This window comes from Cyprinus carpio, chromosome B14 (genome assembly GCF_018340385.1).
Source record: "Cyprinus carpio isolate SPL01 chromosome B14, ASM1834038v1, whole genome shotgun sequence".
NCBI classification, from domain to species: Eukaryota; Metazoa; Chordata; class Actinopteri; order Cypriniformes; family Cyprinidae; genus Cyprinus; species Cyprinus carpio.
Window position 1 is genome coordinate 7,682,073 of NC_056610.1, and position 72,089 is coordinate 7,754,161.

A 72,089-nucleotide genomic window follows, 5' to 3' on the forward strand; every position below is an offset into this window, starting at 1 on the left:
CAAAGCACCTTTGTTGTTCTTTCATTACGTGACTTTCCAGGACCTTCACCCTCTCTGATCCCGTCTGGTGGCATGAGCGAACATTGTTGGCTCTTTAACAAAGTGCTTATGCTTCTAAATTAGTTTGGTTTAATGTGGCTGCTAAATGCATAAATGTGAATTAAATATTGATGTGTGTACCTGCTGGTTGTGGTAGGGTCTGTAGCAGCGGCGGCTCACGGCTCTCAGCTCTTTCACAGCGTCAGTGGGCATCGATTTTGAGAAGCCCAAGCCACTCCAGGTGTCTGTAGGGGTTCGAACCTCAGTCACCACGGGCTTCTGCTGCATGGCTATCACACACACACAGGTTTTCACAGATTAAATCACAGGGCATTATGAAACCCACACAAAATCGTGAATGCCTGGAACCATTACACACTCAGAACCACATCCAGATTTACACTGGCATACAACAGCAACTCTAATTAAAGTGTGTGTGTGTGTGTGTGTGTGTGTGTGTGTGTGTGTGTGTGTGTGTGTGTGTGTGTGTGTGTGTGTGTGTGTGTGTGTGTATCCCCCTGCATTATTAACACCTGCCACCTAATTAAGCAACTTAATCAAAAGCAGTCATGCAGAAGAATGTGCTGCTACCTTTCCACGTCTCTCTCTCTCTGTGTGTGTGTGTGTGTGTGTGTGTGTGTGTTGTGTGTGTGTGTTCTGTATGTGTGTGTGTGTGTGTGTGAGAATGAAGTGCTTTAAATGGGAGTTTATTTAAAAGTCACTGTATCAGTTTCTGGAGTGTGTAGCAGGGTTATCATTAACTAAAAGTAAAATGAAAAACTAAGACAATTAACAAATGTAAATAAAATAAACATTAAAATGTTAACATAAAGGAAAATATTACATGCAACTAATTTCATTTCAATTAGCTGGCAGAGCATAATTTCTTATTTTTTTGTTTAACTTGAAGTGCTAAAATAACTAAAGACTAAAATGTAAATAAAAATGAATAAGAAATATAGAGATATTATAAAATGATAACAATTAACCAAATTACTAAAAATGAAAAATTAACTAAAATTAAAATGTAAACAGAAAAAAGCAACAAAACAAGTATACTTATAATGTATAAATGCTTTACAAATTTAAATTATATTTTTATATATTTTAATATACATATATACATTTTTAATAACATTATATAATAATTAAAATAATTTTATATAATATTTGTACATACTTTTATATATGTATAAATATATTATTTTAAAATATTTTTTCCTATTAGCAAACTATATCACACACACATACATACATACAGTGCTGTGAAAAGGTTTTTGCCCCCTTCCTGATTTTTTTTTTGTTTGTTTGTTTGTTTTTACTTTTTGCATATTTGTCATAAAGCCATTAGGCTTATAAGGGTTATAAAGCCATTTCTGAGGCTTTGGGACTCCAGTGAACCACGATCAGAGCCATTATCCACAAATGGAGAAAACTTGGAACAGTGGTTAACCTTCCAGTGGCTGGCCAACCAAAATTACTCCAAGAGCACAACGACGACTCATCCAGGAGGTCATAAAAGAACCCAGAACAACATCTGAGGAACTGCAGGCCTCACTTTCTTCAGTTAAGGTCAGTGTTTTTTTTTTTTTGTTCATGTTTTTAAAAACAATAAGAATGGAGACTGGGCAAAAAAATGGCATCCTTTGCAGCTTTAGACCGGGACGACTTGCCAATAACTGATGGAACCATGAATTCTGCAACTCCTGAATCAGGAGGAGAATGTCCCACCGGCCATCAGTTTGTGAACCTCAAGCTCAAGCCACACTTGGGTTTCTGCAGCAGGACAATGATCCCAAAAACAACAGCAAGTCCACCTTCTGAAATGGTCTCAAGAAAAACAAAATCAAGATTTTGGAGTGGCCAAGTCAACAGTGTACCCCTTCGACTTCTTCTGGAAGTGCCACCCCCTTGACCCGCAAGGCTAGCTGAACCCCTATTGCTCCCCACCGGGCGCTGGACTTATATATCTGCCCACTGCCCGTCGGCCCGTTTTGCTAATATAATGTGCCCCACTCTGCTTTTTTTTCCCGCGTTTTCCGTGTTTCATTGTTCTCCATGCTGTGGTGGGTTACACTTCTCAACTGCTGTTGTCGTTGCAACTTTGGATTGGGTTTTTAAATTTTGCAGGAGGAGCAAAAAAAAAAAAAAAACCAATTCTTTTTCGAGGTATGGGGGGGGGTTGGTACCAAAAATACTTTTGCGACAAAAGTGTTCACGAACTTTCAAACTACTTTTTCCCAACTTTTTCATCAACTTGCCAAAAAGTCCGGCATGTGAATGCTAAGGGGCCCATAAAACAGTCCCCCCCAGTCCCCATTTCATTGCTCAAAAACCCTTCCCAATGTGTGGCCTGAATACAAACAATTCTGCAAAGAAGGAGGAGGGCCAAAACAATTTTTCCCTCCCCACAGCCAAACCTGGAAAGATTTTCCTCATTTTGGCCAGTTGTTTCACAAAACGCTTGACTGGCAGCTGAGATTTTGCCAGCAAAAGTGGTGGACACATACCATGTTGTTTTTTTTATTAGATTTCTGTTTAGGGGGCAATTAAACTTGTTTTTTTTTCCCAATTTTCCCTTGTTTTCAATTTCCGACGTAAGGGCCCCCCCACCCAGGCCCCCAGTTTTTTCTGCGGAACAGATGTTTTTTTTTTTCCCTTAATAAAATGAAAATTCATTTTAATTTCCAAAACTTTGGCCAAAACATTTTTTTTGGTAAATTAACGACTTTCCGGGTTTTTGTTTATCTTTTTTGTGCCAAAATAATTAAACACTTTGTTTGTGCATGGATTTCTGAAAAAATCTGTTTTAAAGTGTGAACAAAAATTATTTCCAAAAAAAAAAACCCAAAAATACAGGAAGGGGCGCACAAAACTTTTTTTTCACATTCAACGCACCCTGGGTAAAACACACAGTTCACCACACACACACACCCCCATCACAACCAAAACCACAACAACCACCACACAACACACACACACACACCACCAACACACACACAAACAGATAATATTAATCTATATAAATAGAATACGTAAAAACAAAGAAATTTGTTTTGGCAGTAACGTTTTTGTTTACACAGGAATTTTTTACCAATTTTTTTAGTTTTCGTTTTTCTACCTTTTCCAAAACCTGCCTCTTAAATTTTCCACAATTAGTTTATTTTGCCCCCCGTGTCCCCACTTCTTAGTCATTAACTTTTGGTTGAACATTTCAAAACATGAGCAATTTTTTTTTCTAAGTTGGAAAACTGTTTTTTTTTTTTTTAAAAAATTAATGTAAAATCCCCTTGTTTTTTTTTAAAAATTTATAGTAAGAATTGTTAAAAAAAGTTTAAACAGATTTAATTCAACTTGTATCTCACTTAACAAAAAGAAAGGGTGGCCAAAACAGACGAGCCTTTGAATGTAGTGGTACACTCGTCACCACGTCCCTTCGTCCTCGTCTAGCCAAATGAAAATCTGCGATTGGTGCTGGTTCCAGGTTTTTTTTCTTTTTCCCCCCCGTGTGTTTTTTTTTTTTTGTGTGTGTGGACCTGTTTTCCATCTGGGTCCCCCCCTGCACATATTCCCCAGAGTGGGGTGTGGAAGGGGGCTGCACCTCCTCATTAATTTAAAAAAATTCCCTGGCAGGCCGTGTTTTTTTACGCTGAAAAAATGGGGTTTCCCCCCCCTCTTAATCAACCCTCTTTCTGGCCAAACTGCTGCCGTAAACCGCCCTTAAATATTAAAAAAAACGTGAGGAGGGTTTGTATAACAACTATTCACCCGGAACATTACTGGCAAACACTTCCCAGCTTCCCTCTCTAAAAATTAATCAAGAGAAATTCCATTTTTTTTGGAGCTTTTTTAATACAGACAGCAATGATGAAAATGGGCCAAGAATAGATTGGAAGGCCCCTGCAGAGCGGCCAAAAACACGAGTTCCATGTACAGCCTATACGGCCCCCCCACCAAAATAACAATCTTGACCACAGACGAATTAATCACTTAACTTTTTCAAAAAAGACGGCCTTTTTTTTTTTCCAATATCCCGTCCACAAAGTATAACAACCAACACACATCAACTCCCCGCTTTACACAACACGAAAAAAATTTATACTTTTAAATTGTGAAGCCCAACTTTGAAACATGTTTTTTTGCAAACAGAAAAACCAAGTTTCCCCCCCCCCCCTGTAAAATATGGCTGAGCTGAAATTCCTTGACTAAGCTTACACAACCTCCTGGATTAAAATAATGCGATTTTACCAAATTAACTTTAAATATAGATACTGTTCACAAAAAAACACCCAAAAAACCTTCAATGTTAAATTTTTTTTTTTCCTTCCGAAACCGTCCATTAGGGCCCCGCACAACAACCCGTTTAAACAAACTTATCTATGTAATATACGAGTAATCAACATTATTTTTTATAATATAATATATAATAATAATAATTATAAATTACTACCTAAATAATAATAAATAGAAATATATCAGCATATTAATAAATATCTAATAATTCAGTATAATAAGCATAAAAGATATAATTTTTATTACATAAGTAAATATTAATAGCATTAGTGAAAACACAAGTTATTCAAAATTGGTCATTTTTGGGCCACTTAAGCCCTTCCTGGAACAAATAAAACAAAACAAACAAATACCCCTCAGGTTTGTTTTGCCCCCAGGAAGCTTTCCTTTTTTCTATAGTAATACATAATAAATTGGCACCCCGTGATGTTTATAAAATACTTTAACCAGTTTAAAATCAAATTATCTTTTTTTTATTTTTTTAATTTTTGTTTTAATAAATTTTTTAAGATTTTTAACTTAATTTTTGTCCAAACCAGTACAAAATAAATATTAATTATTCCATAAATATGGGCCAGTAAAAAATAATAGGTCATTAATAAAAGGAAATGATAAAACAGTTATAACAAATTATGAAAAAAATATAATTTTTCTTAATCACTACTTCAAAAAATATAAAAAGTATATAAAAAATTTTATAAGTAAATGAACAAAAATTATACCAACACAATTCCATCTAATAATTAACCTAATTTAAATTTTTTTATAACCACTATTTGATATATTTTTTCCCCTAGATTTTGGACCTGTTAGTAAGTAGTAGTTAGTAAAAAACAACGGCAACAAGAATGTGTTTACGTATCAATAAATATAGAAGCCCCACACTGCCAAATTCACCAATTTTGGTTTTTTTAAATAATTTTAACCTTTTTTCATCATTTTCCTATGTAAATATTTATATTTTCCTATATAATTCACGATTACTTTTTAATTTTTTTTTATTTATTTCTAAAAATAAATATATTTTTGTCATATTATATTAATAATTTGTATGTGATGTTTATTGTGTGTTTCTGTTATGTTTTTTTTTAAATGGTTTTTATTGTTTACGCGTTATGTTTCTCATTGTTTAGTTGTTTTCTGGGGTTTAATGTTCTAATATTAATTATGATATTATTATTTAATTGTTAGTTCGTATTTGGTTTTTTTTTTTTATAATTTAAATGTTTTTTTTTTTATGGTTGTTTTATGTTTATAGTATAAATATTATATTTAAAAAATATTAATAAATTCTGGATTATATTATTATCGATAAATTATGCTTATATCAAGTTTTAGTCAATTTCTTGTGTTTTTTTTTTTTGTCCCCCCCCCTTCCAACAAAAACCTGGTTTGTTTTTTTACCGCCTCTCACGATTTTAAAAGAAAACATACCAAACCTTCAACCTTGAGTTTGCCAGAAAAGCCCTTTTCTTTTTCTCTCTGTATATTCCAGATGATTTTTCAAGAAACTGGTGTTTCCCAAATTAAAACAGCAAAAACCCAAAAAACAACATTTTCCAATAAAACCCAGTAAGAAAAGACCCGAAGTTTTTTTTAATTTGTGTGCAATTTGTCACCCCGGAGAAGCTCCAATCTTGGACAAGACAAGTCTTTCTGAAAAAACTACTCATACAGAAGATGCACATTACATTTACAACAAAGCAGGTTTTGGTTTTTTTTGATTTTTTTAAAAATGTGAAAAAGTGCTTTTTTTTTACCTCATTTATTAGTGTCCCCACAGAAATGGGAATATTCTCAAAAAACTACAAAGCGTCCCCCTGTCCCCCCCCTGTCTCTGTTTCAGATGCTAAAAAAACCCCATCCCCACCCTCCACTCTCCCGCTTCACTGGAAAACTCCGTGGTCTCTTTTCTTTCCCCACAACAAAACACAACACCACCACACCAACAACATACACACACACACACACACCACAAGACGAAGGATGAGAGCCTCGGTGAGTCATTTTTTCCAGTGCGCTTGGTAAAAAATTTCATATTCTAGACCAAGAATTCCAGAGGCATCGTCGGCCCCCTGTCCCCCCCCCACCCCCCCCTGTCTTGTACCCAAACGCCTGTTTTCTGGTTTTTTTTCAGGGACAGTTTTTTTTGGTCTTTACCTCTCCGGCTTTCCTCAATGAGCAGCGGGTTTTCAGGCTTCCCTCCAAGGCCCCCTTCTGATTTGGCTGCCCCCTCCTCCCTCCGAAAAGACCCAGCACAGTCTTTTTTGACGGACGAACCTCCCCTCTGAAAACCTCTTGTGACTCCCGCAAAATGTTGTTGGGGTGGGACTTGGGAAAGGGACCCTTCTCCCCCTCCCATCTCTCTGCTTGTGTCGGCTGATCCCTCAGTCTCTGGAATCTGACACAATTTTACATGATCAAAGTTTTTTACTGGTTACTAGTTACCGTAACAGTGAACTTTCTTCCATTTGCAAAGTGTCAAAGGAACTGGAAAAAAATTACATAAAATTCCCCCTCAATTTTAACTCATTGTTTTTGACCTAAGACTGACCCAAATTTTTTTTTTAAAAAAGAACATTTTACCAACAAAAATGCAATTTGCATGGTTAGAAAAAAAAGGCAGAATTACCTTATTTCAAATGACAATTTTGAAATTATTATTAGTAGTCAAGCATATTTTTTTTTTTTTATTCGCACTTTTTCTACTGATATAATGAAACTCTGAAAAAATGTCAGGTTTATAAACAGTTTGTGTTGGTAATTCCCCCCCAATGTTTTGTTTTTTTTTATAATTCTCATTACAATTTTTAAACATTTGAACATATTTTTAACAATAAATATTAATAATAATATTCATATTTAATAATATTTTAAGTGTTATTTAAATCAGCATGAAAATTAAAAGCAGCAAATAATAACCAACACCTATGATCTTTATGAATACCATTTTAAATGCTATGTTTTATTTTATAATTTTTTTTTTAATATTTAAAAAATAGTATAATACATTTTGATTTTTAATAACTTAACTTAAAATAAAATTCAAATAAGTTTAATAATATAATTAAATTTAGAATAATAACTTTTTTTTTTTTAGTAAATTAATAATTTTAATAAAATAAACCAAAAAATTTAAATTATTTTTTTTATTTTATGTTATTTTTGTATTTTATTTTATTTAATTTTTTATTTTATTTTATTGGAAATTTTATGGGGGGTCAAACACATGTTTTTTTCCCCTTAGATTAGGTGAAGGTGAATTATAAATCACAGTTACAGTACACTAGTATGTCCATATAAAACATCATGTTTTTCATCCAAAACCTTTCTCTAATTTGGATTCCACTCCCTTTGATTCCTATCGTCCATCTTCTGAGGAAACAGTACCGCAATCCGGGGAGTGAAGGCAAGGTGCGGGGGCTTTACCCAGAGAGCCGGTGAGAGAGCCAATCATGGCCTCAGGAGAGGGCACAGCACCTGAAGATTTGACACAAAAGATGAAGAGTGGGTACAAAAAAAACATACCATTCATTTAGCAAAACAAACAAGCATGAATGTGAAACTAAAGAGGGACACACACCACCTGTCTCCATTTTGAGGCACGCACAGCTGCTGCCATTTAGCAAACATTGATTCCAGTAGCTTGTGATGCCATTATTGGCCACCCAGAGGGTCCCCCCACCGGGGTCTTGGTCACCTCGACCGAACCCCCCACATTCTTGGTCGTCATGGAAACCTCAGTGGAGTCCCAGGCCCAGCAGCAGACGTCTGGCCTCAATTAAAGACTGCCAATGTTCCTCTCCAAACCTTTAACGGAACCAACCACCGACTGGAAACAAACACTTTAAAGAGTTACCATTTAACACCTCATATGCAAAAAATAAAAAATAAAAAATCATAATAATAAATAACAATATAAAAAAATATAATTGTACAGTGAATTCAGAAAGTGTTCAGACCCCCTTCACTTTTTTTTTTTTTCAATTTTATGTTGCGGCTTGATACTGCAATTTTGGTTTAAATTAATTTTTTTTTTCCCCATTAATCTTACACTCTGGTACCTCACAATGACAAAGTGAAAACAGAATTTAGAAAACTCTCATAAATTTATTAAAAAGAAAAAAAAGAGGAACAACATCTTAAAACTACCCTCCTCACCCCATAGCCTAGCCATAAACTAACTAAAACATTGTGTTTAGTGCATCTTAAACTCATAGAATAGTACAATTGAGAACAGTATGGTCCAGCAGTGTCTGAAAGGTGTCATATTTTTTTTTTTTTTGGTGAATAATGAGCCTATGCATGGCTTTTGCTCTAAATATGACCCATACCCCCCCACGCTCTTTGAACCAAAAATATAAATGATGAAACATGTGAAGGTAATGAATGCAGTGAGTTTACACTGCTGTCAGTGTGAACGGCCCCTCAACATGATGACTGGGGTTTTAGAAAGTAAAGTATGAAACCGTAATTGTAGTCTATAAATTTCGTATGCATGTTTTTGGTGACAGGTGCATTGTGGGGAGCTGTGCTGCAGTACCTTGCTGTCTGCTTGACCTTGGGTGTTGACGCTGATAAAAACACCAAGGTTGGTGCATTCATCTGAGCGATTTTCCGAGGGTCAGACTCTCCCTCATCCTTCAAATCAAAACATGGGCAGACGGGCAGACAGTCCTGAATGGGGAAACACACACACACACATCACACAGCAGGAGACCAACACATGGATATAGTCTCATCCAGATGTGTCACATTCAGTTCATCGCAGAGGAAATGTACTTCATGACAAATGTCTATTGTTTTATTGTACTCTAAGCATACTGTGTGTTGTAATCCTGTCAGAATTGGGTGTTTGTGTTCTATATTTTCACATTAAACGACATTTGCTTTGATATTTCCTAATGCAATTACTTTTAGACTTTTGTAACTGGGACACACTGTACATGTTTTCTGGGGCCACAGTATATAATGTCTGAATGATAGAAAATTCTTCACACACCATTAGACATGCATAAACGCTGATGTGGTGATATAGTCATTTTGTTTCGTCTACTACTGTTCGAAATGTAATTGCATTGAAAATAATAAAACTCATGAATGTGAAAGAAGCACTTTGGGAGAAATTACCTGTTAATTATAATGAGTTCAGACTGACCCAGTGTTATTTCAGTATCAGTAATATACTATTATATTATACATACTATTATATTATACATATATATATATATAGTAACTCTCTCTATTTTAGTGCTCTCAATGGTTAATCACATCCAAAAATAAAAGGTTTTTTTTTTTTACATAATATATGTGTGATATACGTGTATTATTTATTAGGTATACATAAATACCATGTATATATTTAAGGGAAAATCTGTTATGTTTATATATTAAATTATATTTTAAACTTATCACGACATAAAATATAAGAATATATGGATATATAAATGTATAACGTAAATATTTTAAATATATACTGTATGTGTGTATTTATATATACATAAATAAAATAACATTTATACAACATACATATATAATGTAAACTAAATCTTTTGGATGCGATTAATTTCGATTAATAATTTGCACAGCACTACTACTTGTTTTATTATGTATATATACTGTAAAGACACGCACATAAAGTATATATTTTGAAATATTTACATGTATTCACCATGCATATATATTATATTCAGAGAATTTATATTATATACCAATATATTTAACTAAGCATATCATATTTTTTCGTAAATATATGCATGTGCATATGTGTGTGTTTTAGAGCTGTCAAACGATTAATCGCGATTAATCGCATCCGAGTAAATAAACAGTGTTTACCATTATATATATATGTGTGTATACTGTGTAGATTTATTATGTATAATATAAATACACACACATGCAGTATATAATTTGAAAATATTTACATGTATATATTTATATTCATATAATTAATATTATATTTAAATAACACATGCAGTATATAAACTGCATATTTTTCTTAAATATATACATGCATGTGTGTGTATTTATACATAATTTTGGATGCAATTAATCGCGATTAATCGTTTGACAGCACAAAAAAAATGTATACTTTATTTTATTTCTATCAAAGTTTATTTTATTTAAATTATCATTTATTTTTTCCTATTTTATTCTGATCTATTTTTATTAATTCTATTTTTAGTTTATGATAACACAACTGGATGAAACCAAAGCCTAAAAACATTTTGTATTTATAGATTTTTTTTAAAATAAACTTAACTTAAGACTTAGAGTCTTTTCTCTTTCAATTTATTATTACAGTTAGTTGACACAGCGACATTTCTAATTTTCATTTATTTATTTTAAAAATTAAAAAATTAAAAAATTAAATATATTTTTTTAAATATTAATAAAACTATTGTAGAATTTTAACACCAAAATAACCCTGTATCTCACTTCTTGTGAACATTACATACACAAACTGAGCTCAACACACACACACACACACAGGTCTATACCATGAGCTGCTGTCGAGCGACACACACTCCGTCGGCCGTGCCCTGGATCAGCAGCGAGGGTGTGTGCTGCGGAGCGCTGAGGTCAGGCAGGATGATCTGCGTGTGCGTCTGATGCATGACGGTCAGGAAGTTGGCTCCGTTCTGACCCAACAGGAACAGGTGCTGCTGCGAGGTCACATCCAGCTGTGTGCTCACCATCACCCCTGTTACCCCGGCCAGCGCCTCCGCGCCCAGCAGCAGCTCCATCAGGACGCAAGTGGCCTTCTGCAGAGGTCAAAGGTCAGTTATTGATGCTGCATGCGGCGCTATGCCATGTGTGACGGCGAGCGTCACCTTGACAGCAGCGGCGTTTCCCTGTGTTCCTCTCACGCTGCAGGTGCTGCAGTAGAGTTTGGGCTGCGTCCTGAAGCTGACGCTCACTCCAAATGCTTGAGCCACGTGCTGAATCACCGGCGAGCCCGTGTCACACACCACACCTCCCACAAGGGTCACAGGCAGGTCAAAGGTCAGCACCAGGGGGCTGCAGGTCCTGCAAATCAGATTCACGTGCACACACACGTAAAACACATATTTGAATCTAAATATATCAATCTTGAATACAAAGCCATATATCTGAATATAATGAATATTTATTATAAACACATTTTATTTTTAATAATGGTGATTCTGCTTAGATTTTCATTATTACAGTTCAGTATTTTTTAAAATGTAAATCAGCATAAAAAGTAGCATGACAAATACTAGCATAATGTACAAAATTTTACAAATGTGTATTTTTAGATTTTTATATGAATATGTAATATTATATGAATATATTAATAATAATTTAATATTTTATTATGTTATATAATATTGATATTATATATTAACCATTTATTGTAATATATGTATATTATTTATATTGTAATTATTATGTTAACTAAATATTAAAATGTGTTAAATTATCACAAAAATAATATTAAAATTAAAGTATCTTAATGGTCATAAAATTTCATTGCTGTAGTACTATATTTTTTTTAAAGCATCATTCAAGTTAAAGGTAGCATAATAGAAATGACCATAAAGTATAAATACGTTACAATTTTTTTAAATTATTTATTAATTTATTATTAATTTGTAATATTATATCAATAAATTCAAATTAACATTATCTAAAAATCTAAACTAAAAAAATTAAATGTTACTTAAAATAAAATAAAATATAAAAATATAGTATAAAAATTAAACTTATTTTATTTCAGCTAAAGCTGCCAAGGCAACATTTCTCTTTTTTTGTTTTCTTCTCTTGCTAAAATAACTAAAACTTAATAAAGTAAAAACTAAAACAGATGAAAAAATATTAAAAAACAAAACTGATCCAAAACTGATCCGAAAGGAAAATACACCTGTTTCCTATAGATAATAATAATGAGTGAAAATATTGTTTTCAGTGATCTGCAACCTATACATATCAGTTGACACCTCACTAAAGGCATATTATAACCCTCTTATGGTCTTGATCTTTCTTCTTTCTTTCTTTCTTTCTTTCTCTGATATTTCTTTCTTTCTTTCTTTCTTTCTTTCTTTCTTTCAGATTATGAGGTGATTTATAACCAAGACACATCTCAAACATAAAAATCTTTTTAAAATAAATAAATAAAAGAAAAATAATTTTATTATTTGTTTTTTTATTTTCACATGTTTGAATTCACATAAATTCACGTGGTTTGTATATATTGATGTTGATGACATTAATGTTAATGAGTCACTGACCCGGATCTGTCTCCTGGCAGACTCCACCCCCTGAACCGGACCAGCGATAGACACCTGCAGGTATATACTTACTTTTATATAAAACTCAAATGAATGATGTAGTATGTAGTGTGTACAACTGCAGTATGCTACAACTGTGAGGGAAGTGAGTACCTGGTTGCTCTTTTCTCCTGCGTTGTTGTTCCGGTTGGAATCGGGGAAGTGAATGTGGCAGGAAGTGTCCTCCATGACCTTCTTAATGTTCCCACCTCCTTTCCCGATCACATGAGAGTGCTCCGTGTGTGTGACGTCCATCTTCAGCGTGACTTTATTCACCTGTGCACAGGAGGGCTTCTGTGAGATCACCACAGGACGGATGAACAGAGAAGTCAAAGAAGCTCAAACCTCACCTTAGTCTCTAGAAGCTCCAAAATCTTGCGTTTGGCCTCCAGAACGTTTGCTCTCTTCCCCTCCACTTTCACATGAGGATCTAAACAGAAATACACAAATCATCATGCATTTTACTTCTATAACTCCAAACAGTGGAAAACATGTGGATTGGGATCATAAAAATGGCCTTTATTTTTGTCAGCGGTAAAAATCATTTAGGAGATGGAGATAGTCATTACATTTCAAAATATTATGAATATATGGATTATATTTTTGTTGGGGTTATAAATTATTTATTTGATGGAGATAGTCTTTGAATTTTGTTGTGTTAGTTTATAGTTGGTTTAAAAATATTATCTGCATATTCAAACTTGGTGCATGAAGATGCAACCATCTGAAATAAAATAAACAACAATTAAAATAAAATTAAAATAAAATAAAAGGAGATATAAACATCTTTAATATTTTAGTTTATTTAAGTGTGAACACCCTTAAATATGTCTAGGGTTTAAGTTTTAGCAAGGTTTGTGCATTTTTGTCACTTTTTTTAACATATATAAAATATATCAAATTGTATGTATATATATATATATATATGTATATATATATATATATATATATATAAATATATATATATAATGTAATTTTTAAAAATAGCTTTACTTTTAAGTAAGGGTGATGGTTTTATAGGATTAGGCAATCAGATTTCAACAAGAGGGGTAAAAATTTGGCAGGGGGTCGAAAATGGGCACAACACCGGCTGTAAATGTCAGGCAAGATGGCAGATAGCAGCGGTGGCACATGATATCCATGTTCTGATTGGTCAGATCACCTGTCAATCAAGCTCGCTGGGAATGGCCAATTGAGAAAAACTACAGACGCCAAAAAAATAAAAATACCCCCCCAAAAATAAAAATACAGGTCTGTTTTTCATTTTTTATTTTTTTTTTTTAGTTTTTTTGTTTTTTTTTCTTTTTTTTTATTTTTGTTTTTAAATTTTTTTGATTTTATTTTTTTTATTTTATTTTTAAGATTTATTTTTTTTGATTTCAGATGGTAATTTTATTTCAATTAACATAAATGTTTTATATTTAGTTTATATCAACTGACCTAAACCCTAAAAGAGAACATTTTGCATTTATAGTAAAAAAAAAAAAAAAATCCAAATTAATAATAATAATAATAATTTATGAGTCATTTTTCTAAATACATCTGTATATGTCCCAGAACTAAGGTTTTGTCATATTTATCTTTCTGGACAATTATGTCCCCAAGATTAATCTTGTTTGTGCATAAAAACCAAAGCAGACTTTGGGCTTTAACCCATATGACTTTAGCTTAAACATCATCTGCATATTCAGACTTGCGGCATGAAAATGCATTGCGTGACCTTTATGACCCCTTTATGGGTGCTTTTGAACTTTTTGGTCATTGTATGTAAAACAGCAGCCTGGACATTTAACGTCTCTTTTTAGGTTTGGACCAACATGAGGGTGAATAAACGATGACAGGAGCGTGACAGTACTCACCTTTCTTTGATTTGGCACCGATCTTCAGCTTGGATGGCCATTTCACCTGCGTGTGTGTTTCTCTCATCACCTGAGACAATGAGTGTGTGAGGAAGAGAAACTCACGTTCAAAAGACATTCAATTTGCATCTTCACATCCTCCATTCAACATAGACAATGGCTCATTAGCATCTCAAAGCTCTTAGTTTTGCTTTCACAAAGGCAAATCTGTTCTGTGTGTTTGGGACAAAATCACTTCAGTGACTTTTTTCTTTCTCCCTAATTAACAAAAGACCAGAAAACTGTCACTTCAGTGACTTTTTTCTTTCTCCCTAATTAACAAAAGACCAGAAAACTGAGAAGATGAGAAGAAAAAAAAATCGGTATGTGATCTTCATACTGAGACACCAGAGGATCTCAACAAACACATGCACACGTTTGTTGATGTTTGAAGATGTGAGTGGTTTTGATATCAGGAGCTGATCAAAGATGAATTCATATCAGAGTCATTATAGGTAACCACTAAAACCAAAAAACACATTTTCATTACTTGAAATAAAATATACAAAAACTGAAATTAAATATATAAAACGTATTTGACTTAGATTTAGATTAGACTTTAATCTAAAACTAATAATAAAAAATAAAAATGACACAAAAATGAGTAAAACTTACTATATATATATATATATTTAAATATTAACAAAAAATATAATAAAATATAAATGACAATAATAATATCAATAATATTAGATGTTTATTAGAAATCTTCCGGTTTCTTACCTTCTGGAAGAACTCCTCACCTGACAGTCCAGAACCTTCTGCAGGAGCTAAAGACAAAGAGAAGGAAAGATTTATACACCATATTTCATATTAAAACATTATAACAAAATTTATTTTGTAAAATATTTTATAAAATATCTTTAATTATACACGATACAAAATATAAAAAATATAAATGGAATTTAAATATTATACTACAAAATTTTTTACGTTTTTAAATGGTTTAATTATATTGCATGTTTTGCATTCAAAAAAGCATATTTTGTTCATATTGTGCTCTGTTTTAACATCATCTATTCGAAACTTTATGTAGACAATAAATAGGCTATATGATACTTGATTTGCTTTACTGAAAATGTAAATGTTACTGAAATAAACAAAAAAATAAATTAAGTTACAGTGTGTTTTTATTTATTGGTTTGATAAATATCTAAATAAACTACACACCACAAACATCTAGTCTCAAACAGAGTTCAAACATGTAAAGGCAGTGTGTGTGTGTGTGTGTGTGTGTGTGTACCTGGTACTCCTTATATTATGGGGACCTAATGTCTCCACAAGGATAGTTATACCAGCAGTTTTTCACCTTGCGGGGACCTTTTTTTCAGTCTCCATGAGGAAAACAGCTTATAAACCATACAGAATGAAGTTTTTGAAAAGTTTTGTGTGAGGGGTAGGTTTAGGCCTAGGGGAGATAGAAAATACAGTTTGTACAGTCTGAAAACCATTACGCCTATGGAGAGTGTCTGTGTGTGTGTGAGAGGGTGGTAAAGTTAAACACATTTGCCCCAGAGTGACATTTACAGGGTTAGGGTGAACATCCCTCCTTTCATTAACTGCTCTTCATCGCTACGGGTTACACGGCTCTGCAAGCAAGAATGACTGAACAACCAGCGTGTGTGAGTGAGTGTGTGTGTGTGTGTGTGTGTGTGCGTGTGTGTGTGTGTGTGTGTGTGTGTGTGCGTGTGTGTGTAAAAGAAAAAGCCCCCAAAGTTGCTTCTGAGAAACGGCGTCAAACAGCAAAGTTATGTTAGAGCAACCGATGCTGACGCAAAACTAATTCACCTCCCTGTGAAAGAAGCAAACACAGCGAACTAAAGACACAATGAGCAGAAACACCGACGACTGAAGCAAGAATCACTGTTAAAGTGGAGTGTGTGTGAAGTCCAAGCGTTTGAGATCCAGACACAAGCGATTCCTCAAATCAGAGGCACCTTTTTTCAAAAACAATACTGTTTCTAATTCTAAGGAACTTTAGGTGAAAGATCTGATGTGAGGTTCATCTTAAAGTTAACTCCTCCAATAAGTCCGATGAGCTCTGAAGGAGAACTTCTGAACTTCTATACCAGATCAGCACAAAAACATCTCTGCTTTCCTCTCTGACAAGCTCAATCTGTCACTCGCTCTCATCTCTGAGGGATTTGAATGCCAACTCCAGCTCGTGTTGATGAATCATGGGAGGTTAAACACGACTCCAGAATCTTCCTGGACAGCTCATGATAACAGACCATTAAACCTGTTCATCACAGCAGAAGTGCCACACAAACGGGCCACATCCATCTAATGCTCCCTAACATCACATCTCAGTGCATTCAGAAAGACATTTTGCTGGAAAACCATGACAGGTGGTTTCATTTGCATGCACAGGTTAATGAAGCTTCTGGAATAATTGAACAGAAAACCATGACAGATTACCGTCATCGATCAAACACTGACCGTACAGCATGAGCTCCAGCTTCTTCCGGTCGATCCGGAATCTCTCCTCCACACACTCCGGGTCTGAAGGCTCCTGGAGTTCAGATCCTTCATCCTCCTCGTCCTCATCCTCCTCCTCCTTCTTCTGGTTCTGGTTTTGCAGGGTCTGGTTCTGGTCTAGCTGCGGTCCGTCGCAGGACTCTGGTTCAGGAGACTCTGGAACAGAGCTGCATGTCTCTGAGGCCGCCATAGTGAGAGTGTGTGTGTCCGTCAGTGTGACCAAGGAAACAAGAAAAAGAGGGGCCCTGACACACACACACACACACACACACCTCAGAACAGAGCAATATAGCACATCACACCCCTCTAACAGATCACATGACCACAGGACAATCTCAGTGAGACACAGCTGAGAACTTTTGTATCACTGTTGTTTCTCCTAAAATAAAAGAGGCTCAAACGAGTCACTACCCAGCTAACAGAGAACGTTGTCGCAAAGTTCTAAACAGCAACGTTAATAGAATGTTTGCTCAGCGTTATATGGTCTTTATTAATGTCAGCATAAAAACATACAGGGCTCATGGAATGTTTTTTTTTTTAAAAACCTTTTTTGAAATGTCACTATTTGTTTCAGAATGTTCATGAAAACATTCAAAAGTAAAATTCCCATAATGTTTGCAATACAATTAAATGGAATATTCCCTTAACGTTCACATAACTAATACTTTTTTTATTTTAACATTTATGCCTGGTTTCACAGACAAGGTTTAAGTGATAGCAACTTGCACTGACATATCTTAAAATCTGTCTTTGCTGTTAATTTGTTTCATTGTGCTTATTTTTTTGCTGATTTCATTTTGGATTGACATTTTTGTAAGTTTTTTTTATGTTTATCATTTTTCGCTTTAAAAATGTCTTTGTAACACTTTAGTATGTAAAACTACAGTTCACCCAAAAATGAAAAATCTGTCCTAAATTGCTCACCCTCATGTTGTTCCAAAACCGTAAGACCTTTGTTTGTCCTTGGAACACAAATTAGACAGCAATGGAACTATCGTGGTCAAGGTACAGAAAGGTAGTAAAGGATGTCGATAAAATAGTCCACGTAACATCAGTGGTTCAACCGTAATGTTATGAAGCTACGAAATACTTTTTGTGTGCAAAGACAACAAAAATAACAACTTTATTCAACGATTTCTTCTCTTCGGGGTCAGTCAGCTGCCATTAACAAGAGTATCATAACTGTTTATTAGTACTTATAAAGCACATATTCTGCATGACCATATTCTACAACCCTAATCCTACCAATACATAAACTTAACAACCCCCTTATCTAACTATTAATAAGCAGCCAAATTAGGGGTTTAGTTTATTTAGGCAAAAGTCATACTTAATGGTTTGTTAATAGCGAGAATTGGACCTTAAAATAAAGTGTGACCAACTTCCTTAATGTCTTAATTTAAAGTCTAATCCTGGTTTAGACTAAGCCCTGAAACCAGGCCTTAAAAAACTGGACTTATTTTTGTATCGCTTATTATTTTGAATAACGCTACTTTTTTCAGAGACATTTTTTAAATGTTACTAATCGTTTCAGAATGTTCAGAAAATGTACAAAAGTAACATTCCTACTATGTTCGCAAAATGATAATATGGAACGCTCCCTTAATGTTCCAAAAATAAAACATTTAAAAAACTGGACATTTTGAATAGCTTAACTTGGAACATTTGCAACACATATTTTTGTTAGCAGGGAAGTTCACATAATGAATTTGAATAGCAGCTCAGATGATTTGATGAGAAATGTTGATAAATTGCAAATCTGCAGTTTAAGACAATAATGAGATTCTCCTGAAACTCTAGAGGAGAGTAAAAACCAACAAGCATTAAAGTTTCACCAGGATCACTTCTGATTCTTACAGAATTTCTTGTATGGATTGTTTCCAGATTACAAAGAATCCTAATGAGAATGGCGTAAACATTCCTTTAGGATGGACTGTAGGAATGTGTTCTTTATTCTTTCCCGTAAGTGCTGTGGCCTTCATAAAGCCTGTCTCCTCCTCCTGCTGGAGAAGAGTGTTTCAGACTCCTGGTTCAGGGGGAGGGGAGCGTTTCAGGAACAATACTGGCTCGAGACCCTCTGTTAACAACCACCACCAGCACGACTGCAGGGGCCTGTTGCCTAGCAACACGTTTCTTTACGGACAAGCAGAGAGATAAAAGATGAAAGTCATGATCTAAAGAACACAGTAAAGAAATGTTGGAGAAATGTAGCATTCCATCACTTGCTCACCAAGGGATCCTCTGCAGTGAATGGGTGCCGTCAGAATGAGAGTCCAAACAGCTGATACAAACATCACAGTAATCCACACCACTCCAGTCCATCAGTAAACATCTGGTGAAGCGAAAGCTGCATGTTTGTAAGAAATATAAATCTATTAAGATGTTTTAATTTCAAACTCTCGCTTCTGGCTAAAATAAAAGTCCATAATCCATAATAACACTTCCTCAAGTAACAAAGTCCATGTTGTCCTCTCAAAATCCAATCACATATTTAAAACTGCTTAAAACTGTTTTGGCTTGTAAACATTGCTTGATCGGTGCATATTTCTCTCCTGATTCAGATAAGACGACTTTGTTCCTGGAGGAATTTTTTTTTTGGATTAGAGGTTTTTTTGTTTTAGATAGTTTTTTTTTTAGTTAGAAAGGTTTTAACGCTTTTTTTGTTTTTTTTTACAAACATGCAGCTTTTCACTTCACAAGAGGTTAATCGATGAACTGGAGTGGTGTGGATAACTTGTGGATTATTGTGATGTTTTTATGAGCTATTTGGGTTCTCATTCTGACGGCACCCATTCACTGCAGAAGACCAGTTGGTGAGCAAGCGATTTAATGGTAAATTTGGCTAAATGTGATGAAAATCTTAATGGCTTGAAGGTGAGTAAATTTTCTTTTTTGATAGAATTATTTATTTATTTATTGAGTTCAAATGAATCCTCTAATTTGGTTATACAAATAAACTTCAGTAAAAAGTTGAGAAAGGTAAAGAGACAAGGAAAAAAACTTTATTTTTTGTGGTCATTCAAACTTCTAATAAAACATTTAATGTTGCTTGACATCTATGTCTTTCTATGTCTTTCAAACGTCTGCTCAGTTCCACTCAATCTCTCTGGTCAAGAACTAAATCACAACATAACCTTTAAACTTTTTTTAAAGGCTGTCTAGCCAGCATTCAGCATTTGCCTTGAGAAACTCTTGGTTTATTTTTTCTATCAATTTTTGTGTGTAACTGATACTTGGAGACTCCAAAGAATAAATACAAACTTCAGTGTGGATCGTGCATGATGGAATGATTTGACATAAAGCTTACTCTATATTTTGTAAATGAAGACCAAGATTTTTTTTAAGAAAAATATGTTGTTGGATCAGCGTTTACTGTAAGGAAAAATACCCGTCAATCAAATTTAACCATAACCATACCTCAACCCCTAAATCATAGATGATGATTGGTTAAATATTTTGTGAGCTCAATACTAACATCTGACTGGCTGATAGCAATGAGCATATCTCTGCAAAATCTTTCCTGTTTTTAACTCAGTTTCTATGTATAAGAAATGTATAAGTTGCATTGCAGCCTATGGAGGGAAAGCTCTCGGATTTCATCAAAAGGATGTCCATTTTTTGTTTGGAAGAGGAACGAACATCTTAAGGGAGTGAAATAACACAAGGGTGAGTAATTAATGACAGAATTTCTGTTTTGGGGGGAAATAAACCTTTAATTTGTCCATGGTTCCATCTTCCAGCTGGGAAAAAAATTAAAGAAGCTGTTTTGTGCTCTGTGCAAACTGGCTAAATATGTATTAAAATATATACTATCAGATATTGCTCACTGAATATTATTACAGGACAGAAGAAAAAGCTGCTCTAGAACTTTACTTGCTAGCTGACAAGTGATGTTAGCTTACTTGGCGAAAGTTAGCTACTTGTTTCTATAGACAAAGGGAAATTTTTCAAGTATTAAATTAAAATAAATATTATTGTCAATGTCTAAACAGCATGTAACAAAACTTAAAAAATTAAAGCCTGTAGACTTATTATTATGTGAATGACTCAGGGCAGTTTTGCTTGGAAAATCCAAGGGAAACTGTCATTACAGTGTAATTTTAATGATGAATCTCATCTGTCGACATGATTTCAGTGAATCCCATTGGCCATTGCACGCTCGCATTACTATGAAGTGTGTACAAGAGCATGAGCAATAATTAACTGACCACAGCTCACTTAACGGCTACCGGTGTCGGTAATAACAAGGGTTTCTGTATTCTACATAGAGCCCTTTAACAGCTAAATATCAACATTTTCAGGAGTTACTCTTTACTGTTGATGGTGAAATGTGAGCCATTCTCTTGAGTAGGAGTAGGTAATAGTAATTAGTAATAAAGAAACATGAAATGTTTGATGGTAACCAAGTAAACAGAAATTAGAATAAATATGGATCATTACATTGGATATATTTTGCAGTGTTAGGGTTATGTTGTTTATAAATATGTTGTTTATAAGTTGATCAAGGAGGGGAAAGCACTTATCTTTCTCTTATATGTGTATCTAAATGTAATGGCACTGTCTCTTGAGCTTGATTGCTTGTAAATACAAATTATTCTCACACCAGTATTTTGTATCTTAAATTAAATACATTTGAGGAGCAAGTATTTGTGATTTGCAACTAAATACTTTTTGATGTAATTGTGCCCATCTCTGGTGTCAGACATCCATTAGAAGTGTCATCTTGGAGATCAAGTGATGTAGATGTTGATTCCAATCAGCAACGTTTCTTTTGTAGATAATTTCATTATGTCTGTATATTAATTAACCATAAATAAATTAATTATAAATCAATGAATGGTGAGTGACAAAAACTCAACTTACTATTCTAACTAACCAGGAGAACTTTCTTTCTGAAATTGTACAACTAATGAACAATCTTCTGACTAGTGCAGTCACTGTAACGTTACCTGAGACTGAAGACCGTCTTGGAGCAGCAACAAACTAGCATGATCCAAACAAAGCTGCAAAGGAAGGTTATTTGACATGTGGAGCAGGTTATTACATTTTGATAAACGATTATAAAATAAAATAAAAAACTTTTTGACTGATGAATCATTCACAAAAAGTCAGAAACTTTAAGTAGTTAAAGTCAAAAAGAAAGAAAACTGATTTTATCACACCAAAAACTACAATTATTTTTAGCGTGCACATCAAGGAACGATAACTTACCTTTTATTCTAAGGGCACGCAACCGTTACGTCAATTGTAGCTTAAATTTTTGCTCTCTTTAAAGTCAGGTGATTTTATCAGCTGGAAATAATTGTTATGAAAGTGATTCCAATGATATCAATACAGTTGTGTTGTGAGCTTTACTACTGTCATGGAATTATGATAACTATTAAACTTTATAGCTACCATTATAATTATGACTGTTGTAAACAGGTTTTCCACCAGGAAATCATGTTAAGATACGGGATTGTTTCAGCTCTCAAAAACTCATAATACTGAAAGCTTCTGCTGCCACCGTGTGTTTGAACATATGCACTACTTTAACACATCACTAATGTGTCATGAAATGTATTTTAAAAAGCAACAAATAAAGTCCTTGCCCAAAATGCTTTCAAGTCCACTAGAAAAGCTTCTTACATGAGAAACTCACATTAATAATCTAAAACTCTCTTGAGCTTCTCAGACCAAAAACATAAGGAATGTAATTAAACTCATAAAAACACTTAGGAGATGAGGAAATGTGTAACCATAGCAACAACAACACCACATTGTAGAATATCACACACACCTCCAGCATTAGTAACAGTGTGGTTTATTTTGCTCTAATCTGCATGTGTTCGACCAGATCACAGGCAAAGAAGAAAACATGAGAATTCATTTCTGAATCATGTAGTAAGAGATGCTTCAATCTGCATACATATATTCACATTACCATATCAATAATCCATAGAAACTTTTACTATCACGGTTTTTGGGCGTTACCAAATAAACCCTGTAGTAATAAAACTGTGATGGGTTTTCCAAAGGTCACATGAGTTATTTTTCAACATCTGCCCAATATTTAATATATCATGCATGACAGAAATTCACACCAGCTCCAGTCGAAAATGACAGGTGACCTTTATGGGGGTGGGGGTGGGGGTATGTACACTGAACAAAATCATAAACGCAGCACTTTTGTTTTTGCCCCCATTTTTCATGAGCTGAACTCAAAGATTGAAGATTTTTTTCTATGTACGCTAAAGGCCTATTTTTTATTGTGGCCAGCCTAAGGCACACCTGTGCAACAATCATGCTGTCTAATCAGCATCTTGATATGCCATATGTGAGGTGGATGGATTATCTCGGCAAAGGAGAAGTGCTCACTAACACAGATTTAGACAATATTTGAGAGAAACAGGCCTTTTGTGTACAAGTCTTAGATCTTTGAGTTTAGCTCATGAAAAATGGGGGCAAAAACAAAAGTGCTGCGTTTATAATTTTGTTCAGTGTATATAAATAAATCATAATGCATTTATGAGAGCCTGTGGTGTGTTTAACAACTACTAACATTAAACCTGATGAAGCGTTTGAAAGAAAAAAATGTAAACATTTGTGTTCCTCTTAAGTTATACAGGTTTTGAACAACACTGAGAGCAAACATTATACAATTTTAGTTTTGGGGTGAACTATTGCTTTAATAACACATTTACCTTGAATAAATCACCAGTTATCTGTTTAATGAGAAAATAAACTAACATTAACAGGCTGTTTTGGGATAATTCACCCAAAAATAATGATTTTCTCACATTTTTTGTTCGAACCTGTATGACATTCTTCCGTGAAACACAAAAGATTAAACATGAATAAAATGCAACCAAACATTGACATTTCAGTCTGTTTGTCATATAGAGCATCACATGGTTTCTGATTCTGAAGAGATGGGATATAGTGCACTACTTTTGTCATTTTTTTATTTTTTTGAGCTCAACAAAGTTTCCCAGAAGAAAGGAAGTCCTCAGCTTAAAAAGTAAGTAAATCGACTAGTCCATGATAGAAAATGTAAAACCATCCCGAGCACACAAAAACAACAACAACAGAGAACTAACTAAAAACGTATCAACAAAAAGTTACAAAATGTCCATATCAGACGTCACAGTTCATTGGCATGATTTTTGACTTTATAAAATCATATTGAGTCTGTATCAAATTTGTGGAGTAAAAAAAAAAATGTATAGGTTGCATTGTCTCTTCTTCTGCAGCAATATGTTTATCTTCATATTAGTTCAGCACAGTCTGTCAATAACAGGACAGATGTGTGTCAGCTCATAAATAGTATACAAAAGTTAGTATCAGTGAGTTTTAAAGCACAGTTCTTTAAACTGGTTTTTAGTTCAAAGTCATCTAGGTAAGAAACAGCTCCAGTCTCCTGTACGTCCATCGGTGGACTCGACTCTGAGAGTCTCAGGGCACTCCAGACCAGACCAGAGCCTCTGTTACCTGATGTTGAGCAGATCCTCTCAGCCAGCCGGGCAGAACCTGTCCCGCTTTATACAGCAGTTTAGAGAGCTGGATATTAGCATCTCTGTAGTAGCTCCTCAAAAACACCTGAGACTGATGAAGAGGGACAGACTGTGAATGTGTATTTCCTCTACTTCTTCTTACAATAAACTCAATAAATAAATTCAATGAGTGAAAAGAGTTACTTGTATGTCCATGTCTGCGTATCTCTGTCCTTTACTCTTCCCTAAACACTTGGTCTCTCCTCCGTCCAGCAGCTGACACCAGAAGCCTTTCTTGGGGTCAAACCTGCAAAACATCATTTGGAAAAAAGTGTAGAAAGGAGATGAAAACATTCCTGATATTTGTTATAAAAGGTTCTGCATGCTGATAGAGGCACACTAGTCACTATTAAATCTAGATCTTTTTTTCTTTTTTTTTTTTAAAAAAGCCTCTTCTGCTCATCAAGGCTGCATTTATTTGATCAGAAATATATTTAAAATTTGGGAAATCTTATTATTATTTAAAATAGCTGTTTTTTACTTGAATATATTGTAAAATGTAATTTACTTCTTTGATGCAAAGCTGAATTTTCAGCATCATTACTTTAGTCATTAGTGTCACGATCCTTCAGAAATCATTCAGATATTCTGAAGTAATAATGCTGAAAATTCAGTTTTGCATCATTTGAATAAATTACATTTTACAATGTACTCACACAGAAAACTAAATTTGTTAAATTACATGGAGATAACATTTCCCAATATTACTGTTTTTATTTTTATTTTATTTTTTATGATCAAATAAATGCAGCTTTGGTGAGACTTCTTTCAAAAAATCTTAATTATTTCAAACTTTTCACCGGAAGTGTATTAATGGAAGGATAACCCCAATTAATTTATCTAATAATGTTTTATTAAAAATGTATAGCTACCTTATTGTTTTGATGAGTCTATGTATTACTACAAAATAAAGTTGAAATATTAAAGCACTTTGGGCAGTGCTAAAGTTTTTAGTTATGACTACAGTATATTCACAAAATAACAGAAACTGTTCTATTTTCCCATCACACTTAAAAAGTTCATGTTTGCTGCTTCGTTAAAATGAGCTGAAGAAACAGTTCTTGAGCACAACATAATTTCATTATATTCAGTTCACTTACATTTGAAAAATGGAATGTAACCTAAGACTACATGAATCATTTTTTAACTTGCATTCTTGTTTTTAAAGTTTGTTTAACGGAACATTATCTGTTTACTGTAAATGAACTTGTACAGACCTAAACTAACCTTGATTTGAGTTCATGAAAGCTTTATTGAGTGTATTTAATTCGAACGATATTCATTTATGCCTGAAGAAAGCCAAGAGACTGAAATGTCACAGCTGATGCTCAAACTCACGCTAGTATCTTGCGGTAATCGACTCGGTTCTCCAAACCCAGAAATGTCTGGATCTTCTCCATGACTGACGCTGGATCCGTTTTCAATGTCTGACCATCCACAACCAGAATCTGTGAGGGTTTAATGAATGAAGTATGACGAACAGAGCTGCTGTATCAGAACATAGAGTCATACATGCTGCTAAACGCACAGACCTGGTCGTGGTGGTAGTGTCTGAGCCAGCGTGAGAGGTGTGTGGCGTACCATCCTGGAGCCAGACAACGCTTCTGCAGGACCTGCAGCTTCACAGGTGCATTGTGGGATGCCGTAATGACATCATGGAAAGAGTATTTCAGAGCCACAGGGTCAGCGTGTGCTCTCTGATGCTGAAGAGAAAAAAAAAAAACGCTGTTAAAATGAACTTTAACCAAATAGTCACTGTAGATATTAATATATTAATAATCCACATTATTTACCTACTTATATAATAATCAGGAAATGTTTTTTAAGAAATAAATAGAAAAAACACATAGAAATATAAAAAATTATTATTTATTATTATTTCACTAATATTTTTATTTATTTATTATTTTCATTAATTATTTTAAATTTTTACATTGTTAGTCTATATTGCTGGTTTTTATTTTACATCCAAAATACTACAAATAAATTTATTTTACTGTTAAACAAAATACTAGGAAAATTCTAGAAAAATAACTACAGTATTCATGATTCTAAACTGTATTTACGGTTATATAGAAAATATAAATGAAACTCAAGGAAGAATGAAATTGAATTATTTTATTGATAACAAATTTAAAAACATTGTTTACCTACTTTTTATAATAACCAAGACATGTTTTTAAATAAATAAACAAAAAACAAATACAATTTTACATGTATTATTTTATCATTTTGTATTAATTTGTTCTTTTAATAAATAAATGTTTTAAATAATAATGAATTAATACACTTTTTTAGTCTACACTGATGGTTTTAAAAGAAAGAGTCAGTAGCCAAGTATCATATTACAATAACTATAGTATCATGATTTTAAGTGTTTTTATGGTTAAAAATATTACTGATAATAGTGATACCACACAAAAACGAAAAACATTACATTCATAAAATGATATTTTAATTGCGATTACTGCTGTTTAACTGCAAATACCACTGCTTAAAGGATGGTTAATGTGGGTAAAGTCATGGTACTGCTAAAGTCATGGTCTTTACAAAGTCTCTTACTTGCTTTAATGCTTTGTTAATGAAGAAATGTGTGTCATGTGTACCTGGTAGCAAGGCGTAGGCTCTGTTCACAGGGTCACTCAGAAACTGAATGATGATTTTCGCTCTGGGCAGCAGCGCTGCGGCTCGGACCGCAGCTACATCTGAATCAAAATAACTGGCACTTTTCTCAAAATAATAATCAGAGCTGCTGTTGGACGGGAGGGGGAAATACTCCATATACCTGCAGGAGAGATTGAGAAAACAATGAGAAATAAAGCAAACAAGCAGCGTTATGATGTTTGCAGCTCCACTGACACGCACCAGTCGATGCCCCGGTGATAACTGTGACTGCTGAAGAACTGGATCTCCTCAAACGTCTCTTTACTGGGGTAATTACTGCTCAGATCAGGATGCATCCCCAGAAACAGATAGAGAGCCGTCGCTCCTGAGAAAAACCACCAGAGAAACCACTGATCTGATACAAATCTGTTATTACAGTATCATTCATATTCTTTTATAGATGGTGTAAATATTTTGAATTCTATCTTTTTTTTATTATTATTATTTATTTAGTATATTTTTATTTTATTTTGATATTTCCCATTTAAAGTTCTGTTTGAAATTTTGTAGTGTTTTTGTCATTTTTATTATTTAAAAAATTATATATACCTTAGTCATTTTAGTAATTTTAATATATATATATACAGTATATATATATAAATATACAGTATATATATATATATAAATATACACAGTACAGTATACAGTAATTAAAAGTTAAAAATAAGTTTAAATAATACTTGTTCTGTTTTGTTTTTAGTTTTAATAAAATGGTTTTAATGCTTTATTTAAAATATATTTTATTTAAAATATATGTAATAACAGAAACATAAATTAATGTTTCATCTAAATGAATCTTCTAGTGATTTTATTTAATTTCTTTTTAGATGAGATCGGTCATTAGTTTCTAACAAAAAAAAAAGATTTTTTTTTTTTTTTTATAATTAATATATTTTTTTTTTTTTTTATTAATAAGCACTTTTTTTTATTTTTTTTTTAACTGTTAATTTAAATTAATTGAATAGTTCTTTCTTCTTATTACTTGTTTGGTGTACGCTTTGACAATGTTTTAAAAAACAATCATGCCAATAAAGTGTAAAGGGTGTGTGCAGTACTGCATGCGTCTGTCAGGTGGCGCTGTTGCTCCTCACCTGTCTTCTGAGGGCCAATGAGCAGCAGTTTTGGGAAACGGTCGCAGGTTTTCTCTTTCGACCAAATGTCCTTGTGTCTTTTATCCTCACAGGGGTCCTAAACACAAGATCACACTGCTGACAGATTTCACTGAGACGCAGAGAAAGCGTCACAAGCAGACTGACAGGAGAGCTGAGCACGAGTCGGGAAATACTGGACTTTATGTAAATGAGCGCTGAGCAGCAGCCAATCACAGTGAAGCTGCTGGATTCAGTGCTTTTAATCACATCATAAGCATTTTATTCAGATTTCAAATGCAGATTTATATTTTGTTCCTGTAGTTTAAAACGGTCGTCACAGACCTGCCAGAGCGGCTCGGTGTCAGACGGGAACATATGGAAGTATTTGTCGGCCAGCTGCAGCGGAGGAAGCGTCTGTAGTTTCAGGTGCGTCCAGGTGAACAGGAAGTTGAGCAGCCGTTTGAAGGTGAACAAACCCAGGCGGTCGTTCCCGTAGTTCGACAGGTGCGTCATGAAGATGCTAATCTGAGAAACAACCACACTTCAGCCAATCAAAGCCAGTTCACTGCAAATACCATTTCTGTAGTGTCTGTAAGTCTGAAACCATTATTTCATAATTGTTTTATATTTATTATTATTTCATAATTATTTTATTTTTTATAATTATGAAATTACATAAAATATAAAATAATTAATGAAAAAATTACAATGAAAATTAACCATTAAAACAGCTATTTTTATAATTGCTAAAATTTTGTATAACTATTTATGATTAATTAATTCAGAATTAATTTTACATTACATATTTCATAATTATTACATATAAAATAAATAATTATTTTACAATTACAAAATAATTAATTACATTAATAAGCTCTGGATTTTTTTCCTTCAAATGTTCTGCAGGTCATTTGTCTTGTCTGGATAAATATGAATTCATTATTCACTCTTTGTAGCTTATATATATATATATATAAGTATTAAATATTATTGTTTTTTTTTTTTATTTATTTGTATTGTTTATTGATTAATATTTTTTCTTTTTTCAAATCTTGATTATTTTGAATTTACTTTATTTGTAACATTTCATAATTATTTTAGTTATTTTTATGTAATAATTATTTTATATTTTAGATCATTTCATGATTATAAAATATAAATATTAAAATAATTATTTTTATAACTGCATAATGATTTCAGTTATTTTTATCATTTATAATTATTAATAATTTAGTATTATTCCAATCAATCGTTTCTCTGATAGGAAAAAAAGACACAAACACCCTTCAAGTCATATATATAAATCAAATATATACATATTAAGATGCGTACAGAGCATCATCAAAAGGCTGAAAATGATTAGCCTGTTTTACAGCTATATCTCCCAGTCCAGCTGACAGTACAGTCATAAGCACAGCGTACGTTGATGTAAAGAGTTTGTAAAGAAGGACTGACTGGATTGAGCAGGACAGTGAGGAACAGCTCCCCTCCGTCAATGATCCGCTCCAGCTCCTGCGGCCCGCCGGGGTACTCCTTATGAAAGATGGTGTGTGTGAACAGACCGCACGTCTGCCTGGGCAAAACCTGAGCAAAACACACACACACAATCAGTTCTCCCTTCACACACACACACATTGTTCTCATGGACTCCAGGACAGCGCCTGTCTCTCTGGGAATAAATAGATGTGAGCTAATGTAATATTCGTAACATCTCACACTGAACTCAGGAGCTCAAACTCGTTAGAGAATCGATGAAAGAGAGCGAGCAAGATATTAATCTCTGACAAACAGCGTCTTGAGTGCTGATTTTTAAAGATCTCACAAATGACAGGGAATGAACTGAAAGTCATTGATTTCCATAGAAGAGTTGCATGGGAGCTGCGCATCTGCGGACCTGATTTGAACTCTGAATGCATTACAATATAAAATATTTCAGCTGCTGCGGTTAGTCAGATGCAGCCGTCCAATCAGGTGTGGTGCATTTATTATTTAAAAAAAAATATTTGAATCAAAACTGTGAGTGCGAGGTGACGATCATATTATTCCAGTCAGATGTATTGCTCTAAGCAGTATTTATGTAGAATAACTGATTATTAATAGAGTGGAAATCCATTATTTTAATTTTAGATTTTAATATTATTTTACAGTAATTACAAAATAATATTTTTATGAAACTATACATTTAATATTAAATAATATCATATATATAATTTATATATTTTATAATCGTTAATTTCATAAAATATATTATTTCATAATTATGAAATAATTATTAAAAATAACAAATCATTTCTTTGTGTTTTTTAAATTATTATTTTATTATTACAAAAGAACTCTTTACACAGATAAGCACTGGAAAACCCTTTTTATTTTTAAATGTAACATTATTTCATAACTATTTTATAGTTATTCTATATTATTTTGTTATTTTAATAGTTCAGTTTTATTTTATAATTATTTTATGGAAAGATGTAATTTTATTTATTATTTCATATTTTGTATAATTATTATAAAATACATGCAATAATGTTTCATAAAATGTTCAATAAAATAATTATTACCTATAAAATAATGATAAAACATTTATTTCAGAATTATTTTACAAATTACAAAATAATAATTTACATTGATGAGCACTTGAAAACCCATCATATTTTTCCTTTAAATGTTTTGCAGGTCATTTGTCCCGTGTGGATAAAGGATAAATATTCATTTATTAATCACTCATTCAACTGTGGTGAATAAACAGAGTGTAAACGCTCTTGCTGTTGTGCTTCATGACTGATTTAAGAGATCAGACTGTCATTAGGGGACAAAATGTGACAGATGTTTCTGCAATTGTGAGTCAGTGAAAAAGCGGCTTACGTTACATTATTGTTTTAAAAGCTATTCAACCAAACACACACACTCACTCTGATGCCGCGGTGGATGAATCCACGTCTGAATCGAGCGGGTTTGAGGTGTGGATACTCTTCAGTGCTGGTCACCCTGATGTTCCACACGCGCTTCCAGGCCTCGTACAGCTGGATGTGGACGGGATAAACGCCGGAGTGATGAGGAGCCACCGCGTAACCCAGGTGAGTCGGGATGGAGTGATCCTACAAGACAAACACCCGATGAAACATCACTCCAGACCTCTGTGTGTGTGTGTGTGTGTGTGTGTGTGTGTGTTTGTTACAAGACAAACACCCGATGAAACATCACTCCAGACCTCTGTGTGTGTGTGTGTGTGTGTGTGTGCCTGACCTCAGCGAAGCGTCGGTTCAGCATCATCTGCTCCGCTAACACACTCTGGTTATGGAAGCGGTGCGGCTGCATGTGACTCCACATGTGAGGAAACCACCAGAACTCATCAACATACGACAGCAGCAGATCATCACCCCGATCCTCCTCATCAGTACCTGACACAGTTATTCACACATATCTAGCATTTTAAAAACGGTGTGTTCATTTTTTATATTTCTAATTAAATTATATAATATAATTTTATACATATTAATATACAAATATATGAAATCACACACACACACACACACACACACACACACATATATATAAGGCAGTGTTTTAGTATTAATTTTGTCATTAATTATGGATTTACATATTGATATATAAATATTTAATCCAATTTATATTTATGTTTGTAATTAATTATGGACTCCTCAAAAGCTGATCTTGTGTGGGTTTCGCTCACCTGCGTGGAAGAACTTCCCTGAGAAGCCCAGGTTAAATGTGAAATCTGGAATCGATCTGCGCAGCTCATTCTGAGTTTCAACCAACGCCTGAGAAGATACACACACATTATTCATGATATTCACACTCTAAACATAATTCATGAACACATGACATGGTGATTTTCATATGAAGACATCTGGAAGCGTCTGTGAAGGAAAGTTTGTTAGATTTCTCTCACTTCTGAAGATAAACTACAGCAAACACACACAAACACACTCACGGTAGAATCCATCAGATGTGTCTGACATCTCTTCTCTCAGTCTGATGCTTGTTATCATGATTCAAATGATTGTGTGTATTTGCTCTGATTTTCATCATATTCATCTACACATATCAAACACACACTCACATGCATGTTTATGTGGCAAGTGAATAAAACGATTTCATTAAACTCTTTTTTTACTAAAGTGAACAAACACACACAGATTCTCACACACACACACACATTTGTGTGGCCGATTTATAAGCCTTTTTAACTAGTGAGAACCACAAAAATGTCCTCACTAGTGGGTCATATTATTTCACAATATAAGTGAGGACATTTGGCCACCACAAGTATAGTCAAACAAGTACACACACACACACACACACACACACACACAAACACACGTCATTGAGCTGAGTTTTTCTGCTTCCATGTGAACAGACACAAATGATTTTTTCACATTTAAATACATTTAAAGGGGAAAAAAATAAGAAATTATGTTTAGCACAAAAAAAATTATTATATATAATATTATTATATTATTATCATTTTTAAGAATTTTTCTTGCATTGTGGCATTATTTTCATGGTAGTTGCATCACTATTACACATTAGTGTGGCACAAAAACAAAAACAAAAACATAAAAAAATAAAAAAAAACATTTTAATGATTATTTTATCATTTATATTATTTAATATTTTAATGTAAAATAAATTATTAAAATTCAAATTCAAATGAAAATACTTAATAAGAATTGTTAAAAATAAAAATCTTGTGATTTCCCCCATAGTTTCTTTACTTTGCACAGTTTCTTTAAATAACCCTGGAAAAAATTCAAAAACAATGGATGTATCTCTTTAACACACCTTCACATCTGCCACCTTCATCCTGGTCCCTTCCTTTCCCACAAATATATCATCGATGTCCACCAGTATGAAGCGCTTGAGGGACAGAGACAGTCTCTTAGCGGTGAGGAAGGACAGCGCGTCCACAAACACCAGCTTGTGTAGCCAGAAGGAGAGGTTGTGTCCGAACAAAACCCTCTGAATCCCATCATGAAGCCCGAGATCCTGAACCACGGATGTGTGCATGAGTCCAGTGCTCTCGGCCGAACGGGTTTTAGCCAGCAGAACCGGCTCGTAGGTGGAGTGATTGGACTGGAAGATGGTCCAGTCGTCCCCGGGGAGAGGACCACTAAACACCTGAGACATAAAAAGAAACGCAGTGCTCTCGGCCGAACGCAAGTTTCTACAGAAGCCATGAACCACTATCTCTCTGATATTTTCCCTCCAAAAATTTTTTTCTTTACTCTCCAAATTATTTTTTATTTTGATCCATAAAGTGTTTGAAGAGAGAACAAAAGTGTTTTTGAAGAGAGGAAAAAAAAAAAAGTTTTGAAAGAGAAAAATGTTTTTGAAGGCAAAAAAAAAAAAGCTTTGAAAATGTAATGTTTTGAAAAGATCATTTTTGGAAGAGAGAAAAAGAGTGTCTGAAGAGAAAAAAAAAACATTTTTGAAGAGAGAAGAAAAAAGTTTTGAAAAGAAAAAAAGGTTCAGAAGAGAGAAACATTTTTGAAGAGAGGAAAAAGTTTTGAAGAGAAAAAATAAACATTTTTAAAGACAGGAAAAAAAGTTTTGAAAAGAAAAAAGGTTCAGAAGGGAGAAACATTTTTGAAAAGAGAAAAATGTTTTTGGAGGCAAAAAAAAACCCTTTGAAAATGTAATTTTTTGAAAAGATAGGTTTTGGAAGAGAAAAAAGTGTTTGAAGAAAGAGGTGTTTGAAAAGGGGAAAAAAAGAGAAAAAAGAGAGGAAAAGTTTTTTGAAAAAAGACAAAATTTTGATGAAACTAAATGAAGAGAGAAAATGTTTTTAAAGAAAAACGTTTTGAAGAGAGAAAAAAAGTTTTTGAAAAGAGAAAGTTTTTACAGAAAGAAAAAACTGTTTTTTGGCGATAGAACAAAAATCTGTGAGAAAGAGAACAAATTCTAGGACTTGGGGTCATGAAGTCTTGGGAAAGTTTGAGTGGATGAGCGTTGAAGCATGAGCTGACCTGTCGCGCTCGTGTGATGTGCAGCAGAGGGGATTTGGGGTTGACGGTACAGTCCTTCAGGCCCAGGTTGGAGTGCAGAAACAGAGGGAATCCTTTCAGCTGCGCACTCAACAGACTGTTCTCATTGGCCTGATGGGACAGACAGGAAGTGACATCTCACAATCTGACACGCAAGCCGCACTTCATCCAGAGTCTGATGCGGGATATTCATACTTGATATCTCAGACCACTTACCATAAAGCTACACAGCAAGATGCTCAAAAAATAAAGTCTACAGAAAATAGCCATGCTATCAAGAAAAGAATGCCTCTTCCTGGTTAACTGGTTTGTCTCTACTTGTCAATATCATAACTACAGCATTCTGACACACATCTGTCTCAATCAATGAGCAAGTGTCAAAACAAAATAAGATGAACAATACATTTATAAAAAAGAAACAGGAATAAATACATATATAAAATACATACACACACGCATATATATACAGTGTTGCTTGAAAGTTTGTGAACCCTTTAGAATTTTCTATATTTCTGCATAATATGACCAAAAAAATAATTAGATTTTCACACAAATCCTGAAAGTAGACCAAAGACAATCCATCACAAACAAAGGAGACAAAAATATATACTTTGCCATTTATTTATTGAGAAAAATGATCCGGTGTTAAATATTTGTGTGTAGCAAAATATGTGAATCCTTGGTTTCAGTATGGTGTGTCACTATGTTAAGAAACAGACGCAATATATATATATTTTGTTTGTCCAGGAGCATTTTTTTTATTTACTGGCATTTTTGCCATAACTGTGTGTTCACACCGCCGCCGTCGAGAGCGTCAAAAAATGCTCTGGTGTGTGTTCACACCGCGCTGTAGAAAGATTTGTGAGCGCTCTGACGTAGTTCGAATGATTATCTTGTATTTAAAGGGGCCGCAAAGCAAACAAGCTTGTTGTTGATCTTATATGACTGACCACAAGGTGGGTAACCTTATAAGTTAACCTCATAAAATATTTTAAATGTAAAAGTAAGAAATTGATCGGCGGAAATACTTTATTGTTGATCAATGGAAAAAATTCAACAATTATAGTTACATGTCTTTGATCAATGGAAAAAATTCAACAATTATAGTTACATGTCTGCTAACTTTAGGAGACATTTACTAGCCTTGGTCTTTATTTAAACCCGCTGCTCGACGCTGGCTCTCATTGAAAATGAATGATATTCCGAAGGACTTCCGGCAACTTTGACGCTCTCGACGCTGGCGGGTGTGAACGCACAGTAAGACCCCATGGCCAGGGGAACACTGGCTGAGTAACAAAAATATGAACACCACCACAAGGGTTAAAGGTGCCTTAGGGGCCATTCACGTCGCTTCATTTTAAGAACATCTGCAATAGAAATAACGAACTTGAGCACGCAAAGACACAATGCAAACAGCCCCTTAAATCTGTGCATGGCATGTAATATCTCTTATGCACATTTAAGAACATGTCTCTGAAATGGTTTTTCAAAACTGTCCCTGGAGAAGCCCAGCACTGTCTCCCTCATCTAACAACCCTTGATTCAACTCCTCAGTTCATTCGTAGAGACTTTAATACCTGAAGTGGGTCAGAAAAGGTAAAAGATATTGAGAGAAAATACGATGCGTGTCAGATCTGTGACCGTTGAGCAGCAGCAGCAGCTCTTAAAGAAATAGCAGCCAAACAAACTAACAACCAGCTGCTGTGATGATTGTTCAAAGAAAAGAAAAAAGAAGAAATCAATAACTTTTTATAGCTATATGTTTTTATGTATTTTTATTTTAGGTTTTTTTGTTTGTTATATTTATTCATTTTTTTTATTTTTCAGGATTCATTTATATTTAATTTGGAATTTTCAAAAAGACTTTCAGGCTGGTTCCTGTCTTCAGAGCTGCTGATGGTTTGCGATTGTAGCTCCGTGCAGCTTCACTTTTCTGTTTGATCTCTATCTTACTATAACTCTCTGTTGTTTTTAAAGTGATAAATCTAATTTAATTCCCAACATATTTCTGATATTATCTATCAAACTAATCTGGCTAATTTGATAGTTCACCCTTAAACTAAAACGTGAGTGCAGCGCGCCTGTTTCCATTCACGTCTATTACCTTTTTCTTTTTCTCTCTCACTCTGTTTTTTTCACGAGCTCATCAAACAACAGTGGTAAGTCTGAATCAATCATCAATCACAGTGAATAATGGCTTTTTCTCCTGCTATTGTTGTTTTTCACCGCTTGCCACGTGTATAGTTTTATCTCTCTCTGTTGGGGGATTCACATGTGATAAATGCAGGGAAATAGTTGGGCTGACAGAGAGAATTTTAGAACTAGACACACATCCAAACTTTAATTGAGGATCGTAAGAATATAAGAGCCTTAGATACGGCTTTGAATGACACTAGCTTAGCGAGTCCTGTACATTGTTCGGTTCTGTTTGCAGAGCCCCCACAGCAGGGTGACTGGGTGACTGTGAGGTGGCATATTTGCCCTGTCTGCTGTCTGTAATGTCAACATAATCTCTAGCTCAAGATAGTCAAGAAGCTTTGAGACTACTGGATCATTTTCTCCAGGTGTTACAAACCTCACTGCTTACGGTAGTGTACTTTTCCCAGCAAGAATTTGGTAATTCAGACTCAGAGCTGAAGGAGTGATATAGAGTTGCTCACCTTAAAGAAGCCGATCATTCCCACTCCAAACTCGATACAGTATCTGTCCAGTAAATCCCTGTTCCAGGTGTCCATGTTCACATACTTCAGGATGTTTTCGTACACAATAAGCACAAAGCGGCCCCGCTGTCCATCCATTAATGTGGGCATATCTCCTTTTCCGGGAGAGATTTCCATCTGGTAGCGAAACCTTGCCGACTCCAGGATGGCCACTATCTCCTGTCCGAGCTGTGAATACGGACTCTCCACGAACACCAGCACGACCGGATGCGTCAGAGAGCCATCAGACGACAGCGTCCCGCCCCCTCCAGACAGGAAGGGGAGGGGCCGAGACGAGGTCACGTAGAGGTCATCGGCTGCGCGTCCTGCTGCGAACGATGGTTCCAGCTCTCGTTTGATGACGAACAGGAAGTAGGAAGAGAGGAAGACGCTGAGGATGCACAGGAGGAAGAGGAAGATGAAGCTGGTCTGTAGTGGCACCTGGCGAACGAGACGGCGCAGGCGGAGCACGCCGAGCATCACACAAACAAATACAAACAAACACCTGAAGGAAGGAAAACCGATGGCTAAAGTTCAATTTACATGACTGGGATGTAAAATAAGTGCAACAGAAATGTGTCTGTGCTTCTATGTGACCATCGCTGAGCTGAAGAGAGGGGGCGGGGCTCAGAATTTGAGTGGATGTCTTGCCTGTCAGTCAAACTGACTCCGCCCTCTTGTCCACTTTTGATTGGTCAAGAACTGCTGCAGGGGGCCGGCTCTGCTGTGATTGACAGATAATCATCACTACAATATCCCAGTGGATACCAGCACACCTGAAAGACATGATGATATGAAAGTCAGAAAAAAAATGTTTACAAGGAAGAATCTAAATTGAAATAATAATAATAATAAACTTGTTTTTCCAGTGGATATTACAATAGTATTTGTTATTTTGGTTTAATTTTATTTAATAATAATGAAAACAACAATATTTCTAGAATAATTTTATTTTACAGTGAAATATTTATATATAATATTATATTATATATATTTATTATATTACAGTGAACATTTTTTCTTGCAAGACAATAAATCAAAGGTGTGTGTGTAGTTGAGAGAGAAACACACACACACACACACACACACACACACACACACACGGAGTCTTTGTGTTTATGTGATGAAGACACAGCGCTCAGGGCATGAAGAGGAATTTCAAAGTTAGATTAGAGCCGCGGTGCGTTGAGACACACGCAGCAGGAGAGCAGCGGGTTTCAGGAACTATTTGGGCTGAATTTGCATAGATTTCACAGCGTCTTTGGATGAGACATGCTGCAACAGAGCCGTGAAATTGTGTCCTGATTCTCTGCCGGTGTAAAAATACACAACAGATTCATCCATAAATTCACAGAGAAGGTAAAACTACATACAGACAATGAAAACAAATGCTGTGGTCACATTTTCAGTGGTCAAAAACTAAATCTGCGTCACTATGCACTTGAGTCTCCAAAATAGACCGATATGCAAAAGAATTAGTTAAATATACTGCAAAAAAAAGAATGTATAAAAATAACATTATCATTATTATTATTAAATAAAATATTACAAATAAATTACTTTTGTAATATTTGACTGTAAAAATAATAATACATATAAAATAAAATACATATAAAATAAATATAACCACTGTAATTTTAACTGTAGTTAAAACTAGTATTTAAGAAAAATCATTATCAAAACATTATCATATTCATTATTATTGTTACTATGAAATAAAATTTATAAAAGAAATTGTGATATTTCACTGCAAAAATATATTTTAGAAAGAAATCATAACATTATTATTAGTAGTATTATTCTTATTAAATACAATATTAAATATTGTAATATTGCTATAAACTATTGTAATATTTAACTCTTAAAGAATTTAAGAAAAATAGCATCATCATTATTATTAAATAAAATATTAAAAATAAATATTACTATTGTAATATTTCACTGTTAAAGAATTTAAGAAAATAGCATCATTATTGCCATTAAATAATATATATATATATTATATATATATAGATATATATATATATATATATATATAATATCTATATATATATATATAAGGATTACTATTGATATATTTGATGGTACAAATGTGGTATTAAAAAAAAATACATTATGATCATTATTATCATGGGAATACATTTTTTGGATTTTATCATTATTTATGTTTTTCTTCAGAAAAAAAAAAAGAAAAGAAAATATCTTAAAATAAAATAAAGTAAAATAAAACTAACCAGGGAAGCTTCAGAAATTTAGTTTGAATTTATATAGAATGACCTATCTATTAATCTTAGTCAATAACTAGTTAATTAAATTGAGAAATGTTGCTCTGGTTTAGGCCTTAGTTTTCTTACATATATATATATATATATATATATATATATATATATATTATATATATATATATCTATATATATATATATTTAATTTCAATTAGCATTAATTTTATTTCAAATAATTTATATATATTAGGTTTTGACTTCTTGTGTTTTTGGTTTAGCATTGTAACCGATTACAGACATGTCTGTGAGTGCGAAACAATTGCATATTTAAAAATTAAATAAGTATTTTAATGTAAATTATATAGTTAAACTATGATTTTCGGCAGCCCTGCTGCACATACAGACAAAAGAAAAAAAGAACGAGCGCAGAAGTTGTTTGGTGACACTCAGGAGGGGGTTTGTTCTCATTTCACAGCACTTGCATGTGTCGAAATCACAGACCGTCCCCACTGGCTCTTTGATGCGAGCATGTGAGCGTTTGAGGACAGAAACGACCCTCGAGAAGCATTGTTGGAGCCGCTGGCAGGAGAATGCGTTTGATATATGAGTGTGCCAACAAAAGCAGTGCTGGGACTCTGGAACGGGTCGGCCCATTGTGAAAGGGGCCAGCCGAACCCTCGGGGTCACAGCAAATCCTCAAGAAGCCCTGCGCTGACACCAAGAAACCACGCACTGTAGCAACCACTCGCTCTCCATGGAAACAGAGAGAAAGAATGAAGACTCAATCAGCCTGGAAACCTGAGCAGAAATTCTAGAACTCCTTTCAGAAACTCAGAATTGCAAATGAAAATTCGACTTTAATTCCAAGGCCGGGTTGCATAAATCTATTTAAACAATTTGACCTTGTCTTCTGAGACTGGTCTTAACTTTAAGTCATAAAACTTTAAGTAATTTTAGACCAAAAAAAGTCAGACTGCAAACTTGGCATGGGTGTTTAGGCTCAACTCAACCAGAGATTCACATCTAAAATTGATTTACAATGATTTTTTCTATTAATACATAATAAAATACATAAATGAAGAAGAAATCCAAAATATGAAATGTCACTGATGAATATTTACTAAGTTATCCACTATTTGTAGAGGGAGGTCAAAATGACAAGAGATTTGGAACCAAATTAGTACAGAGAAAATATAAAATATATATAAAAAATAAAGTAAAATTAACTTTACCTTCGGGTCACACCTTAATATAATGGTAGGGGAAACACTGGATTTAAATCTTTACAACCCTTTATGAATTTTGACAAATCAAATCAAATTTGTGCTCATTTTCATGCAATGTGGACGAAAGAAGTCAAAAATTCTAAATTCTAGATCTCTTGAGAACTATGATTCTAGAATTCTCTCAGCAGATTCTAAAACTTGATCCACACAAGCCAGTTTCATTAACGTGGGTTTTTCAATTCCTTTATCCTGCAACATCTCAGTTCTTCTCTCTCTTCCCATTAAATATGAAATAGATTAATCTTTTCTTCTGCAAACATACCAACATTTCTGTGGCCCATATTCTGCCTCATGTACCTCATTCTGACTGTGACAGATTCATAAAATACTTTTATTACGAAGTCAGAAGTGGGTAAATGATTGAAGCAGAACCCCCGAGAGCAGCTCAAGAGGACGATGTCATCAGACATCAGCAGCGGGAAACACAATCCTGAGTGACAGATGCATGATGAGAAAATGAACAGTAACACCTCAGGCCACGTACGACATACCTCACACTCTTAACTCAACCCCATCGACCCACACGAACCAACCAACACAAGCATGTTTATGTTATTGGATATGCAAGAGGAACAAACTGCGCGGATTCCCTTGAGACAGCCAATAGAGACCTGAAGGGCAGAGCGGCCGCTCATTTATCACTTTTGGCAGCTCTGGGGTTTGTGGGTTTGTGCTGAACACAATGACACGCGGGAGCGAGCGGCTCATTCAGCGCAGCGTTTAACAGCAATTGCAATCAACACTTTAATTGCAACCAAAACTCAAGTCAATAATCACTTCAGTTGCTCTGTGCAGGTGTGACGCTAGAATTTGATTCTTACTTCTATAATGTGAAACTATCAAAATGTGACAGTCTTTTATAACAGATACAGAGTTTGTTATAAAATTCAGAACTGAATTGGCTACAACACACAGGAAGTTGAATCAGAATGACAGGGAAAAACTATTTAATGAACTTCAAATTTAAAAAAAGAATTCAACATAGGCAATGAATTCCATTAATCTAACTAAGATCTATCGAGCTACATCTATAACTACTGTATGTACCAGGGCTGGGTTAAAAAAAAATCCATATCTCGACTTTAATCGATTCTTATTTTTATGCAACTATATAGATTCTTTAATCCCAAGAATGGATTAGTCTAGCCTGTTTTCAGTTAATGGACAGAAGTTTGAAGGGCCCAACTCCCTATCCGATAAATTGCAATAAAACATTGTGCTTTTATACTTTTTACTTTTAATATGAAACAAAGTCTCAGATTTCAAAATATGTCCATTGTATTGCAGTATTTAAACCCAATAAATGGCGTTTTGGTGCAGTTTTAATAGAGTAACAGATTGCAGTAGTGGCCTCAGTTCAACAGACCCGGCAGCGGCAAGTGCACGTCAACTAATCATCTCCTCCACATTAATACCAGTTTCAGCACAAAATAATCATGAATAAACAGAGTGAGGTAAGGTAAGTTACTAAAAAGAGTACAAGATGTCAATATAACGGCTTGTAAACAATCTATCTATCTATCATCTCCAACTACATCTATCTATCTATCTACAGGTGCTGGTCATATAATTAGAATATCATCAAAAAGTTGATTTATTTCACTAATTCCATTCAAAAAGTGAAACTTGTATATTATATTCATTCATTACACACAGACTGATATAGTTCAAATTTTTATTTCTTTTAATTTTGATGATTATAACTGACAACTAAGGAAAATCCCAAATTCAGTTTCTCAGAAACTTAGAATATTGTGAAAAGGTTCAATATTGAAGACACCTGGTGCCACACTCTAATCAGCTAATTAACTTAAAACACCTGCAAAGGCCTTTAAATGGTCTCTCAGTCTAGTTCTGTGGGGCTACACAATCATGGGGAAGACTGCTGACTGACAGTTGTCCAAAAGACGACCACTGACACCTTGCACAAGGAGGGCAAGACACAAAAGGTCATTGCAAAAGAGGCTGGCTGTTCACAGAGCTCTGTGTCCAAGCGCACATAATAGAGAGGCGAAGGGAAGGAAAAGATGTGTAGGAGAAAAAAGTGTACAAGCAATAGGATAACGCACCCTGGAGAGGATTGTGAAACAAAACCCATTCAAAAATGTGGGGGAGATTCACAAAGAGTGGACTGCAGCTGGAGTCAGTGCTTCAAGAACCACTACGCACAGACGTATGCAAGACATGGGTTTCAGCTGTCTGATTCCTTGTGTCAAGCCACTCTTGAACAACAGAAAACGTCAGAAGCGTACTTGCTTCAAAAAAGGACTGGACTGCTGCTGAGTAGTCCAAAGTTATGTTCTCTGATGAAAGTAAATTTTGCATTTTCTTTGAAAAATCAGGGTCCCAAAGTCTGGAGGAAGAGAGGAGAGGCACACAATCCATGTTGCTTGAGGTCCAGTGTATAAGTTTCCACAGTCAGTTATGGTTTGGGGTGCCATGTCATCTGCTGGTGTTGGTCCACTGTGTGTTTTCTGAGGTCCAAGGTCAACACAGCCGGTATACCAGGAAGTTTTAGAGACACTTCATGCTTCCTGCTGCTGACCAACTTTATGGAGATGCAGATTTCATTTTCCAACAGGACTTGGCACCTGCAACACAGTGCCAAAGCTTCCAGTACCTGGTTTTAAGGACCATGGTATCCCTGTTCTTAAATTGGCCAGCAAAACTCGCCTGACGTCTTAAACACCACAGAAAATCTATGGGGTATGGGAAGAAGGAAGATGCGACTATATGCCAGACCCAAGAATGCAGAAGAGCTAAAGGCCACTATCAGAGCAACCTGGGCTCTCATAACACCTGAGCAGTGCCACAGACTGATCGACTCCATGCCACGGGCCACACTTGCTGCAGTAATTCAGGCAAAAAGGAGTGGCCCCAACTAAGTATTGATCTTTAACTCATCTGTCGTAACTATCTATTTATCTCTAATCTACACCTACTATCTGATATCTATCTATCTATCTATCTATTTCTGTTAATAGATTTCTATTTTTATTAATTTCACTACAAATTAATCTTCCTCACATTCTCAATTCCTTTTGGAATTCTGATGGTTCTAATTCAAATTCTGATCTGATTGTGTGAGTAGTCCACTGAATACTAGAAGAGATCTTGAAGTGTTGTGGTGAGCGGTCTCTATCTTGATTGATCTTGATTGACCAGCAAAACACCTGTCAAGTCCCCTATGAATTATAACTAATAAGCACTTCTTACTAGTTAGCATGACGAGCATAAAAACACAGGCAAAGGCAAAACACTCTCACGCCTTTAAATCTAATTACGGTTTTATCTTATCTTAATCTATACATTTATTTAAATGTATCAAGCAACTCAACTTGAGTTTTACAGCAGTACAGTAGTAAAACGTTTGAGAGCCGTTATGATTCAGTGATCTGTGAGATAGGAACGATGAGTACTTTCAATCAGCAAGACTGATTTCCCGATTAACGCACCAAAAAACTGGGAAAATGAAAAGAAAGATAAATTCTCATGATGGGCTGAAACCACAGAGGTTTGGATCGCTGAAGCGGGGGAGTTGTTGTCATGTTTGATGTCACAGCGGGTCATGTGGGTCAGATTTCCCACTGACTGGTGATGACATGTGACCTGTTCCGTCAAGAAGCCCAATTATTATTCAGGGAAACACTAATGAGTGCAGGAGGAGCCACAGACTGTACATGGAGTTTGATCCCACAGACAGCAGACGGACATCAACAAACACAAACCAGCACATTAATCATTCAGCAGCAGTCAGAACACATGACAAATACACATAAACACACATACCTCAATCAGATCTACAGTGTTGCATGTCTTCAAATCTGACAATATCCACTTATTTAACATTATCAACATCACATGATAACCAACTAGCACAATTAATAGCCTTGTCACTAAAATCATTATTTTTTAAATACATTTTCTTTGAACGAATATATTAAACATGAATGTACATCTATGGCTGTCAGTCGCCACAGAAAATAACTAACCAGACCAAAATCTTTTGGATATTTTTTTAATCATCACATGCCTGATTTTTATTTTAAAAAAATGTAAAGCAATATATTCTATAGATCAAATCTTAACTTGATTATTTATATCGGTGCAAAATGTAAATATATCTCTCAGCTCTAATCTGCAAAACATGACTATAAGGCATAAATATATTATTTATATATACCAGAATAAACCAACTATCCACTAAGCACTTTTGATTGAGTATGTGTATGAAATCATGCGTGTTTTAACAAAATACAGAATACACATTTTTGCATGTGAACCTGCATTAAATTGGTCAAAAGTGACAGTAAAGACATTTATAATGCTACAGAAGTTTTCTATTTCTAATAAATGCTCTCTAGCCTTTCTTAAAAACCCATATAATAAAATGATTATTAATATTACGGTAATAAGAAGTGCTAATAATCATTGGGATCATGTGACACTGAAGACTGGAGTAATGATGCTGAAAATTCAGCTTTATATAATAGTAATAAATTACATTTTAAAATATATTCACATAGAAAACAGTTAAATTTAAACTTTAATAATATTTTCTAAATTTTTTACTGTTTTTACTGTATCTTTGATCAAATAAGTACAGCCTTGATGAGCAAAAAAAACTTTCAAATGCACCAAAGTTAAAAAAAAAATCGCACAGACCTCAAACTTTAAAATAGCAAGGCCTGCCCTCATATCGGCTAGCACAGTAATGACCTCAGCAGAGACGTGCTGCTTAATATGAGATAATGAGCCCCGCTGAGACGAACACAGCGCTTAATTACATGTGTTGACTGTACGTGATTAATTTCTCGCTCGTTAAGAGCCGAAGCGCTCTGCGTTTCTGCTGTAGAACAGCCTTGTAGCCACAATTTAGTGTTGAAAACTGAGTCACTGAGATGGAAAATGACATAAAAGCAAAAGACTCTTTCATTTCAAACCATTACTGAGCAAATCTTTCCTAAAAACAGCAGCGATGCCGAAACAAAACATCTGCTGTGAGTACATGCTGGTCAAACGAACATGCTGGAGAGAGAGAAGGTGTTGCAATATTGGCCATCCATTATTTAAAGAGATCAATTATACATGAAATTCTAAAAGAGAAACTACAACCGTTCAGCCTCTGTCCCGCAACATTTTCAAGTGTCCCGTTTCTCATGTTTCTCTGCATTCAAAAGTCTAACTATGAACTCAAATGTTTCTCAAAAAATGTATCCAAGAGCAAATCATTTCTAGCTTTTACAAAAAAAATTATTTGACACTTGAATATAAAAGTTAACTGAAATTATACTGTATAGGCTACATTTTTCAGTTTCATTGTATGCTGAAGTACTAAAATAAGTAAAACTAAAACTAATAAATAAAATAAAATGTTATATACAATTTAAAAAAATAATAATTCTAAAGTAATAAAACTATAAAGACATTAAGAAAATGTAAAGAAAAATGACAAAAACAATAAAATTACTATTAAAGTCTTACTAAAATTAAAGTGAAAAAAATCCTAAAAATAAAATCTAAATCTAATACAAAAACTGAGACCATCAAGATGATACGGTGAGGAGAAGCGACTGTCCTGACTGCTTTTTAACATACAGCAGATTTCACAATGATTTGATTTGTGCCCTGTGACCTCTCACCTAAATCTCGGATTGGCCGAGAGCTGGTAACGGGTCAGATGATGTAACATGATCCCGAAAACGACAGTGTCGTCTGACACCTCTGAGACCGGGACAAGCAAACATTCACCATCAGTGTCTCATGTGAGAGTGTGCTCACACTACACTTCAAGTTCTCTTCTAGCAATCAGTGACTACACACTCCAGCAAAGTATCTCAGTCTTCTGCTGAGCACTAAAGTTAACGTTTGGTGACCTCTGACCTGTTGGGTTTGAATTTCGTTGAATATGGCTGTAATTTCGCTGACTAGACAACATCAGCGATGCAGCATTACAGTAGTGACAATCATGAATAGGGCTGGAAGGGACGCAGTTGATCTGTGATCAGTATGGACCAGGCCCTACGGTTCGGCATGCATGTGATTCACAAATTTATTAACCATCATTAGAGTTAAAGTTTATCATTTGCACGTGTATTGTCTTGCTAATTTACACTTTCAAGATAAAAGAGAGAAAAAACTTGCACTTTCAAGCAAAAGAAGAGGCTAAAAAGAGAACTCAATTTGGTACTCAGGGTTTGTCACAACTGGCTGTTGGTCAAGTGTTCCTGAAATCACATCAACAAAAATAAATAAATAAAAAACACAATGTCTTCATAAACTTGGAAAAATAAGCAATTATAGAGAAGCTATAGGACCTGAATAAAAGCTCAAATGGTTTAATATTTGAAAGTTGAGTTATTAAAAAAGCCTTAAATATTATTGTTGTAATTTTACAATGAAACAATACAAAGAAAATCTTATTCTATAATTTAGTTAATAAGTTAAAAGTTGGTAAGTTGATATTTTTATTATTAATATCACCATCATCATATCAAATACAACAATAAAAATGTGTAAAATACTAATTATTATTGTAGTAGTAACATTATTACATTTTTATTATTATTCTAGTCATACTTATATATAAATCATCTATATATCTAGAGCTTTAAACATTGTGAATTGTAAATGACAATATTTAAATCACAACAAAATAATAATAAATTTAATTCAAAATTGCAATTAGAATTTTTTTTCCCACATTGTGCAACCCTAAATACTGATGGCTTTAAAACAGTGTGCCGTATTAGTAGTAGTAATAATATTAATTATTATTATTATATTATTATAAATACTAGATTTTATGTTACAGTGAAATATTTTACAGTAATGATCATTTTTAAATCACAAAAATATAATAATTAATTTAAAAAAAAAAAAATTCACATTGTGCAACCCTAAATCCTGATGGCTTTCAAAATAGTAGGCAACCTGCAGTACATACTGCTCAGTATTCAGTAAGCAGTAAATTTGTAATTGCCAAAATAAATGAAAAAAGGAAATCTTTGATGTGTCCCGTCCCAACTTCCTGATTTAAGAGGAAATGTGTTCAAATGGGTGGGAAAACTGCACTTATCAAGCTATTTTGAGTGGCATTTAAAGGCAAAAGCCTTTAACCAAGTTGTTTAAAATATTTTCACAATAATTACCATTAATAACAATAAAACAACAGCTTCATGGTGACACTGATGTGAATCTATCAGAGGGAAAGAGAGACATCAGCTGTCCGTGTGTAAGCAACGTGCGTAATGTCCTGCTCTACACACGCTGACCTCACATATCCCACAACGCAACTGCATGATGAATGAGCGCCGCACGAGCTGCTGTCCTCCCATGATCCTCTCTGCTTCACTTCCTCTCTCTCTCCACCTGCCCGACAGAGTGATTAATGTCTGCTCTGTGCTGCATCGACACAAAGACACATCACACAGAGCCCACTCACAGCTCAGTCTTCTTTCCAGGGAAAACATCCAAACATTCAGAAATTAACACATTTATTTGGGAAGAAAAATGATTTAAGATTATAAGTCTTGTTTCTGAGAAATTAATCAAAATGAAGAGAGTTTATGCTGAAAACAAGAACAAATATCTACCAATGGGCTCAGACGTTTCTAAGCATAGACTCACTTCAATTTGATGCATTTTTCAAAAAACAAGACTTTATTAAAGTAATTTTGGAATTGAGCAAAGGACGGCTGTGTTTTGATCTTTCATTCAGAAAATTCACAGAAGTTCTAACCTTTCACTGAAGTAAAAGAAGGGAGAAAATCTCATGATGAAAACAAATGCTTTCTTTAGTTCACGTTGGCCACAATTATAAAATTATAAAATTATAAAATTAAAAATAAAATTGGCAGCCCTTTGCACATAAATACACAATAAAAGATTTTCAGATTATTGGAGTACATTTTACATTAAAATACTATATAATTCAGTGTGTTATTCGCAATTTCTGAGTGAAATTTGTTTCAAAGTAAAATGTACACCAGTTTATGTGTGTGTGTGTGTGTGTGTGTGTGTGTGTGTGTGTGTGTGTGTGTGTGTGTGTGTGTGTGTGTGTGTGTGTGTGTGTGGTGTGTCGTGGTTCCTTCTGTTCGCCTTGAGGGGCAAACGATTTGAGTGATGACATCATCCAAAATCAGACCCCACTGAACAGATGAAGATTTCAGAGTCAAATTACCCCACAATCCATCATTCTCTGCCCAAACGACAGCCGCCAACCTGCCTCTCCTCAGGACATAACAAATAAAGGATTGTAGTTTCCTGACAAACGCCAGTGTTCGTGTTTCTCCGCAGACGGAAGCTCATTAAGCAGCAGTGATATTAACGGTTAAACAGCTCACGATTATAATCCTGAGTCTCTGACTTACTGAACAGTTCAATGTTCGGATGGAAAAACATGAATTGACAGACAGAGCAGACCCTAAAAGAAAGAGTTTCAGTAATAAACACACATACATGTTTGATTTATGAGTAGCTTAATCTTAAAAAGAGGCAAAACAATGTAGATTTTTCATGTACTGTCATTAATTAAAATACAGACAGTCTTAGAAATAGTGAAACTTTATAAAATTATGGCTAATTTGCATAATGGGGTCAGTTTGTATTTTAATACAGAAAAGTAGATTATGATTTTTATGATAATCGTGATTGCAATTAAAAGAAAGCTATTTAAAAAAGAAAAAGATCCAATTTTGTCCCCGTAATTTTGAGATTATATATCAATGTTGTTACAAAAAAAAAACAATAATCATAATAATAAAAACAACTATTTATTATTACTACTACTACTAAAATAAAGATAGAAATATTACTTAAAAAAATAATTACTATTATAACTACTGCTAAAATAAAAATATTACAATACTAAAAAGAAAATAAGAAATTGTTTTTACTATTGTAATATTTTACTTTAAAATAAAATCTAGTATTTAAAATAATAATAAGCATTATAATCACAATCTTGATTATTACTAAAATAAAAATAAATAATAATAATAATGACAATAAAAATTACTAAATAAAATCAAAATAAACTTGCACACATGACAGCTGTGAAGTGGATGGAGTTCATGGGTCATGTGCAAACACACCACACACACACACACACACACACACACACACACACACACACACACATTCATATTGAAGAGGCTACTCACTTAATGGTTTTAGATCTAATCGGTCAAATAGATTTGCAAAAACTGCTGTCTGAAACTACTCTTGATTCAATTTGATTCATTAGATTCATGATTCACAACAAACAACCTCAATATGACACTACAAGAAAATACTAAAATAAAAACATATGAAGCACTTACAGACCATTTGGGGGGAAAACGTAATTGTTTTATTTTAACTGAATTGCATCTCATGCACAAGGTCTGTGAGAAATAAAGAAACTAGAACTCAAACACTTTTTATCTAGTTCTAAGTCTCATCTATGACCATAAAAAAGGCTTTTTTAATTTTAAATTTAAGGCTTACTTTAATAGGCTATTTTACATAAAATGTTTACATATAGTCCACAAGATAAAATAACTGAATGTACACAAATTCAAAAGTTTACATATACACTTATCTCCTAAGAAATATGGTCCTTTTTGGTCTTCAAAAAAATATCAGATTCTGAAAAATATGTAACTCTCCTTAGCCTTGAAAGCAAGATCCGAGCAAAATAAATCACAACATACATGACTGTCATGAGACTGTCACTGCTCATCTAAATCAGGTTTTACACACAGTTCATTTAATTAACTCAAATAAAGCAATTTATCCTCCATGTGGATACTTTATTCGATCAGAACTGTTTGAAGTCATTCAAAGTAACAAGAATGCTGAAAGATTTATAGTACAGTAAACATCAAATGCAATAATGATTTATCTCAGGTGACTGCATCTCGCATATATATATCTTCACAGAAAGTAGCCTTATGTACACTAAAGTTTCATAAAATGCATCCACTATAAATCACCAAAACATGAGCTAAATTTAAAGACAATGTGCAAAAACACAAAACAGCATGAACTCCCAGTTACCTCGTCTGTAAACACATCAGAACATCCTGAACACTGAGTCATGCCCTAACAACAGGTGACCCCGTCACTGGTGCAGTACTGTGTCAAAAACACTCAATAACACGAGCTCAAGCCTGTTGTTTAGTGTCAGAACAAGCAGCGGGTTTTCATTTACCTGATTCACAGCAGAACCGGGCTGCGTCGCTCCTTCAGCGCTCCTCCGGAGAAACGCTCATCCTGCGACGCCGTTCCGACCGTATTCCGGTAAATCCGCTCCGTTCTGCGTCCGTCTCGGGCGGTGAGCGCAAGCAAACCGCGAGACACCAGCTGAGTAAGACACACGTGCGCTGAACTGACGCGATACACGCGCTCGGCGATAGAGGGCGCCAGACTCCACATACACAAACACACAGCGTGTTTTTAAAGCGTTAGAGGGCGACGACTAGTGGTCAGAGGACGATAATACAACCTGATGCCAAACTATAACTATATGGTGCGTTCAAGTCCTCCTGTGAAGTCAAGTGCGGTCTGTGGGCGGGGTTCCCAGTCGTAATTGTGACTTTGTGGTGAGCTTCATGTGTGAACTTGCAAATACGATCTTTCCAACATAACTTGAACGCACAGTTATAGTAATGTCCCAGCTATCAGAAATATCTTCTCAGAACATTCTGCTAACATTTTAATTAAGTTATGAGATGTTTTTCCTAATGTCCATGTTTTTTTTTTTTTCAAAATGTTTTTTTTAGTTCTTTCTTTTATTAATTTATTTTATTTTCATTTTTTTAAGAACGTAAATGATCTATATATAGGTTTCCAAACTTTTGGTCTGTACTGTATATATGAATAGCCTAAAGTATAAAACAAAATAATAATAATAAAAATAAAGACCAGACTATGAAGGAGCTTTCTATTAACATTACTTGTAAAACATTTAGCTATTCAGAATTTTGGGAGAAACTTGCCAGAAAGTTAACTTAATGTTATTAATACGTATTATTATCATGTCAATAATGCTTTGGTGTGACCAAAACAAAAAATTTAAAAAAGAAATAAAATGCAGCCGATTGACAGGGAGTTCAACTAAATACTGTATGTGACTGAATCAATAAAGGTGTGCTTATGTAGGCTATAAGCTGTGGTCACATTTTCTCCAGGTAATGTTTATGAATATAGATTTATTGGGTCATGTAGACACAAACCTTAAAGCCTTGGGATGCTGCTGATTATGTCCATGTAGTGTCTTTATAGTGTCTTTATAGTGTCTTTATAGTGGGGTAATATAGTCCATATAGTGTCTTTATAGTGTCTTTATAGTAGGGGGGTAATATAGTCCCTATAGTGTCTTTATAGTGTCTTTATAGTGGGTTAATATAGTCCATATAGTGTCTTTATAGTGTCTTTATAGTGGGTTAATATAGTCCATATAGTGTCTTTATAATATCTTTATAGTGGGGTATATATAGTTTATATATAGTGTCTTTATAGTGGTGGTAATATAGTCATATAGTGTCTTTATAGTGTCTTTATAGTGGGGTAATATAGTTTATATAATGTCTTTATAGTGTCTTTATAGTGGGGTAATATAGTCCATATAGTGTCTTTATAATGTCTTTATAGTGGGGTAATATAATCCATATAGTGTCTTTATAGTGTCTTTATAGTGGGGTAATATAGTTTATATAGTGTCTTTATAGTGGGGTAATATAGTCCATATAGTGTCTTTATAGTGTCTTTATAGTGGGGTAATATAGTTTACTATATAGTGTCTTAGTGAGTTAATATAGTCCATATAGTGTCTTTATAGTGTCTTTATAGTGGGTTAATATAGTCCATATAGTGTCTTTATAATATCTTTATAGTGGGGGTCACAATGAACCCCAGCCATTATAAATCTTACTCAATGGCTTTTATAGACATTTCTGAATGTATTAAGAAAACATTTATGAAGCGCAAGACAGTTGATGAAATAGAAAACATGTAGGTTAAAAAAAGCAACATAAAGTTATTAAATTATTATTTTGGCCAGCATATATTTTCATTGATCATTTGTGTAAATTTCAACATCCTTTAAGGCACCAAAAATATAAAGAACTATAAAAAGAATCAAGTTGTAAAAAACCATTTGGGGAAGTTTTTTTTATTATTATATATATTTTTTTTTTTTTTCATACAACTGGTTTTAGCAGCTTTGCATATATTCATATCTTCATATCTATCTGTAAAGTTTACTCTAAGATTATTCACTCTAAGATTATGTACTTGATGCTGTTTTGATGCCTGTGTTTGGCACAAAATGAAGTCAAGGGGCTTATTATGCCAATATGTTTTTCTGAGTAATTCATTGGAAACTGATGAGGAAGAACAGAAGAGGAAGTGATGAGGGAAAGTTCAGGACGGTGATTCACCCGTCTACTGTCAGTATATGGGGATCTGCTGAGGGAAAGTGGAAAGTGAAGGAGTCTGTTTATACTGTATCTTCAACATTACTGATGATGATGATGATGATGATGATTATAACAGTGAATGTAAAAAAAAATGAGAAACTGTGACTGATCACTTTTATGAATATGTCTGTTGTTGTTGCATAAGGAAAAGATTATTTGCTTATATAATGAAGAAAAATTTGTTTGTTTGTTTGTGTAGGTGTGTAGTTCTGAATACTGTATAAGAGTTATTAACACAACACACTCTGTTTTTGTGTTTATGCTTTTATGCTTTTGTGTTTGTGTTTTAGTTGTCTTTAAAATTATGAAATGTATTTCTTGTCAAGTTCTTCAGAATTCACTGTGATCTAACTGTCATGTGACAACAGCAAATCTGAAAAAAGAGAAGAGTCTTTAATATTTATTTAAATATACAGTAAATATATCTTGTATATGATCTCAATTATGTAAAAAAATTGTATAATAGCATATAATAATGTAATAAAATAACAGTATAATACAATATACAAAATACAATGTAATATCTTCAGTTGCTAATTAAGTATTTATTGAAATATATATATTTAAATATTGTTAAAATGTATAAAAGAAAGAAAGATTAGTTGTTTATTGAATTTTTTAACCTATAAAGCTTACACAAAAGAAAAAAAAGACAAAGAAAAAACACAAAATTAAAATGTATCTGACTGACAATGACTTCAACTGAATATTTGGCTGAATCAATGTATAAAGATGTGCTTAAGTAGGTAGCTAGTTAAATATTTACTCCAAGCAATATCTTTCAATATAGTTGGTAATTAAATATCAATAAGTAATTTTTTTAAATATATATTTTAAATAATGTAAAAAGTTCTTTATTCAACCTAAAAAGCTTTAAAACACTGTAAAAACAAAACAAAAAAACATCTATGGACATTTCTGTTAACCCTAAAACACAATGCAATGCAGTGTAAAATTGTAAATAAGGTAAAACACCTGTAAAATCCCCTTATATTCATACAGTACAGTGTGCCGTGTTGTTACTGATTTAGAGATGTTATTTAGATCTGTTTTTCCATTTTTCGAACTGTAAGAACACAAGCCTGCTGTGATTAGTCTTGTGCATTAGCCCTTTAACTGTCACTCCCATTTTTAGACACAACCATAAAAGTGCACTATCCAAACTTAAATTGTTATAATTTATGAACGAAAAAAATTGCAATGTGATTTTGATGTATCATTCTCATGATAATGCAATGTCCAATTTTAAAATGGTTTTCACAGGATGAATTTTGAGAGTTAAAGTTTTTGACTGATATATAATTTCTGATGATTTCTAAAGCATGATGGGGAAAAAGACAATGAAGAAGACTTTTTTTGACAAAGGTCAGAACTCCTGTTATGATGTAGATGTTTGAGGTGCACTCGTGTCATAAATTAATCTATAACTTTGCCTACATAATTTGTAGCAAAAAAAAAACATTGGTAAAATATCTATTAAAGGTCTTAGACCTTTCCAACGATATATAGTTTGTCATGATTAGGATTTATTTGTAATTTAGTGAAGTAAATTTAGGCCATAAAGCAAGCCATATATCAGAGATCATGTAGCCTATGATTTCACTTCACGTTTGATATTTGGAAAGGATTCTTCATTTCTCAGTTCTGCCTTTCAGGAAAAACCAACACATTGCTTTAAAGGAAGTCAACTGCTTTGTTTTCCAATCAGAATAACTGGACGCATGAATCAGTTGTATCTTGGCAGAACTTGCACTAATTCCCTCACATTTCATCATCTTTATGTTTTTTTATTTCAAAATACAACACCACTTTATAACACCACTTTAGAATTTTTTATAAGTTTGAAGTGTTTTGGCTTAAATTTTATTATAATTTTGGTTTTTATCATTAATGTACATTTAGAAATGCAAGATATCAATAAAAGTATTAGAAATGTCAGATTGATTCATGTATTTCACAAATATGAATGCATATTTTCTTTATAATGATTTAATCGTCTATTAATGTGAGTTATTACAAAGAATAACCTTATATGGGTGTCACATCCGTCTCTGAAATACGGATTTATTCTGTATTTGATCATTGAAAGAGGAATGGGGATGTTTTGTTTGTTTGTTTTTACTTTTAGTTCTCATATTTACATTCAGGTTGAAGTATTCTTCTCTCCATCAACTAATGACGCTCTTCTCGACAGCCAATCACATTTGAGATGTGAAGAGAGCCCAAATCAGGTTCAGATTCACTTCTGGGACTTTCCACCGCACACGTCCTGAAAAGCGGTTTCCAGAGGCGCATAAAACCTTTGGAGAGTTGCAGAGAGTTGCATTTCGTGTTAGAGACATAAACACACAGAGACACGCCAGTGATGGACGAGCATCAGGATGAGGCGCTGCTGCAGCGCGTGCCAAGCCAGGAGACCATCGTGAACCGCGGGAGGTAAATTCATTCATTTATTTGTTTGTTTGTTTGCAATGTAAAGTGTTTGGGACTTGTTTTTTTATTTTATTTGTATATATATATATATATATGACTGACATATATTAATACATTACTGCATATATTAATACATTACAGCGGGTGCACCGGGTGGCATGGTGGTAATTATAATATAGCATAAATGTTCAAGAATACATGCTTTTGAAATATTCTGTGGAACTTTTATTTTTCCGTTTTTGCATGCAAAACTCTCTTTTGGTAGCTTGTTCAAAGACAGTTTTGTGGGAATAAAGCCATTGTTAATGATCATGAATAATTATGTAACTCGTTTCAGCGCATAGCTTACTTTGTGTGAAATTCCAATGAAAAAAAGCGAAATCTGAAAGAAGGAAATCAAACTTTGCCTAGCTACTGGTGACGTCACACGCGCTGATGTTATTGATTGGATGTTTTATGTAATAGACAGAGCGACAATTAATAATTTTTATTTAAATAGCCTACTTAATGATTTTAATAAACTCAGTTATTAGTTATTTAGATTTCAGTAAGTTACAATTAAATAGACTTTACATATAAGTGAGTTACTGACAAATATCAACATCAAGATACTTTTTAATGAAATTTGTAATGTGTTAATATTTTCTGTTTTAATTCTAAAGTTTTAGTATTGTCCTATGCTGTTTTGTTGTTTTTATTTAAAAATATGTCTATATTATTATGAATAACTGTCATTTTCAGTTTCAGTTTCAGTTATTTTAGTAGCCTACATCAAGTTAACAAAATAACAATAAATGCTATCTTGACAAGCTGCAATAAGATATTTCAATATTTGTTGACTTCTGTTTTAAGTAACTACATTTTTTTAGTTAATTTTAACTAACCTACTTATAACCCTGCATTGGGAATTTTTTGTTGTTTATTCTCAGTTCCCCTAAAAACCCAAACCAGCCAACATCATTAAAAAAATGAAACCATTAAATTTACACTTTAATTGATTCACATAGAAAATGCTTTTATCCAAAGCAGCTTACAAATGAGGATTATGAAACTTCTCTTTTTAAATTAAATGTACAGAAAATCAGCTAGAAAAAATTTTGAAACAGGCACATCGTGAATCACTGGGAAATTTCTTTGTTGGGGAATTACACTTTCTGTGCTAGATAGATGACCATTTGTTTCAAAACAATCAGCACCCACACAATCAATCATGAGAAATGCCCCTGAAGAGCAGAAGGTCTCAGATGTTTGTTCTGTGCGTCTCCGGCAGGAGCGCCAATGGAAAGGCGCTGAAGGTGACCGGACTGACAGTCCTGGCCTGTCTTCTGCTGGCGGGACAGGCGCTGACCGCGTACCTCGTCTGGGGTCAGAAGGAACACATCAGTGCTCTGACCACTGGCCAGGAGAAGCTGAAGACGGAGCTCACCAGAAAGATGTCCGGTGAGCAACACAGCCGAGTGAATTTCATGAACTAAACATCAAACACAGAATCATTATGCACTATTCATTTACAGTAATACGAGTCATTTCAGCAAATTATTCATGCATATTATTTAGGAACTAAAGATTGAATTCTCCTTGCATCTGGCACTTATACATGGTTTAAGAGCTAAATGAATCATGAATCATGTTCTTATCTATGTTTGGTCTGACAGGTGCTCCTCCAAAGGCCATGCATCTTCCCATGCACAGCATGCCACTGCTGAAGGACTTCTCTGACGAGTCCTCTGACCAGACCTCCAACAAGAAGAGCAGCATTCCTCTCACTGTGAGATTAAACTGCTAATAATAATCTTCATCCATAGTCCTGCATGGCTGCTTTTGGTTTTTGTTTTGAATATATAATTATTTTTTTTAAAAACTGCGACCAATTTTCACAAACCAGAGAGAGGGCAGTGGACAACTGGATGGTAAAATCACCAAATTATATATAATAAAAAATAAATAATACTAACAAGATACATTTAATAATAGTGTGTGTGTGTGTTTATATATATATATATATATATATATATATATATATATACATATATATATATTTATTTATTTATATATATACATACACATGGTCTTAATCTCCACATTGTGTGAAAAGCTTCCAGACTGAATCGGAAGAAGATGCAGCTGCCGATGAGGAGCCTGCCACTGCTGGTGGACGTGGATGAGGAGGTGAAGAACTCTCCTGAATCAGGTGAGACACACACACATACACACACACACACTCTGATCCGTTCAGATGTCTGTATAACACACACGTGCTCGTGTCTCCCGCAGCTGTGGAGGTTCAGAGTAAGTGTCAGCTGGAGTCTCAGAAGGAGGTGAGACCCGGGTTCTACAAGCCTCAGTGTGATGAGCAGGGCAACTATCTGCCCATGCAGTGCTGGCACAGCACCGGATACTGCTGGTGTGTGGATAAAGACGGCACAGAGATCCCAGACACACGCATACGTGGAGGCCCACTCCCCCAGTGCAGCTAAGGTGCGAGCTGACTTCACAATAAATGAATATAAATGTGCTCTCACTCAAACTGTTATACTGTGAACTGATATTTTAGAAATAGTGTTTATTATTATTCATATACAGATTTATTCATATTTTGGATTAGCTTTCATTTGATTATTTTTGGGTTTCATTTTAGTTTTTTTAGTTTTTTAATTTTGTTATGTTTATTATTTTTATAATTCTATTTAACTTTAATTTACCATTTTATTTATTTTAATTTGAGTACTTTAGAACTTATTTATTTTAGTTACTTGCCAAAGCAACATTTAAAAACCATTAGGGTCATTCAAGGTTTTCATCTAGTTGTTTTGTTTTTTCAAATTTATTTTGATGACCAAAAATAATTTTTTAAAAGTTTTAGTTTTACAGCATGGGTTCAGGTCTCTCCTTCAACGTAAACTTATTTTGTGCCTAAAATGTAAAATGTAAAAAAAAAAAAAAAATATTTTTTTTTTATGTAATAATAATTATATAAAATTGTTTTAAGTACATTGTAAAAAAAATACAATTTAAGAAGTTTTTTATATTTTTATTTTAGTTAAAGTTTTATTAATTCACATCAATTCTTTTATGTTCTTTTATTACGTTTTGGTATTTGTTATATATATATATATATATTTGATTTATTTCAGTTAGTTGTAAAGGCAACATTTCTAAAGTTTTGACATTTAAGTTTTCCATTCAATATTTACATCAAATAAAGAATTAATTTACAAGATTAAAATGATTTTTGACAAATGATTTTTGACATGACAGATTTTTGACAACTTCTGATGTTCATTTAAGTTTTAGTTTTAAGTGTTTAATCTAATATTTATATTATCTTTTTTTTTTTTTTTTAAGCCTTTTTTCAATTACCAAAAATGTTTTTTAATAGTTTTACTTTCAGGTTACACTCATAACACAATCCGCTAATATAATTTGTAATGAAGTCGAATTCAATTAGAAAAATATGCAGCAGTAGCACATACAGTATAAATACATACTATGATCAAACAAACCAGAAATGCACTTTTACAAAAAAACAAAACAAAAACATTAATTATTGAGTAAATAACTTGTATAATAAAGTGGTACTGACATCTTTCTCTGTGTTTGTTTCATGCATTTCTCTGCTGATGGATAATCACAGATGCTGAGCTTCTCGGTGAGTATCATTTACAGTCGACTGTAGATTATTCTGCTAATATGAGCATCTAAAGAATCAGCAAGTAACAAAATAAACGTAAAAGTTTGAAGTTGAAAGGCTGAAATGGTGTTTTCTTGTAAAGCGTATTCTGATAATCTTAGTTAAAATCATTTTCTGATGTACTCATAACTGATGTTTGTGTGTATGTCTCTGTTTCTCCAGAGTGAATCATCTCGTCCAGAAATAAAGAGAATAACTCCAGTCCTATCACCTGTCATTAGTTTCAGCTCCTGACGATCAATCAGTCCATATGGATTATATTAAATGGGAATAACCCAGTAACCTTCCTACTGAAGATCTCTTCTTCTGATCTGTGCTCAGAATAGATAAACATACGCAGCATATTAGCACTGATCTAACCTTTATTCTAATAATATCTAAAGTAAGTCCTCTGTGTGATACTATTTCTTATTTTAAATTTGAACTCACAGCATGTTGTTAGAGGTAGCATGAATATTACAGTGCTTAGGACTGTTAATAAACACATGCTGTTTCCAAATATGACTGTGTGTGTTTATTGTCATTGTTTTATTTAAAAATGATTTACACTATCCATAAAAATCTGCAAAAATATTATTTATTAAACAGGAATGTTTTCAATTCTATCTGAATGATCTCTGTGTGTTTTGATATGAACATGAAATTAGAATATTGCATTTATTGTGTAGACACAAATTATAAGTGCTATTCATATTGCAATAAATATGATTCAAAACATCATAAAAATAGAATGTTGATCCATGTATTAAGTTGCAATTAATTGTAAACAGGTTGATTTTTAAGATTTTAAAATGTATTTATTTTATTGTTCATTTTTTTCCAAATTTATTCAAAATAGCTTTAATTAGTTAAGAGTAAGTTAGTTAGCCAATTAGTTTTAATTAGCTTTGTTTTTTATGTGAGATGAAGAATAAATGAAGAGTAAATCTGCACTGAAATGTTATGCAGCTTACAGTGTTTTATTAGTATTATTTATATACTATAAGACTATACTAATAATACAAAAACATAAGGCAACCATTGAAAAAAAAACAGGAAAAATGTATACAAGTGCTATTCAGATTGCACTGAACATGACTGAAAACATCAGATGCGTCATAAGGAAACAGTTTTGATCAGCATATATAATAAATTATATAATAAATTGGAATAGAGCAGAACCACTGCACATACAGATGTAAATATTAAGAGTTCTGAGAAATATAGCTCACATCCCGTCCGACTCATGCACTTCTTCTTTCAGATCATTTTCACTGAATTAATAATGTCTATAGTTACCTACAAAAGAGTTCTGCATTCAGATGTGTATATTTTAATAAATAGTCATATATCATAATCAGCCTTATTTCCTCTAATTGATCTCAGTTTTCCTTATCTTTTTCAAAACAGATATGTTCAGTATCACTTCCTTATTTATTTCAAGGTAACTTAACTAAAAACATTGTGACTTAATGAAAATCAGGCATTTGAATATGAAAGTGTTGCATGAGGTCAAACAATGAAATGAATCTCACAGGAAGATGTTCAGAATAAACTAACCACAGGGTTTATTTATAGACGGAGCGGATGATTATGAGATGCAAGCTGTGATATTTTAAACTAACCACAGGGTTTACTCTATATTTATACTTTATTTTTATATTCATTTTAACTTTTATTTTAAAATGTAATTACTTTTCATTTTATATTTTAATTTGAGTTTGTCATTTTGTTGTGTATCATTGTCATTCTTTTTTTTTCTTATTTAAAAAAAAACATTTGTAGATTTGTTTTTTTTTTTTTTATTTTAGTTAGATAGATTTATTTAGATATTTTTTTTTAGATTTAATTTTTTTTAAAAAAATATTTAAAACAAATAAATTGTAATGACTAAATATACATAAAATTACTACAGACTATAAATATTAAACTATAGAAATATGTAAAACTGAAAAAAATATTTTAATAATGACAATATTTCTACACAAATATTCCTATTTAGCTTGATTTATTTAGATTTTTTTTTTATTTTCATATGCACACAGACATGCACACACACAATAAAATCTATATAGACATATTTATAAAAAAATAAGAAATAACAAAAACAGACCAGAATGACAAAAATTCACAATAAAATTACCAAAACTTTAATTGAAATGAAAATATAAAATAAAAATGATAATATAATAAAAATGTAAAAACTATATTGCAAAAGGTATTGGTCTTGTCCAAACTGTTAAATATAAAATTAGAAGCACACTATTCCCTATAATGTCATTATATGCTTCAACATTAAGATTTGTACTCATGGAAATTACTAAAGTAGTCAAACCTGTTCATTAAGGGGAAATCACAATACTTCTGTTCATAAAGTGTATATACAATATAGTTATATAGGAACCCTGAATGCAACACATTTAAACACTCACACAGGTGAAAGTGAACACTAATGATAATGAATATTTGAAGAGAGTGCACACACACACACACACCACGCACACACACACACACAAACACAAGCGCGCGCGCTGATCTCCAGTTTAGAGCAGCTCGACACAAACATGGACTCGTCTGTGAGTAATCTCATCAATCTCATGCATTTCTGCTTGAGTTTTGTGTGAAATATGAGTTTCTAGCATGTGTGTGGGATTGTGTTGTAGGTGATTGATGGAGGAAGAGCTGAGGAAGAGTGTGAGACAGCAGACAGGAAGAGGGACCCGCAGGACCTCCTCAGACAGGAAATGGACATGCATCTTACTGGTAGGCATGAGGCATGAGGACGTTGATGATGAGGAGGATGATGATGATGATGATGATGTCGTCAGAGGGCAGGGCCAGTGTCCAAAGGAATCAGGAGAGAGTGAACTGCATCACACAGCTAAAAGAGGAGATCAGATTACAGGAGACACACAGAGATTCCGGCCAATCACATGCCACCAGCACGGTGAGTGACCAATCAGGAGACATTACTGAGAAACTCAATCCACTGCTGACACTTGATAACAGTTACTCATCTCTCAGCTCTTGTTCTGTCCAGAATGGACTATTGCAGTGCTCTCTTGGCAGGTCTTCCAGCCAGTTCTAACAAACCCTTTGAAGCAACAGCTGCAATCAAGCATTTGCGATAACTGGCAATTAGTCTTTCACATCGCTGTGGAGGAATTTTGGCCCACTTTTCTTTGCAGAATTGTTTTAATTCAGGACTTTGACTTGGCCACTCCAAAATCTTAATTTTGTTTTTCTACAGCCATTCAGAGGTGGACTTGCTGGTGTGTTTGGGATCATTGTCCTGCTACAGAACCCCGTGTGCTTGGTGTTGTTGTCAAATTGAGTTATGAAAGTGATTTCTGTTTTTGTATTTTCTGGTTTTTCTGGTAGTGCAGGTCCTGAAGCTGCAAAGCAGCCCCAGACCATCACACTACCACCACCATGTTTGACTGTTGCTATGAAGTTCTTTTTATGAAATGCTGTATTGGTTTCACGCTAAAAGTAACAGGACACACACCATCCAAAAAGTTAAACTTTTGTCTCATCAGTCCACAGAATATTTGCCCAAATATTTGGCAAATGTGAGATGAGCCTTTGTGTGCTTTTTGTTCAGCAATGGCTTTTGCCTTTTGAACTCTCCCATGGATGCCATTTTTGCACAGTCTCTTTCTTATTGTTTAATCATGAACACTGACCTTAATTGAAAGTTAGGCCTGCAGTTCTTCAGATGTTGTTCTGGGTTCTTTTATGACCTCCTGGATGAGTCGTCGTTGTGCTCTTGGAGTAATTTTGGTAGGCTGCCCACTCCTGGGAAGGTTAACCACTGTTCCAAGTTTCCTCCGTTTGTGGATAATGGCTCTGACTGTGGTTCACTGGAGTCTCAAATCCTAAGAAATGGCTTTACAACCCTTTCCAGACTGATACATGTCAACTATTTTGTTCCTCATAATGAGGACCTCATCTGTTCTTGAATTTCTTAAGATCCGAGGTTTTGCTCTTTAAGCAGGCTTCACATCGTCAGACAGCTTCTATTTAAGTCATTTCTTGATTCAACAGGTCTGACAGTAATCAGGCCTGTGTGTGGCAAGTGACATTTAACTCAGCTTTCTAAAATAATGTGGTTAATCAGTTCTTGCATGATTTAACAGGAGGGGGCAATTCATTTTTCACGTAGGGCCAGGCAGGTTTGGACAGCTTTTTTCCCTTAATAAATGAAATTATCATTTAAAAACTAAATTGTATTTACTTGCATTATCTTTGTGCAATATTAAATTTTTTTTGATGATCTGAATCTTTTAAGTGTGACAAATATGCAAAAAATGTAAAAAACAGGGAGGAGGCAAAAACCTTCACGGCACTGTATATATATGATCTGAATCTTTTAAGTGTGACAAATTTGGAGGATTTTGAAGATTTATGTATGAACACACACACACACACACACACACACACACACACACACACACATATTACATATATATATATACATATATATATATATATACACACTACTCACAAAAAGTTAGGGATATTCAACTTTAAGGTGAAATTTCAGAATGCACCTAAAATGCTGGACAAAGAGCCAGTGGGCCTCAGTGCTGTTCTCTGATGAAAGTTGATTCATATTGGCCATTAAAGCTGTTGGAGACGTCAAGGAGAACACTATGCATCAGCCACTGTTGTCACCAGACAAGCCTTTGGGGGTGGTGGTGTTACAGTCTGGGCAGGTGTGTCTAGTCAATACAGAACTGCCCTACACCTTGTGAATGGTACCGTGACTAGACAATGCTACCTGAATAACATCATTAATCGTCGTTGTGTCTCTGCATGAGCAACACAGGCCTGATTTCATCTTTATGAATGACATTGCCCCAGCTCATTGAGGTTGTGTCATCAGGAAACGGCTGCTGGAGGCTGGGGTACCTCAAATGGAGTGGCCTGCACTTTCTCCAGAACTAAATCCCATAGAAAACCTATGAGATCAGCTGAGCTGTCATGTAGAGAGTTGTAACCCTGCACCCCAGAACCTGATCTTTTTGATTTACTGCATGATGAAGCCTATTAAAATGCAGTTAGAATGCCCCCATAATTCAAGTTATGAAGGCAAAAATATCCCTGTATGAGTATTTGTTTTTTATATTTATAACATCTGATAAAATCAAGCAATATTACACAAGAGTGCCGTTTTTTCCGAATATCAGTGCATGAGCATACTCGTGGACACAATATTGCTCAACACAAACAGTTCCAATTAAGCTGGAGAAGAACTGTTGCAGAGAAACATGTTTCATACTTGCATGAATGTGTTTTTAAATGAATCACACAGGGTCGTGCTGCCACCTACTGGCGGTTTTACACATGCCAAAAGAGAGAGAGAGAGACTTGGCATTTAAATTTATTTTATTAAATCAAGGATATTTGGGATATATATATATATATATATATATATATATATATATATATATATATATATATATATATATATATATATATATAACAACACAGTTTTTTACTTTATACTTAAACATAAATAATTGGGGAGGAGAGAGAGAGAGAGAGAGAGAGAGAGAGAGAGAGAGAGAGAGAGAGAGAGAGAGAGAGAGAGTGGCGACTAGCCTTTTAATATGTAGCTCAAATTCTGCATGCATGTTACAGTGCATAATAAACACCAAAATGAGATGATATTTTGTCTGGTTTTGTCTCATAAAATCATTAACAGACATGTTGACCATCTTTTTCTTATTCCTTTTTTTTGTTTTTGTTGTTGGTTTTTAAAGAATTTTTAAGACTATACTCTTTATTTTTATTTTTTTGATATGGACCTAAGGGTCTGAAAAAAAAAAATAATAATACAATATTAACAAACAATAAATAATAAACAATAAAAAATAAACAATAATAACATCACATTCACATAGCGCTTTTAAGCACTCAAAGCACTTTACATTGTGAGGGGAATCTCCTCATGCACCAGTGTGCAGCATCCACCTGGATGATGTAGTGATTAAATATTATTTTTCAAAAACAAAACCTTTCCAAGCTGTCATCTCACTCTTATGGTCATTCTGACACAATGAGAATACTATTAATTCATGCTTTTGGTGCTTTTATTTTGGAAAAAATAAAATAAGTTCTTATTAGCAAGAATAGAAGTCTAGATCTCTGTAAGTGAATTTCTTACTAGTAAGAATTTAATTGAGAACTCTGTAATGGCATTTTATTAGTAAGAACTGAATTAGAGAACTGGCATTGTTATAGAAATCCTTTTCATTTCCAAAAAAAAAAAAAATCTAACCATTTGAAAGTGGAACGCCATCTCCCCTCATAATTCACTCTCTGGACTCTGTCTCCCCACGTTCCTCCCCATTTCCAGTCCTGGTTTTAACAGCATAAGCAATGGCTCCAATGCAAAGCCCTGCACCAGCCCCTACAGCAACAGTCACCACTGCATCTCACACCTATTACAATAAACAGAAATTATCTAGATTAATTCACTCTGTAAAAAGCTGTTACTTTTGTGACCTTAAGTCTAATAAATTATTTCAAAATATTTTACCATAAACAGCCCTGTAGTCCAGCAATTTGCATTTTTGAGACATGTATGAATATGGCATACTGGCATATTGAATTATCTCAACTGTACCTGACAGGACTGTGGTTTTCTGTATTTTCCCAAAAGACTGTGTGCATCCTGTACAATCTCTTGAATGGGACGTGGCTCATATTTCTCATCCAGAATGCTGTTGATACAATAATCATTATTACTGACTACTACATAAAGTTTTTCTTTCTTCACTGTGACTCTCTCGTGTGGTACTGACATCTTACTGCTGGCCCAGCAAGCGCATGTTCAGCGGTAGAGAAAGAAATGGAAAGTAAGAGCAATCATGAGACTTAAATGGAATGGTTCAGATTCAGTGCAAGTTAAGCACAGTAGATATGTAAAATACTCACAGGGTGGTGCAATGGTGAATCACATAACCTTCACCGACATAAACAGCCCAGTGCTGGTATAAACCTCGGAAGATTTCAATGAGGTCTACAGATTCTGGCTTTTTTTGTAGACAATATCACGTGTAATATTTAAAAATAAATACATACAGAGCTATTAAATATGTCAAAAAATATTATACTGTTTAACTGAAATAACTCTCTCTCTGTAAAACAGACAGACCTCGAGCAATACGCCTACAGTGCAATAGTATAACAGTCAGTTTTTAAATAAAACAACAGCACAAAAGTACCTATTTGCTTTGTAACGTGAGCTTTTATTCTTCCCATTTGTTTGAGGTCATTAAAGTATTTACCTTGGCCACGGCAATCTCAAACTTTCACTTTATGTGACAATTCAAAAGAAAAACATTCTCTAAATTACATAAATCACATTTTTGTACATTACATTCATTTGAAACATTGGTAATAAACACTAAAGGTCTTCCTAAAACAAACGAACAAACAAAGTTTGCGCTCTACGATCCATGCATTGAACAAGGTATTCATTTCATAACGGAGTTTGAAAATTACACTGTGCTCTTAAGTAATTAGGGTAGTATTATACTTATAAATATGTATGTCGCAGTGATGCTATACGTTTCTAAAGTGAGCGCTGAGACAGCGCACTATATTCGACCAATCAAGATACATTCAGTGCGGATAGACACGCCCTGATAAGTGGCCTTGGTGTTCTTCTGAAACCATTAAAAATATATTTACAATTTTATTGACGTTTGTTCACATTTTTTTTATCCAGAAGACTACTTTTTGTACAGACTGCTGCGAGTGGACCAGGTGGCCGCTTTTCCAATGCTGAAAATTCAGGTACCTGTTGTTGGGAACTGTATCTATGGGCACAATATATTATTGACCTCATAAATAGGCAGTAAGATGTGTGAATGTGTTTGTCTCAAGGCGGATCATGATAAACTCCTGGAGCGCTGGAGGAGACTGAGAGAGACTCACGAGAGCCTGATCAAGAATGAACTGATGATGATGGAGAGAGAATTACAAGAGGAGCAGGTGAGAGCGGCGGACACATGAGAAATAACATAAATCAACAGATGTCATGTATTTATATCAAATTGTTTACCCTATTCGTCTTTGTGTGTGGCTTAAGCTTATTGTGTTTTTAAAGGGGTCAAGATCTGCCTTTGTTTTTTATTTTGTACTATTCTCTGAGGTCCACTTATAATTTACATCAAAAACATCATAATTTAGAAGTAACAGGTTATTTTCTGTCCTGTTTTTAACCCCCCTCATCAGAACGTGATCATTAATAGTATCAATAGTGATAATGTAATAAAAGCAGTTACTCACACTTACGATGCGACATTACTGTCTGATCCAATATAGTCGACACAGCATCATCTTTTAGTTTTAATCTTTCTGAAAATTCTGCATCGAAATGTGCCTCGTTTGTAAACAAATCTCTGGTAAAATTAACAAAGGACTAAGTTCTTACTGACACTGTCTGGATCGATCTTCATTAAAAATTAAAGTTCATCAAATAAAGTTTATAGTTTGGTTTCTGTGTAGACAATTGCCTCTCTTGTCATTTGCCTCCTACAGTATAATCGGTGGGCGAGGCTAAACATGCAGTGATGTAGAATCGGTGGATGGGGCTAAACAGGCAGTGATGTAGAATCGGTGGATGGGGCTAAACAGGCAGTGATATAAAATCTGTGTTTGGGGCTAAACAGGCAGTGATATAGAATCTGTGTTTGGGGCTAAACATGCAGTGATATAGAATCTGTGGTCGGGGCTAAACAGGCAGTGATATAAAATCGGTGGTTGGGTCTAAATAGGCAATTATATAAAATCGGTGGTCGGGTCTAAACAGACAGTGATTTAGAATCTGTGGTCGGGGCTAAAGAGGCAGTGATACAGAATTTGTGGTCGGGGCTAAACAGGCAGTGATATAGAATCTGTGGTTGGGTCTAAAGAGGCAGTGATATAGAATCTGTGGTCGGGTCTAAACAGGCAGTGACATAGAATCTGTGGTCGGGGCTAAACAGGCAGTGATATAGAATCTGTGGTCGGGTCTAAACAGGCAGTTATATAGAATCTGTGGTCGGGGCTAAACAGGTGTAACCCCTCTCTCCCGGGTCCACACCGCCACACCTCGTACTTGCTCCGAGTGGGCCTTGAACCCGGGTCTCCGGCATGGGAGACGGATTCACTAACAAGGAGGCTAAATGACTGCAGCCACCAGCGTCAGTCGCTAGTGCGTCTCTGGAGATCAGAGGAGTGAGGTTTACCTGCACAGCACCTACTCGCTGGCCTCTGTTACACTCACCCCCCTAAACCTCACTTCCATCCGGGTCACGGCACCAATGTAACCCCTCTTTCCCGGGTCCACACCGCCACACCCGATTCTATAAAATCGGTGGTCAGGGCTAAACAGGCAGTGATATAGAATCTGTGGTCGGGGCTAAACAGGCAGTGATATAAAATCTGTGGGCGGGGCTAAACAGGGCAGTGAGCTGATTAGAATCTGTTGGTCGGGGCTAAACAGACAGTGATATAGAATCTGTGGTCGGGGCTAAACAGGTAGTAATATATATAATCTGTGGGCGGGGCTAAACAGGCAGTGATATATAATCTGTGGTCGGGGCTAAACAGGCAGTGATACAGAATCTGTGGTCGGGGCAAAACAGGCAGTGATATAGAATCTGTGGTCGGGGGCTAAACAGGCAGTGCTTTTTCTGAAAATCGGTGGTTGGGCCTAAATAGGCAATGATATAAAATCGGTGGTCGGGTCTAAACAGACAGTGATTTAGAATCTGTGGTCGGGGCTAAAGAGGCAGTGATACAGAATTTGTGGTCGGAGCTAAACAGGCAGTGATATAGAATCGATGGGTTAGGCTAAACAGGCAGTGATATAGAATCTATGGTTGGGTCTAAAGAGGCAGTGATATAGAATTGATGGGCGAGGCTAAACAGGCAGTGATGTAGAATCTGTGGTGAATGATAATAAAGAGGCAGTGATAATATAGAATCGATGGGCGAGGGCTAAACAGAGGGCCAGTGACAGAGCCCTCTGGAATCCCTGGGCAAGGGGCAGTCAGGCAGTGATATAGAAAATCTGTGGTCGGGTCTAAAACAGTGCAGTGATATAGAATCTGTGGTTGGGCTCCAAAGAGTAATCAGTGATTTATGATCTCGATGGGGCGAGGCTCTAAACAGGCAGTGATATAGAATGCCCGTGGTCGGGGCTAAAAAAAATAGGTCATTAAAGACCCCTCTCTCCAGTGCTATGGTCCACACCCGCCACACCTCAATATTTGCTAAAAGTGGGCCTGGGAAAAACCGGGTCTCCGGCAATGGGAAGGAAAGTAGGATTGCAAAAGCCTTAAAAAGGAGGCTAAATGACTTGCAGGCCACCCAGCGTCAGTCGCTAGTGCGTCTCTGGAGATCAGAGGAGTGAGGTTACCCTGCACAGCACCTATTAATCGCTGGCCTCCGTTAGACTCGGAAAACCCCCTTAAAACCTCAGGCCTATCGGGACGCTGGTGGCTGCAGTCAATTAGCCTCCTTGTTAGGGCGTCACCGCCTCCCATGCTGGAGACCCGGGTTGAGCAGGGGCCCACTCGGAGCAAGTACGAGGTGTGGTGGTGTGGAACCCTTTATCAATAAAGAAAGGGGTTTTTCACACACAGACGTGGTGCCGTGACCCAGTCGGGGAGTCGGGAGGTTTAGGGGGGGTGAGTGTAAACAAAACAGAGGCCAGCGAGTAGGTGCTGCGCAGGTAAACCTCACTCCCCTGATCTCAAGAGCACGCGCTCAATATTTGCTGCATCACTTTAGCCCCCTTGTTCAGTTATTGCCACCTCCCATGCCGGAGGACCCGGGTGGATCATTTCGAGGGCTCACTTGGAGTTTTTGTCCGTCTGATTTTTTGTGGCGCGGTATGGACCCGGCAGAGAGGGGTTACACACAGAGGCAAAGTGATATTAGAATCTGTTGGGTGGGGCTGACTGAAAACAGGCAGTGATATAGAATCTGTGGAGGGTTCTTAAAAGAGGCAGTGCGATACTACGAGGAATCTGTGGGCGGACAGCAAACAGGCAGTGAAATAGTAATCAATGGGCGAGGCTAAAAACAGGCAGTGATATGGATCTCCTGTGGGGGTCGGGGCAAACAGCATAAGATAAAACAGATCAGTGATATAGAATCTGTGGTCGGGGGGGCAAGATTAAAAGAACAAAAGGGCAGTGATTTAGAATCTGTGGTAATTGGCTCTCAACAGGCAGTGATATTACAAATCGGTGGTTGGGTCATAAATAGGCAATGATAAAAAATCGTTAAAAAGTCTTTGTTAACATTCGGAGTCCGAAACAGACACAGTGATTTAGCTCAAACAATCTGTGGTGGGGGTTGAAGAGGCATCTGCTATGCATTTTGAAATCACTCTTAACAAAAACCAGACGCAATTTGTGGTCCTCGGGCAGATGTAAAAACAGGCAGTGATATAGAAAATCTGGTGGTGGGTCTAAAGTTCAGTGATATACACTGAACTCACCAGCAATCGATGGGCGGAGGCTAGAGAAAACAGTTCCGTGATATAAAGAATAAGGATAAATGTGGTCGGGGGGGGCTAAACAGGCTGGCGTTGATATAGAATCTAGACGGAGCGGGTCTAAACAGGCAGTGATATAGAATCTGAGGTCGCAGGTCTACAACAGGCAGTGATATTAGAATCGATGGGCGGGGAGGCTAAACACGGAACCCGAACTTGGCCGTGATAGATAGGGATGCAATCTGTGGTCGGGTCTAAACAGACAGTGATATTGAATCTGTGGTCGGGTCGTACAACAAACAGGCAGTGATATACAAATCGATGGCGCGCGGCTAAACAGGCAGTCGGACATAGAATCTGTAGGCAGGGGTGCTAAACAGGCAGTGATAATATTCGAAATCTGTGGTCGGCTCTAAACAGGCAGTGATATATCCCATTCGTGCAGATTCCCAGCGGGTATTCTCAAAACAGGCCGTGATAGACAGACAGATGGCGTGTTGAGGCTAAAACAGGCAGTGATTTATAGAATGCTTTGTGTGGTCGGGTCTAAATGGAGGCAGTTATATAGAATCTGTGGTCGGGGATAAACAGGTGTAACCCCTCTCTCCCGGGTCCACACCACCACACCCCGTACTTGCTCCGAGTGGGCCTTGAACCCGGGTCTCCGGCATGGGAGACAGATTCACTAACAAGGAGGCTAAATGACTGCAGCCACCAGCGTCAGTCGCTAGTGTGTCTCTCGAGATCAGGGGAGTGAGGTTTACCTGCACAGCACCTACTCGCTGGCCTCTGTTACACTCACCCCCCTAAACCTCACTCCCATCCGGGTCACGGCACCAATGTAACCCCTCTTTCCCCCGGGTCCACACCGCCACACCCGATTCTATAAAATCGGTGGTCGGGGTTATATAGGATGTGTTGTAGGGTCTTTGGTAGGGGGTGATATGGAATTTGTGTTAGGGTCTATGGGGGTGGTTAAACAGGCAGTGATATAGAATCTGTGCTCGGGGCAAAACAGGCAGTGATACAGAATCTGTGGTCGGGGCTAAACAGGCAGTGATATAAAATCGGTGTGTGGGGGCGGTGGTAGGGTCTAAACAGACAGTGATTTAGAATCTGTGGTCGGGGCTAAACAGGCAGTGATATAAAATCGGTGGTTGGGTCTAAATTAGGTCGGGGGCTAACCAGACAGTGATATAGAATCTGTGGTCGGGGCTAAACAGGCAGTGATATATCGATGGGCGAGGCTAAACAGGCAGTGATATAGTCTGGGTTGGTCTAAAGAGGTAGGATATAGATATGGGCGAGGCTAGCTAAACAGGCATCGATATGGAATCTGTGGTTGGGTCTAAATAGGCAATTATATAAAATCGGTGGTCGGGTCTAAACAGACACTGATTTAGAATCTGTGGTCGGGGCTAAACAGGCAGTGATATAGAATCGATGGGCGAGGCTAAACAGGCAGTGATATAGAATCTGTGGTTGGGTCTAAAGAGGCAGTGATATAGAATCGGT

The 72,089-nt window shown here is 34.9% G+C and overlaps 3 protein-coding genes across 3 annotated transcripts in view; 1 reads left to right on the plus strand and 2 right to left on the minus strand.

Moving 5' to 3' along the window:
* Positions 1-17,246, minus strand: part of LOC109070502 (protein bicaudal C homolog 1-A-like) — a 22,801-nt gene extending 5,555 nt beyond the window's left edge. Inside the window, exons 1-11 of the mRNA XM_042737718.1 lie at positions 16,961-17,246; positions 15,245-15,291; positions 14,483-14,552; positions 12,974-13,053; positions 12,738-12,899; positions 12,562-12,638; positions 11,166-11,352; positions 10,833-11,096; positions 8,876-9,009; positions 6,493-6,733; positions 181-351 (exon numbers count right to left, since the gene is read on the minus strand). Of these exons, the coding sequence (XP_042593652.1) occupies positions 181-351; positions 6,493-6,733; positions 8,876-9,009; positions 10,833-11,096; positions 11,166-11,352; positions 12,562-12,638; positions 12,738-12,899; positions 12,974-13,053; positions 14,483-14,552; positions 15,245-15,291; positions 16,961-17,189 (1,662 nt within the window). The 5' untranslated portion in view covers positions 17,190-17,246. The remainder of the gene's footprint in view (positions 1-180; positions 352-6,492; positions 6,734-8,875; positions 9,010-10,832; positions 11,097-11,165; positions 11,353-12,561; positions 12,639-12,737; positions 12,900-12,973; positions 13,054-14,482; positions 14,553-15,244; positions 15,292-16,960) is intronic.
* Positions 17,247-23,385: 6,139 nt separating this feature from the next.
* ndst1a (N-deacetylase/N-sulfotransferase (heparan glucosaminyl) 1a) lies at positions 23,386-50,909 on the minus strand. Its single transcript, XM_042737924.1, has 16 exons — positions 50,697-50,909; positions 36,955-37,769; positions 34,277-34,405; positions 33,093-33,428; positions 31,981-32,068; positions 31,533-31,687; positions 31,199-31,384; positions 29,742-29,870; positions 28,629-28,811; positions 28,287-28,383; positions 27,397-27,520; positions 27,146-27,316; positions 26,064-26,241; positions 25,870-25,979; positions 24,676-24,778; positions 23,386-24,583 (listed from the first exon to the last, which is right to left on the minus strand). Exons 2-16 carry the CDS (start codon positions 37,471-37,473, stop codon positions 24,434-24,436), a joined length of 2,658 nt encoding a protein of 885 aa, XP_042593858.1. The 5' UTR covers positions 37,474-37,769; positions 50,697-50,909; the 3' UTR covers positions 23,386-24,433.
* Positions 50,910-55,199: 4,290 nt separating this feature from the next.
* cd74a (CD74 molecule, major histocompatibility complex, class II invariant chain a) lies at positions 55,200-59,588 on the plus strand. Its single transcript, XM_042737925.1, has 8 exons — positions 55,200-55,401; positions 56,669-56,838; positions 57,054-57,166; positions 57,257-57,308; positions 57,494-57,589; positions 57,673-57,876; positions 59,033-59,047; positions 59,252-59,588. Exons 1-6 carry the CDS (start codon positions 55,331-55,333, stop codon positions 57,873-57,875), a joined length of 705 nt encoding a protein of 234 aa, XP_042593859.1. The 5' UTR covers positions 55,200-55,330; the 3' UTR covers position 57,876; positions 59,033-59,047; positions 59,252-59,588.
* Positions 59,589-72,089: the final 12,501 nt, after the last annotated feature.

Excerpts from the sequence above, each read along its gene's own strand:
- ndst1a (XM_042737924.1), bottom strand. The coding sequence starts at position 37,473 with ATGCTCGGCGTGCTCCGCCTGCGCCGTCTCGTTCGCCAGGTGCCACTA. Across the intron at positions 31,688-31,980 it reads AGGGAAGTTCTTCCACGCAG|GTACTGATGAGGAGGATCGG; the intron begins GTGAGCGAAACC and ends TAACTGTGTCAG. Across the intron at positions 24,584-24,675 it reads ACGCAGACATGGACATACAA|TCTCAGGTGTTTTTGAGGAG; the intron begins GTAACTCTTTTC and ends CCTCTTCATCAG.
- cd74a (XM_042737925.1), top strand. The coding sequence starts at position 55,331 with ATGGACGAGCATCAGGATGAGGCGCTGCTGCAGCGCGTGCCAAGCCAG. Across the intron at positions 55,402-56,668 it reads ACCATCGTGAACCGCGGGAG|GAGCGCCAATGGAAAGGCGC; the intron begins GTAAATTCATTC and ends CGTCTCCGGCAG. Across the intron at positions 56,839-57,053 it reads GCTCACCAGAAAGATGTCCG|GTGCTCCTCCAAAGGCCATG; the intron begins GTGAGCAACACA and ends TTGGTCTGACAG.